The sequence below is a fragment of the Melanotaenia boesemani genome, chromosome 11, assembly GCF_017639745.1.
Source record: "Melanotaenia boesemani isolate fMelBoe1 chromosome 11, fMelBoe1.pri, whole genome shotgun sequence".
NCBI classification, from domain to species: domain Eukaryota; kingdom Metazoa; phylum Chordata; class Actinopteri; order Atheriniformes; family Melanotaeniidae; genus Melanotaenia; species Melanotaenia boesemani.
The window spans coordinates 37,746,737-37,818,825 of NC_055692.1; the positions used below are offsets into that span (position 1 = coordinate 37,746,737).

The following is a 72,089-nucleotide window of genomic DNA, read 5'->3' on the forward strand; positions in this document are numbered from 1 at the left end:
CTGGCACCAGGTTTGTGGGACCGAGTTCTGGCAATGGGTTTCTGGGACAGGTTTTCTTGGACTGGGGTTCTGGGACTGGTTTCTGGTACTTTATATCTGGGCTTGTGTTTCTGGGACATTTTTTTCAGACTGGACTTCTGGAACTGGGTTTTTAGGAACAGTTTCTGGGACTGGGTTTCTGGGACCGGTTTCTGGGACTGGTTTCTGGGACTGGGTTTCTGCGACTCAGTTTTTACTTGCTAAGCTCAGCTCTTCAGCTTTCGGCTTATGCAGCAGTTTTTTGCTGGAACAATTTGACATCGTGTGAAACAGCAGCAGGTGTGTTGCAGATAAGATCCTTGCAGCCTTTCACAAAGTCTATAAAGCAGCCAGTGCTACAGCACAAACACACAGTCGATCGTGATGATGATGAAGATGCTGCTGTCGGCTCTATTGGCCTTCTGGCTGAACACCGCCTCTGCTGCAAAAGTAAGTTGCAGTCCAATCATTTCTGTACAGCACACCAACCAGAGACGAAGGAATCACCAGACACACCTCTGCTGTCATGAAGAGGGCGAGAGAAAAAAATGAAGGCATGTTTTGTTTATGGAAAGTTGTTGACCTACAAATAATGACTCAAAGAGGAAGTTTGGAGGTTTGATGATCCCTGAATGGTCTGCGAGCGGGGTACTCAGTGAACTGGGTGGTTTTTGTAAAATTGTTTATTTTTGTCTTGAAAAGTCTAAAGGAACTTTTAGGACTGTGATGGAAATGACCCCGAAATCTGGTTTAAAAAATCTTTTTCTCCTAATGTGAATAAAATTCCGCATTTGGTGGAGTTTTAGTGACAGACCTTTGCGTTGTGTATTGGAAAACACATCTATTTATGTTTGAATGAAAGACTCGTGCATGTGATGGGACCCATGTGAACGTTTCTTCAGTAAATGCTTAAATCGTGGCCTCTACTAGAACTAGCTTACTAAATACTCTGCAGATCCTGGATCAAAGGCCTGTCTGCTTTAACTTGCTGTATCCACTCAAGAATCAAACCAAGTTTACACATATTGTATCGTATCGTATCATATTGTATAATATCATATTTATGATACAGGTCCACAGCATGATATATATACATGACACAATATCATATATTGTGTCATGTTGTATCATATCATACTGGAATGAAGCCCTCAGGCCATTCCATAGACCAGGACCACAAACCCAAATTTACCTCTCCCACTTCAGACTAGTGATATTACATATTTATGTGTCAACATTTACTGCAGGCTGTCAGAGTTTTTTAAGCTTCAACAACAGGATCAGTCGTTCAAGGAAACATTATCTACCACAGAAACCATCAAAATGAGCGCAGACATGATTATTTTCCCTGCTAATCCGATTATGAAAAGGTTTACCCTCCCCCAGTCAAATTAAAAATTCTTTTCTATGGAGGATGATCGGACCAGCTTAGCATTTTTACTCTGATGGATCTTCAATCAGGTGAAAAAGGCTCCAGGAAACGCAACTAATCAGAGGTGACAGTCACACCATCACACACTGTTGGGATGAATTGAAATATATACTTAAAACTGAACTTGTAAAATGAATATTTGGACATCAGATGGATAGGAGGTATCTGGAAAGTAGAAGCTTTTTTTCTTTTAAGTGTGCTTTTAGTTTTTGTTTGTTTGAGTTAAGACCTTGATCAAGCTTCAAGTTTATCTCAGCCTGAGGTCATATGTTTCACAGTCTAAGATGCAATAAGAGAAAAATGCAGAGCATTGAAGCAATTATGTTTTTGGTTTGTTTGCCTGTGTGCAGCTGGGCGTGGTGCAGACAGAGGGCGGGCGGGTGGAGGGCCAGAGTCACAGAATGGGCCTCTTCAGGACCGTTGATGTCTTCAAAGGCATTCCTTTTGCTGATGTTCCCATGATGTGGGAGAAACCGAAGCCTCATCCTGGGTGGGATGGTACGTCTACCTCACCTGGTTGCAGGATGAAACAGGTATAGGATGTAGAGAGCAGCTGAGATCCTTTCTGGTTGTCTTTTCCAGGAATCCTGAAGGCCACAAAGTACAGAGATCGCTGCCTGCAGGTGACGCTGCTGCAGACAAAAACCCAGGGCAGCGAGGATTGTCTCTATCTGAACATCTTTGTTCCACAGGGACGATTATGTAGGTAACACACAGGACCATCTTTAGATTGTCCATAATGGCCTGTCCTCCATCTAGTGGCAGTCTAAGGAACTGCAGCTCTTTAAACAACAAGCTACACCTCAGATGTGTTTGTCTTGTCCTTAGTGTCCACCAACCTCCCTGTGATGGTGTACCTCTTTGGGGGAGCTTTCCTGCTAGGAGCGTCCAACGATGTGGAGGTCCTTGGGAACTCTCTTTATGACGGGAAGGAGATGGCCGACAGGGGTGGGGTCATCATTGTTACTGTGAACTACAGAGTTGGAACCCTGGGTTTTCTCAGTACCGGAGACTCACGACTACCAGGTTTGACCTAAACTACTGCAGCTAACAAGAAAACAACTAACACAATAGTATTACTTCCCCTCTCTCTCTTCTATATGTATACAGAGCCCTGGGCAAAGATTAAAATTTTTAATCACGATTAATCACATTATGCAGAAAATGTCCTTTTCCTCTAAAAGAAGGCCTACTGCTTTATGAAGAAAATTAGGTAAATTTTTGTTAACAAACACTAAATCCTGTGGCTTTGGAACAGCAAGTGGGTCTCTGGACCTTTCATAATGGCTCTTAATACAAACATGCTAAAGAACTAACTCATGTTTTAAAATATACATATAATAACTAATGCAGATTTTTAGCAATCATAATTTTATCATAATCATTTAGCAACATAATGACATTAAAAGTACCAGAAATATATATATTTTTTAATTTATTTTTTCTAGTCATTAGGTTGGAAACTATGGGCCTTTTTCACAAATATCTACATTCCATTGAAGAAAGTATGTCTACTACAAAAGTTATATGTTTTTTTTTTTTATATGAAAACATAAAAATAGAAATAAATATGTGGTTCTCAAAAAACAGCAAATTTTCTGTAGTAGATATTTATCAAAAATTATAAGTTGTCTTTTTTCAGTTGAGCTATAAACAAATGCAACATCAGAGAAAAGCCGATCAGCTGATCACCGACAGCCGTCATGATTCATGGAACAAAATGAGAGGAGAGGGAGGAAGCAGCTGCTGCACAGAGATGACCAGAGATCCTCTAGAGCAGCCATGTAGGTGCAGGAAGCAGGATGAGTTTAAAAACAGAATCTGGGAAAAGTGTGGGTGTGGCTTGTCTTGTAGCAGTGGGGGATCTGAAACATCAACCTCCTGACCACCAGATCTAGGGAGATGGTGGGAGATGGTGCCCCGTCCTTGGGCAGGTGGTACACTACAAAGATGGATGGCATGTTTAATATGGCTGTTTGACTGAGGGGGCTACTGTAAAGACCTCAGGAACAGGCTGACTATTTCCCAGAGTCTGGGGTGGGGGGACCAGGTAATCCTGATGTCTGGGACCAATAGCCCTGACTCATCCCCCAGGGGTTCGTCAACATGTTCTGAAGGCAGTGGGACAGACATCTGGGTCTACAACACAACTGTTTTAAGAAGGACCTCACAGAGACAAGGCAGAGTTTATGACAGGATTTATTCCAATACCAGTAGTCCACAGGAACAGAAGAAACTTGGGCGTCAAACTAGAGTCCAGGAGTGGAGCTGGGGAAGTCGGGAACGGGAAAGAGCAAGAAGGAAAGTTCATCAGCATAGAAACGAGGTCCAACAAGGACTGAGTGGAGAACTGGGATATATGAAGCCTGGTGGCTAGATTACAAACAGGTGTAACTGATTAGTATTCTACGAAGATGTCTGGCTGGAATGGATGTGTCCGCAGCAGAGCCAGGTGCAGATGTGACAGTACCCCCCCCCTCCACGAGCCACTCTGGGGCAACAACGGGACCAGCCACGGGGGCGAGGCCGACCGGGATGCTCTTGATGGAAATCTCTGAGCATGAACGGGTCCAGAACGCCCCGCCGGGGCACCCAAGACCGCTCCTCAGGTCCGTAGCCCTCCTAGTCGGTCAAGTACTCCAGACGTCCCCGTCGCTGCCTAGAGTCCAGGATGCCCCGGATGGCGTAAACAGACCCATCCTCTGTATCCAGAGGAAGAGGAGGTGGAGGAGGGGGAATCGCCGCCGCACCTGACTCTGAGGGAAGAGGAAGAATAGGTAAGGCTTTAGAAGTGATACATGAAAGACTGGATGAATTTTATAGGAGGCTTGTAATTCTAGCCGATATAAAACAGGACTTATCTGCGTGATGATCTTGAATGGGCCGATGCATCTGGGACTCAACTTACGGCAGGAGTGGCGAGATTGAATATACCTAGTTGACAGCCACACCATATCTCCAACTGCAAAGGTAGGTTCCTTAGACCGTCGTTGATCAGCCTGTTCTGTGTAGCGCCGGACAGCCCGCTGCAGATGTTGATGAGCCTGGCTCCATACCCGTTCGCTACGTCAGTCATCAACTGCTGGCATATTGGATCCTTCCCCATTCCAGGGGAAGAGCGGAGGTTGATGACCTAGAAAACACTCGAAAGGAGTCAGGCATGTGGATGCCTGACCAAGGGAGTTTTGCGCATATTCAGCCCATGGCAGGAATTCACTCCAGCGAGTGCTCATGGCAGAAGGTACGGAGGAAACGGGTTACTTCCTGGATCTTATGTTCAGCTTGTCCATTAGCCTGGGGATGATATCCTGAAGACAAACTGACATTCACTCCTAGCAGACGAAGAAAGGACCTCCAAAACCAGGATATAAACTGGGGCCCTCGGTCCGAGACAATGTCCTCTGGGAGTCCAAAGTTTCGGGAAACCTGTTCAAAGATGCCTCTGGCTGTATCCGCCGCTGAGGGAATACTGGAGAATGGTATCAATTTACATGCTTTAGAGAACCTATCCACCACCAACAAAACACAGGTTTTACCTTGAGATGCTGGCAAGTCTGTAAGGTAATCAGCTGCCAGATGGGACCAGGGTCTCTGGGGGATCGGAAGATGCTGTAGTTTTCCTGCGGGAAGCTGCCGAGGGCTCTTGGCCTGAGCACAGGCTGCACATCCCGAAATAAATTGGTCCACTTAGATTGACATTCCAGGCCACCAGTATTGTGGTTGTAATAACGCCAACATGGCTTGAGTACCCGGATGACCCGTACCGCGACTTGCGTGTGCGGATTCTATGCGGGAGAGCCGCAGATTGGGGGGAACAAACAGTCGACTGGGAGGAGCATCAGGTGGTGCAGGATGGTCAGTTAATGCCTCTTGGATTTGTTCATCCAGGGTCCACTGAATGGCGCCAATCACTAACTCTGATGGTAAGATGGACTCAGGCTCATCAGGTTGTTCTGCCGGTTAATGGAGTCTGGATAGTGCGTCGGCTGTCCGATTCTTAGATCCTGGAACATAAGTGATGTTAAAATGGAATCGTGTAAAGAAGAGGGCCCACCTTGCTTGTCGGGGATTCAGTCATTTTGCTTCACGGATATAAGCCAGGTTCTTGTGATCAGTGAAAACTTCAAAAGGATGTTGTGCTCCCTCCAGCCAGTGTCTCCATTCTTTGAGGGCGAGTTTGATGGCCAACAATTCGCGATTACCGACATCATAATTTTGTTCCCCTGGGCTGAGCTTCTTGGAGTAAAAGGCACAAGGACGAAGGCGGGGAAGATTTCCAGACCTCTGCAACAAGACAGCGCCTACACCTGAGGTGGAAGCAGCGACTTCAACGCAGAAAGGTAATACTGGATTTGGATGCTGTAGAATGGGTGCAGCCGTAAAGGCATGTTTCAGGGAATTGAAGGCAGAGTCTGCCTCAGGAGACCAGGAAAGAGTGCGAGGTGCCTTTTGGAGCAGGGAGGTGAGGGGGCTGGCCAAGATGCTGTAGTTCTGAATGAATCGTCTGTAAAAGTTAGCAAACCCCAGAAAACGTTATAGGGCTTTGACTGTGTCGGGTTTGGACCAGTCTAATATTGTTTGTACCTTGCTGTTGTCCATTTTCACATCATCAGGTCCTACCATATAACCCAGGAAGTTGACAGTCGTCTGATGAAATGAGCACTTTTCAGCCTTCAAGAACAGATGATGGGCTCTGAGTTGTTCCAGTACTTGTTGTACATGGCGGATATGTGTCAGGAGGTCTGGGAAGAAGATGAGAATATCGTCAATCTAAACAATGGGGAAGCGGTTGATCATGTCTCTGAAGATCTCATTCATGAACCCTTTAAAGACTGAGGGGGCGTTAGCAAGCCCGTAGGCATGACCAGATCCTCATAGTGGCCAGTAGGTGTCACGAAAGCCGTTTTCCATTCATCACATTGACGGATCCGAATGAGGTTATAGGCACTATGGAGATCTAATTTGGAGAATACTGTAGCACCTCTCATGGTTTCCAGGGTGGCAGGAACCAACGGAAGGGGATATTTGAATTTCACAGTTATCTAGTTCAGGGATCTGTAGTCGATACAGGGTCTCAGTCCACTGTCCTTCTTCTCTATAAAGAAAAAGCTAGATGCGGCTGGTGACGTGGAGGGTCAGATGAGCTTGTGCTTCAGTTATATATTGTTCCATGGCTTCAGTTTCAGGAATGGATAAGGGATATATGCGACCAGCTGGAAGTTTACCTCCGGGCAGCAGCTCTATAGCACAGTCCCAGGGATGATGAGGTGGTAATTGAGCTGCTTGGCGGGGACAAAAAATATCCTGGGATGAAACATATTCACTGGGAATAGTTTGTATCGAGTGGATGTCTGGGCTTTCAATTGTGGTAGCACTTACGGTGATTCTAGTAGGTTGTGGTAGATGGGGAAAACAGTTTGGACAACAGTCAGAACCCCACGGTAAGATTTCTCCAGTTTTCCAAGATAGAATGGGAGCATGATGTTCTAACCATGGTCGTCCGAGAATAATATCAACTTGTGCGTGATCCAACACCAACAGTTGAATATCCTCTCTGTGGAGACAGCTGACACCAAGACAGACTGGTGGTGTCTGTAAGTGTATGGATTGCTGGGTGAGTTTTTTGCCTCTGATGGTCTGGATGCTGAGAGGAAACGGGCAGCGATGGCATCGAATCTGAAGTCTGGGTTTTAGGGAGCCAGAGATGAAGTTCCCCTCGGACCTGGAATCGAGGAGGGCCGTGACTGTCAGAGAACCACAGGATGACCACAAAGTGACAGGTATTGTAAGGGGTTTTGCAGAAATAGAAAATGCTGATGCCAGACTCACCCGAGGATGTGGGGGTCGAACAGCGCAAGTGTCAATACAGTGGCCGGTCTGGCCACAGTAAAGACAAAGGCCACTTGTGAGGTGTCGATGGCGCTCCGCGGCGCACAGAATCCACCTGCATGGGTTCTGACCCATCAGCAGTAGGTAGCAGAGGTTGATGGTAGATCCCGGAAGCAGCTCTCCCTCTGGTGAGCAACCTGAATGGCAGTTTGAATGAATTTCTCCAATCCGATAGTGTCATCTTGAGCAGAGAGTTGGAGGCAGAGTGATGGTTCCAGGCTCACTGGGAAATGGGTGAGAAGAGCTGTCTGTGGTGAGTGGAGAAATTCATCCGTTGTTCTTTTCTATCAGGTCGGACCTTCTGTTTTAAGAAGGACCTCACAGAGACAAGGCAGAGTTTATGACAGGATTTATTTCAATACTAGTAGTCCACAGAGAGCTTACGGAACAGAAGAAACTTGGGCGTCAAACTAGAGTCCAGAAGTGGAGCTGGGGAAGTCGGGACAAAGAGCAAGAAGGAAAGTCCATCAGCATAGAAACGAGGTCAGACAAGGACTGAGTGGAGAACAGGGATATATGAAGCCTGGTGGCTTGATTGCAAACAGGTGTAACTGATTAGTATTCTGGGGATTGACTACGATGATGCCTGGCTGGAGTGGGTATGTCCGCAGCAGAGCCAGGTGTGGATGTGACAACAACCCAGCAGGAAATCTACGGGGCAGTGAGGATCACGCCCAAACATAAGCAGAAAAGATGACTCCCCAGTACCTTGGCAGGACACCCTGTCCTATTTATGGGATACTGGCAAGTTAAGCAAAAGGTTATGGAGAGTGCGGCTGAAGCACTTGCATTGTCTGTTACCTTCTGGTTGGTATGAGGTAATTCATGATTTTACCATGCCATATAAATAACAAAGTTGTCTGTTTAGAGCACTCTCAAAGCTCCTGCCTTGATTCGAGTTAATATGGCTCGGAACCCCGAACTTAAAGAACCACTCGGTCAGCAAAACCTGAGCAACACTGGATGCCCTCTGACCCCGGGTCAGAACGGCCACGGTGTATTTACTGAACATACATTTGTCATTACAAGGATGTTTCCAGCCTGCTATGGGAAGGATATAACAGTGTGAAGTCAATGGCCACAATCTCATTTGGCCTGGATGCCAATAAATGACCCATGTAGCTCTGAGGTGCCATCCAGTGGTTCTTAGCTACTTGACAGAGCTCGCACTCTTGGATCCACTGCTTTATGTCGGAGGAAAATCTTAGAGGTACCCAAAAATGAGTGCAGCTCAGGCACTTGGTGGGTTTTCGGCCATTTGTCTACTGCCTCAGTCTTGGAGGGTCTGAAATCACATGCCACAAATAGCCAACTTCCTGTTAAAAGAACATGAACTTCTCCAGTTCAGACCTTCCCTTTGTAGACGGTCAAGAACAACCTCCAGCCTTTGCAGGTGCTGGGAGACTGAGGATGAGAAAACAATCATGGGACAAAGCTTTATACAACATAGCCAGGTCCAACCTGAGGAGAGGTATCAGGGCAGCGAAGGTGGAGTATAAGAGGAAAGTAGAATCTCATCTTGACAATAATGACCATGGCGGATCTGGCAAGGGATCCAGCAGCTGACAAAATATAAAGACAATTTGCCGGCAAAGGTCAATGCAAATGCCTCATAAGCGGATGAACTTAACAGCTTCTTCGCCCACTTTGAGTCATCGAGAGCAGTCACACCACTGGTGCCTCATCAACCTTCCAGCCCCCAGTCTTTCAGTCTCCAGGAACATCAGTTGAGGTGTGCACTGAAGGCGGTAAATCTGCGGAAAGGTGCTGGACCAGATGTCATGCTTGGAATAGTGCTTCTTACCTGTGCAGACCAACTTGCAAGAGTCCTCACGGGGATCTTCAGTTCATCCCTGTCACTGGCCAGAAATCTAGGTCTAGTGATGGACTCAGACCTTAAAAACCCCCAACCAGGCCAGAAATATGGGTCTTGTGATGGACTCAGACCTAAAAACCACCAACCAGGCCAGAAATATGGGTGTACTGATGGACTCAGACCTAAAAACCACAAACCAGGCCAGAAATCTTGGTGTAGTGATGGAGTCAGATCTAAAAATCACCAATCAGGCCAGAAATCTAGGTCTAGTGTTGGAGTCAGAACTAAAAACCACAAACAAGGCCGCACCAACCAGGCCAGAAATCTGGGTGCAGTGATAGACTCAGACCTAAAAACCACCAACCATGCCAGAAATCTAGGTCTAGTGATGGACTCAGAACTTAAAGGCCCCCAACCAGGCCATAAATATGGGTCTTGTGATGGACTCAGACCTAAAAACCACCAAGCAGGCCAGTAGTCTGGGTCTAGTGATGGACTCAGACCTAAAAACCACCAACCAAGCCAGAAATGTGGGTCTAGTGATGGACTCAGACCTAAAAACCACCAACCAGGCTAGAAATCTGGGTCTAGTGATGGACTCAGATCTAAAAACCACCAATCAGGCCAGAAATATGGGTTTAGTGATGGAGTCAGATCTAGAAACCACCAAGCAGGCCAGAAATCTGGGTTTAGTGATGGACTCTGACCTAAAAACCACCAACCAATACTAAGTCCAGTTACTGATACTCAGTCCGGTTACTGATGCTCAGTCCTGTTAATGATACTAAATCCCAATACTTTTCATATGAGTTTTTAATAGAGTTATCAAGTGCATGATAAACATCTTTGCTAAGAGCAGGTAGAAACTGAGCACATTACCAAACATTAGTATTCTTTTTAAGGCAAAGAAATGAAAAGTACGGTCCAGTTTTAGTAACAGGATGGTGGGTTGAGATTTTCCTCCTCATTCATAGTTAAAATACAATAAAAAATACAAAAAATGAATGCGATAACTCAGTTTTTGTCTTCCCATGGCTTTTAGAAGATCCAACTAATGAAACTTCCTGTTGGGCCATGTGGCTTGTGGGATGTTTAAAATGAATCTGAAGGGGTAATGTGTTAGGTAACCAGAATTGAATGAAGTCTTTTCATTGTGTAAAGTTATAGCATGAGGTCAGGTGAAAATGCTATTTCTCTGTTATAGGTTAATTTTGTTAATCTTTTCAATCAAATGTCTTAAATCTGCAAATAGATCTTTGTGCAGGAGATTCATTTTAATGCACATTTGTACACATAAGTTCCTGAGGTCCTGAAGCTGTCATAACAAGACATTAACCAGGTGACATCCTGGTCAACCTCAGGTAACTACGGTCTGTGGGACCAGCATGCTGCCATTTCCTGGGTCTGCAGGAACATCGAGGCATTCGGAGGAAACCCAGACAACATCACCATCTTCGGCCAATCAGCTGGAGCTGCCAGCGTCAGCTTCCAGGTGAGAGGTTAACTTCATCAAATCCTCGGACTCAAGTCCAGGCCTGATTCAAAATCAGGATCTTTATGTTTTAGAGGAGCCAATTTTTCTTGTTTTTTTCAGGCCCACACAAGTCTCATAACGTCTGTGTCCACCTTTGTGTGTCAGATGCTGTCTCCCTACAGTAAAGGGTTGTTCCGCAGAGCGATCACTCAGGGTGGCGTGGCCCTCAGCCCCTGGGCCCTGCAGAAGAACCCTATGGCCCTCATGAAGAAGGTCTGCAGATGCTCTGCTGCACTAAACTTTCATGATCAGCTCTGGTTTGAGGTCACCAGTTTCCTTGGGTGCATTTGTTTTCTGCTTCAGTGAATTTAAATGGGTGGAGGACAAACACACCTGATGGCAGCTGGTTTCTGGATTTCATGTTGTCAGAGGTGTGAAATAAAATCCCAGGTTGAGATGAAACCCTTGCAGAGAGCTGTAGGAAGACACTTTGCTCTCGTTATTTCTTTCCACAGATTGCTCGCAAAGTTGGATGCATGAGACCGGATGAAGATGAGATGCTGACATGTCTGAAGATAAGCGACCCAGTCGGCCTGACCATGGCAGGAAAAATCGATGTGATGCTTATTCTGGGAAAAGGTCAGAAGAGAAACACATCTTTGCCCTTAAGTTAAAGTTAAACTTAAGGGCAAAGTTAAGTTAAGTTTAGTTTAGTTTTAGTTTGGGTTAATTTTAGTTTTAATTTAGTTTAGTTTCATTTTTTACTTTATTTTATTTAATTTTAGTTTTAATTTTGTTTAGTTTTAGTTTTTATTTTATTTTATTTCATTACATTTTTGTTTTAATTTAGTTCAGTTTTAGTTTAGTTAAGTTTAGTTTAGTTTTAGTTGTAGTTTAGTTCATTTGCAGAGAATAAAAATAAATTAAGTAAACAGAAATAAAGAAACGTACACTGCAGAAAGAGGTAAAAAGCCATTCTGGATTATCTGAAGAATCCACCAACAACAAAACAGTATAAAGTCTCCACCTGGTGCTCAGTAGTTTAATTTAGGCCCCTTACTGACACATGCATCTAGGCTTCACTGATTACCTGCAGATACACACCAGCACACATGTGGTGAAGCTGTTCTGTCTTTATGGCCTCTGCAGGTGTGGTTATGGACATGCTGGAGCTTGCTCCGGTCATCGATGGGGATTTCATCCCAGATGAGCCCAGTAAACTGTTTCACAATGCAGCCCAGTTTGATTACCTGGCCGGCGTCAACAGCATGGACGGGCACATTTTCGCTGGGGTTGATGTTCCTTCCATCAACAGCAAAAAAGCCAACACAACTGTGTGAGTACAGAAGTAGAACAAGACAAGCCGAATTTACTGACTTTATTTTTAAATCGAGTTTTAGAGTCCAGAAAGGTGAAGTTTGGATCTAAACGCTTTCTTTCTAAGAGTCTTTTACATAAAGTTTTATCTCCATTTTGATCTGTTTATTTTTCATTTTTCATATCTGTATTTTACTTACTTATTATGTACTTACTATTTTATGTTTATGGTTCTTATTCTTTTTCGGTTTATTTCTTTTGTGTTTTAATTTTTTAACTCCAGTGTTTTTCTCATGGGGATCCTCCACATCGGGACGATGTGTACTCGGTCTGCAGGTCATTGCTGTGGAGATCGCCCTGGTCATGTGGTTTTGGGGGGGGGGGGGTGGGGGGGTTCCTGCTCTGCAGCCCTGGCTGTGGTGGGGCCTCGGCCCGGCTGATCTCGGCGGTTTCCTATGGTGACACCATCTGTGGTCCTTGGTGAAGCAGGTCCTGGTGTGGATGGATCCCCAAGATATGGCTTCCACACCTCAGTCTCAGGCCTGACTTTTATTTCCACGTTTATCTCTAGATTTGTTTTTATGTTGATGTTTCAGATAAAGAGACAGAAACTAGAAGTTTATGTTGGTGCAGAGAGATGGGGGAGGGGTGGGGGTTCGATGGAGTGGCGAAAAAAGTGGGTATGCAATATATGCGGCGTATAGGGGAACTGCACCAGGGGGCCGCCAAAGAAAGGGGGGAAAATTATTAAAAATATGCATTTTCTGCATATAACAGCTTTTGGGCATGTGTAAATTATATGATCCTCAATAACAGAAGCACGTTCCTCATTAGGAACCCTTGCTCATTGTTCTCTCACTCCCTCTAAATGCTAGATGCTCCAGTGTGGTCTAGGGGTTACGGAGCCCCCCAGGGGTAACGGATAATTTTTTTCTTTTGCGTTAGCACGCAATACTTTTATGTTAGCGAGCAATACTTTTACGTTAGTGCGCAATACTTTTACGTTAGTGCGCAATACTTTTGCGTTAGCAAGCAATACTTTTACGTTTGCGCGCAATACTTTTGCATTAGTAAGCAATACTTTTGCGTTAGCGCGCAATACTTTTGTGTTAGCACGCAAAACTTTTGCGTTAGCATGTAATACTTTTGCATTCCCAAAAAAGAGACAGCTACTAAATGGACCCAAAACACCGACAACAGTGATGAGGAAGTGGTATGCTCTCACATAGAGCCCACCGGGCGGCAGGTAACCTAGCAGATGTCAGGTCCGTCAGGTTTCCTGTGAATAATAGCTGATGAACGACACGTTGCAGTGGTCAGATGTTGCTTCTGAGGCAAAATGCAGATGAAATAGTGTAAATAAAGAAGATTAAATTACCTTTTTTGAGCCATAATTACCCTAACACCATCTTAATAATAAGCTGTTAATAATTCAGTTATGAAAATGAATGGAAATTGGAGTTTATTTAGGCCTAATAAATTACCAATAAATCGTATCAATCTGACTTTACAGTCTTAACACAAGCAGCCAAAACAGTAAAGCTTAATACCATTTCTGATTACAGCAAAGCTATTTGTCTGCACTTGTAATTAATCAGTTAAAGCAGTAGTTACAACAACACACTTCCTCTGTTAACGTGGAAATAAAATCATTGTCAGATGTGCGTGCTATGTTGACTTAATGCTGAGAGGGACAGATGCAGACCAGAAACACCTAAAGAAACTGAGCAAAACGGCTTTAACAGGCTGTGTTCTCTCTCGGACCATCCCTTTTTTGCGAAGGAACACAATACTCTTGCGTTACCATGCAAAAGTATTGCGTACTAACACAAAAGAAAAAAATTATCTGTGTCCCCTGGGGGGCTCCGTAAGGGGGAGTGTGCGCTGGAGAGTGAGTGTTTTCATTTGAATCATCTTGTCATCGATCTGGAGATAAAGATGAACAGACAAAAAAGTCAGGGGCTCAAAATAGGAAGCGGAAGAGAAGAAAGATTTTGTTAGGATGAAAATCAATTTCTAAGTGGTTGAGAGACAGCAGGTACATTGTGTCAATTGTAGCTTGAGCTTCTGTTTGCGGACGCTTGTAAATATTCAGGTTAGCTTTGGCTAGCTAGTTTTTGTAAAACAACAGGTTTCTGTTGTCATGCAACCGGGACCTATTTCCAGAAAGTGGGTTTAGTCAAAACTCTGAGTTATTTGATGCAGAGAATTAAAGGAAACTGAGTTTTCCGTTTCACAGAATGAGTTCAGCTGGACTCTGAGTCAGTTAGCTTGGTAACAGACTCTGTGAACCTAACCTGCTCGGTGGCAGGTTTAGACCCAGTAACTCTGAGTTTCTCCTCTTCAGCTACACATTCAGATTGAACTAAATCGCTGATCAGACGTGATGTCTCTCTTTTTATGTTTTGAAAATCGACATCAAATCATTCACTGGAAGTCTGACCTGGTTTAGATATGTAATCCTGATGATTTTCTGTTTGAACACTTTCGACTCTCCCTGTGTTCCATTATTTATCTGAATAATATGCTCAGCCCTTATTTTACTTTCCAAAATTCTTCTAACAAAAATCCCAAAATGTTTGTATTGTACTCCGGTTTATTTCTGCGAGTAGCAGTTTTCTGTACATTAATGATGATGCGCAGCGCGTTTCCATGACAGCCATTTGTTGATGCTTGCATGGATGCAGTGGAATGAAGAACCACCATGAACTCTGTATGTAGTAATTACTTCTAAATAATCAGTCATATAAAGAAAAATATTATTTAATGTTCCTGTTTTCTGTATGTGGGTATGCAATTTAGGATTTTACCATTTTCAAATTCAAATTTATATTTTACAATATTTATTTATAAATCCCTTTTCATGCTAAATGCAGCAAGAACTGCAGTTTTTGTCCTGCAGGACATTTGATCATCAATTTGTGCCACAACCGACCTTTAACTGATGTTCTAGTATTTCTATTTCTATTTGCGTTTTACAAATTTTTATAGGATCATATGAAGTTCAAAAGTATACTTTCAAGTACACTCATCTAGGCTATAGACTGCCACTGAAGTAGTTTTATACTTCTAATCCACATTTTAGTTTATTGAAGTATACTTTGAGTATACTTTATGAACTTAAAATGTTCCATTTTAGTTAAAAGAATTATTAAGTCAGTGTGAGCAGAGTCAGTACACAACAAGTAGAACAGTCCATAGTATACTTAAAGTTATACTCAAGCGTAATAAAATAAACTTCAAGTATTTGACTTTTTGCAAAGGGAATCACGAGTCAATGACTTGACCTTATTCTGTAGCAAGTACAAGCTTTAGTATTAAAGTATAAATGTAAGTTGTAGTACTAAAATACTTAGTCTTTGACTTTTGTTTATACTCTAGCCAAGTATACCTCACTATACTATTCTTAAGTATATAAAATACAGTATATAAAAAGTAAAATTAGAGTAAACTGCCTCAGTTTTACTATAAAAGCAGTACATCTGAATAAACTACTTTTTGCTAAAGTTGCCACGAGGATGCTGTCCAGCTACTTCTCAGTTTTCCACTGATGGTGTCTTTTCATCCAGAGTGGTTCAACTCAGAGTTAAATGAACAAGTGAGCTGCTGAAATGAGTTTTTACTTCCTGTCTCAAAACCAACCCAGTTTGTTAAACCTCCATTCTGAAACAGGTCTCTGATCAGTATTTACAATATAACAGATCAAGACAGAAAATATGAAGAAACTTATTTGTGGTTGTTTGATTGTTCAGACAATTATCAAATTTAACAAGATGATGAATCATAAAGCAGATCAAATTTAGAACTTGGGAGTGATGGATGAGTTACTGTCAGGATACTCCAAGGAGAAGCCGGACACAATTGCAAGTAAGAAGTAAGCAGACTTTAATAAAGTCTCAAAGACATACACTAGAAAGCACTATAGATACTGAATGCGATTCAATAACACACAATGTGACAGTTCGGGGGTGAAGCTTATATAGGGAGATGAACAGGTGATGCTAATGAAGCTGATGAAGATTAGGATCCGTATCATGTGTGTCCAAGATGTCAGATGCTGAGGGATGATGGGTATTGTAGTGTGTGACCAGTGATCAGTAGTCTGGTGACCTGGAGCGTACCCGAGAGGAGGGCGCAGACATGTCAGTTACCAAAAAAAAAAAACTTTTGTTAAATCTGTAGATTGATTTTCTAATACATATTGATACACATTGATGTGTCCGCATACCCCTCAGAAAATAGGTAGTTGCACCCCCGGTTGTATGTGTGTGATGTATGTGAGCGCATGATCAGGTGTGTGTGAACTTTGTTTATACTCATGTCTGAAGGTTTTATATATTGTATTTTTATGATGTAAAGCACTTTGTGCTGTTTTTTTGTATAAAAGTGCTTTGTAAATAAAGTTTGGTTTGATTTGATAAAGACTGTTAGTGTTATAAAGTGCTTCAGGTGGTTTGTGACGTCAAACCTGGTCCTGTTTCCTCCTCAGAGAACAGGTGAGAGGTCTGCTGGCAGGTCTGACCAAAGAGAAAGGGAACGCCGCCGTCCCCTCGGCTCTCAGTGTCTACTCTGTTCACTGGGGCTCATTTCCAGAGCCCGCGGTGGTGAAGAAGACGGTGGCTGACATAGAGACCGACTTCCTGTTCCTCGTTCCCACTCAGATCGCCCTACAGCTCCACGCCAACAACTCCAGGTCAGATCTGACTGGTCCAGAAGCCAGGTGCACATTCAGAGGCAGAAATCTGGCAAATATCTGGTTTCCATCCAGTCAGAACTTGAAAAACTTTGCTGGAACAACTTCACATAACTTACTAATTTAAAACAACAAAACAACTACTCTTTTTTTAATTGTCTCCAGCTAAACGTGTCATGCTGGTCAGATCTGGCAGGGGTCCAGAGAAAACTACGGAGGCCCACATGGTTTTAGCAAAGTCCCACATGGAAGCAATATTATCTTTACTGAGCTCAGATTGGCGTAACCTGGTTTCCTGAATTACAACCTTATTGTATTTACGTCTATCCTTAGCCAGCAACTTCAGATAAAATTCTGCGTTGCCCGCTCTGGCCCCCGGAATGCATTTGACTGTGGTTCTTGGTATCTCTAATGCCACATTTCTGACTATAGAGCTGCCAATTACCAGCAGGTGTCTCGCTGAGTGGGGAACATCTGTTAGAAACGTGGGCAGGTTGGTAGTGAGCCAGGGGCTTAAAGGCTTATCTTCCACCTGACCATCATCCAACTTGCAGAACCTGTTCCTAGGATTACTTTACTGATCCCCCCTTTGTAGAGCCTTGCCTCCAAAGCTACGAACAAAGGGGAGGAGGAGTAGCTGAACATCTGATGCATTGAACAAGAGAAGGCAGGAGACAGAGAAGAGAGCTAGCAGCCATGCTAATACAGAAAACTTAAGGAAAGTGCTTTAAACTTAGTGGATAATGAGGAACGAACCCAGAAACGGTAAAGCAGAGTGTGATAACTGACACATGGTGTGGAAAGGACAACCAGTGGAGACAATTTCCATGTGCAGCTAACAGGGCTAGTGGTGCAGAGCAAACAAGCTAGGTACACAGGAAGTGACACAATACGTCTTTCTGCAAATGTCAGACCCAACCTCCAGAACTCACCTGTGGTTATGCTTGTCCCCTAGTGGTGCCCGTACCTACTCGTACCTGTTCAACATGAAGACCAGGATCCCTGGTTTCCCGCGGTGGGTGGAGGCTGAGCATGCCGAGGATCTGCAGTACCTGTTCGGTAAACCGTTCTCCCTCTCCCTGATCTACTTCCCCCGACACCGAGACCTGTCTGAGTACATGATCGCATACTGGACCAACTTCGCCAGGACCGGGTAAATTCTACATTCACTGCACAACACACCAGCAGAGTCTAACTGTGGGAGACCGGACCCACAAATTCTGTGTTATACTTTGGACTGACTGATCCAAATGAGTCAGTTTGGTTACAGAATAATGTCCAAATTTCAACCAGAGTGGCTCTGGTGCTGGTTTAGGGCTGCTACTAGAGGTCTAAGTCAGAAGCCACAGAAGCCAATTTAAACATCGGTTCAGTGTCTGAAACTCGTCTGGTGTTTCAGAGGTTCTGTAGACCAGTGCTTACCAACCCTGGTCCTCGAGGTCTACCATCATGCAGGATTTAGATGTTTCCCTTCTCCAACACGCCTGATTCAAATGAAATGGACTTCCCAACAGCTTGTTAGGTTCTCAAAGTCAAAGTCAAAGTCAGCTTTATTGCCAGTTTCTTCACTTGTACAAGACATACAAAGGAATCAAGATTACATTTCCCACCATCCCGCATGAAGACAGGACAGGACATTTCAACACCGAAGTAACCATTAAAAATAAAAATAAAAATTGCACAGGTCCAAAAAATATCTGAAAAAAGAAAAACTGAAATTTTTGCAAACTGATAAAACTGTCAATGAAAACGAATGCATCTTAAAATATCTAAACGGCAGGAAAGCAAACTTCCAAAGCAACATTCTCCTAATCAACTCAAACTGTTATTCAAATATTATCAGTAAAAATCACATTACACAGTGAAAATAAATAAAGTGTAAAGCTGGTGGAAGGGGCTGAGGGTGGAGAGGGGAGAGCGTTTAGCATCCTGACCGCCTGGTGCATGAAGCTGTTGGTGAGTCTGGTGGTTCGGGAGCGGAGGCTCCTGTACCAGAGGGCAGGAGGCTGAACAGGTTGTGTGCAGGGCAGCTTGCATCGCTCACCATTGTGATGGCTTTGCGGGTGAGACGGGTGGTGTATATGTCCTTCAGGGAGGGAGGTGGTGCACCAGTGATCCTTCCAGCTGTAGGCGGGTGGTGTATATGTCCTTCAGGGAAGTGGGTGGTGCACCAATGATTCTTCCAGCTGTGTTCACTATGCGCTGCAGGGCTCTCCTGTTGTAGTCATGCAGCTCCTGCCCACACAGCGATGCAGCTGGAAAGGATGCTCTCATTGGTTCCTCTGTAGAACGTGGTCATGATGAGGGGTGAGGCTCTTGCCCGCTTGAGTTTGCGCAGCAGATGCTTTCCTCGCCAGTGTTGGTGGTCCAGGACAGGTCTTTACTGATGTGCACCCCCAGGAATTTGGTGCTGCTCTCCCCACAGCAGCACCATTGATGGTCAGTGGAGGGTGTTGGGTGTTGTCTCTCTGAAAATTGATAACAATGTCCTTGATCTCGCTGACGTTAAGCAGGAGGTTGCTGTCTCTGCACCATGTGGTCAGAAGATCCATCTTGTTTCTTGAGTGAGTCTCGTTGCCCTTGGTGATGAGAGTTGTGTTGTCCTCAAACTTCACCAGGTGATTTGTGCTGTAGGTTGTTGTGCAGTGGTGTGTCAGCAGGGTGAAGAGCAGGAGGCTGAGCACACAGCCTTAGGGAGCCCCTGTGCTCAGTGTGGTGCATCTTGAGGTGTTGTTGCCGACATGTACTGCTTGTGGTCTCTGACTGAGATAGTCCAGCAGCCAGCTGCAGAGGGAGGTGCTGAGGCCCAGTTTGTCCAGGTTGCAGATGAGGTGTTGTGGTATTATGGTGCTGAATGCTGAACTGAAGTATATGAACAGCATGCTCACATATGAGTCTTTCTTGTCCAGGTCGGTGAGGGCTGGGTGGAGGGCAGAGCAGATTGCATCCTCTGTGGATCATTTAGCTTTCTAGGCGTTCTGTGCAGAACCTAACAAGTCTTGCAGTCTTGAACTGGTGTGAACCAGCCTTCAGTAATAACTAAAGTGAGAATTTAAGCTAAATTCCAATTCAGTTCTTGAATTTGAATAGAGATTGCAAACAGGAAGCAGAATTGCAGTAAGTAGAATGGAATTCCATGAAATTCAAAGAAATTCACAATACATAACTGAGGCCTATTTAACAAAAAAGCTTTACAGTATGAATTACGTATGAGTGCAACATGAAGTTCTTACAAGATTCTATTGACTTTATGTACACAACACTGTTATGGTAAACAGGCTTTTTTTTTTTAACAAGTCTACATTAAAACTTTCTCTATAAAACATAATTGAAATTGTAATAACTTTCAAATTGTAGAAACTGATGGGACAGCACTTAATTTCCAGAATACCTTGCTCTATCCAAGTCTTCAGAGCGGTTGTCCAAACATTTCAGATGTTTAGTTCAGACTACACTGTTGTGAAATAAGACTGGCTTTTGTAATTACAGCAATATTTAAAATAACATGTAAAAGCACATCCATGTCTGTTCATGTTGGTGAGACAATTTCCACTACAAATGGAAACCACACCATTAGATGCAACAGCGTTGTCCTGTAAAGTACTTAAATAAAGTAAGATTCAAGATGGCTGCCACCAAGCTCACCTGAGAGACTGGCCAAGATACAATCTATCTGAAATCAAGTTAATCCTCTTACAAATCTTACAAAATATCACTTTATATTGTCATCTACCATCATATTCATGGAGAATTTAACTTCTACAGCAATCAGGCTTGGAGTAGTTTGACATGTGATCTGCCACACAGAGGATTCAGCTCCTTATGGTTTGGATCTAATATCAGCATATCTTGATTAAAAACATGCCTCCAAAGATGAAAAACAATGATGACTTTGTCACTGCTACTCAGGTTCGTCAAATGCTTGAGGAGCAAAAAAGTTTCTTTGTGGATTTATTAAAGCAGCAGGAAAGCACTTATTAGGGCTTTCTACAAATGCTTATGGATTCATTTAACACCAGAGTGGATGGAATGCTGAAAGATCTATGTGACTATAAAGCAAGTCTTCAGTACACTCAAAAGGATGTTGAGGAAGTACAACTGCTTTCTAAAAAACTATCCAATGACCTTAAAAACATTACTGATGACATAAACATGGTCAACTCTAATCTTAACATCATGAATGGCAAAGCTGACTATTTGGAAAATCATTTTCGTCAGAAAAACTTGATCTTTGATGGAATCACTGAGTCCGAAAATGAAAAATGGAGTGACTCAGAGATTAAAATTAGAAAAATCTTGAATGAAAACCTCGGACTTGACCAAAAGCACATTGAAATAGAACGGGCTTATCGCTCTGGAAGACCATCTGCCAGAGATGGGAAACCAAGACCAATTGTGGCAAAGTTTCTTTGCTTTAAGGATAAGACCGCTGTCTTGGATAAAGTGAAGCACCTAAAAGGGATTAATATTTATGTTAATGAAAATTACTCCGAAGCTGTCAGAAAAAAACGAAAGGATCTTATTCCTGTGGTGAAAGAAGCAAGTAAAGAGGATAAATTGCTTATTTGGGATTCGATAAGCTCATTACCCCCCCTCCCAAAAATTCAACAAGGGAGTAGAAATGCAACATCCTTTGCTTTGAGTATGATGCATCACAATGTCTGAAATTATATGAGTGAGAACTACTTCTGATATGAACCAGAATTCCAAATGCTTTAAATGCCAAAAGAAGATGACTTCACATATTTCTTGTTCCATCTGCAAAGCAAGTTTTCATTTCAGATGTACTTCCATCTCTAAAAATGATACTAATATTTGGTTTTCTTGGTTTTGTGAAGTATGCTCTTCTATCTTTCCTTTCAACACAGTTGATGATAATCAGATGCTTAAGTTTATAAATAACAATGCAAATTATGTGACGACACTATGGTATTTAATCCTTTTGACCTTTTAATAGATAGAATTATTTGGAAGATGTGCATAATTTAGAATTTGACCCCGATATTAACTTTTTTTCTGATATTGATAATCCCATGTATTGCAAATATTATAATGAAGAGCAATTCAATTCTTTGATTGATTCATTATCAAATGATTGTACTCTATTTTGCATTTAAATATTCACAGTCTCCCAAAAAATTATGATCAGCTCATTAATTTACTATCTACATTAAATCACACATTTTCAGTTATTGGTCCTTATGAAATTGCTTGTCAGTTTAATAATTTCTTTTCAAGCGTAGGTGGCACTTTAGCCAGTAGGATAGAAAATACCAAAGTTAATCCACTAATTTATATAAAGAGTTCTTTCCCACCTTGAAGTCATTTTGATCCTCCTAACATTAAGGAGGTTAGTGATATTATTTTACAGCTGAAAAACTCAGCTCCAGGACATGATGGAGTAAGTGCTTCTTTAATTAAAGAAGTACTGACTTCATTAAGTAAGCCTTTAACATTTATATTTACATTATCAATAAAAACAGGAATTATCCCTTCTGATTTAAAACTTGCAAAAGTCATTCCATTGTTTAAATCTGGTGATTCAAGATCCTTTAACAATTATCACCCTATTTCTATTTTACCATGTTTTTCTAAAAGTTTAGAAAAATTAGTTTACCAAAAAATGATAAAACATTTAAATGAACACAATATTTTTTGTCATTATCAGTTTGAATTCAGTAAGAACTTTTCAACATATATGGCTCTTACTGAACTTACATGGAATTTACACAGCTTTAAACAATAATGAATACCCAATAGGTGTGTTTATAGATCTGTCAAAAGCTTTTGACATGGTGCATCATGAAATATGGTTGAATAAATGATATGGTTTTTATGGAGATGTTTATAAACGGTTATTCAATTACGTTAACGACAGAAAATAGTATGTATTTATTAAAAGTTATGAATCTAGAAAAAATTTTATTCAATATGGTGTCCCTCAAGGATCCATATTAGGACCTTTATTATTTTGATATATCTAGCTGCAGTTACTACATCTACTGTTCCACTGTTATTTGCAGATGACACTACCCTTTTAATCTCTTACAGGGATCTGAGCACTCTTATAAAAAATTAAATAAGGATCTTTTAAAATATTCTATTTGGTTTAAAACTAATAAGTTATTATTAAATTTAACAAAAATGTAATTTTATTATATTTGCAAGAAAGATAAATTTAAAATCTGAAGAAGTTAAAATTCATCTACAAAATGAGGAAATTGCAAAAGTTTCAAGTGTTCGATTTCTGGGTGTCCAGGTCTATGACAAACTTTCATGGAGAGATCAAGTTGGTTTTGTCTGCAATAAAGTCACCAAATCTCTTGGCATATTGAGAAAAGTAAGAAGTTATGTAAATAATACAGTAATTTTGACATTATATAATACTTTATTATATCCATATTTATTGTATTGTAATACTGTATGGGAAAGTACTTTCCAACCGACTTAAGGAAAATATTATTGTTACAAAAAGCATTTGTTCATTTAGCAACATTTTCCAGTCATGATGCACCAAGCGCACCTCTTTTTTTAAAATTACAACTGTTAAATATTTATTATATTAATATTTATCAGATATGTATATATTTTTTTTAAGATAAAGCATGGTAAATCTTCTCAAAGCTTTAGTAATTATTTTATTAGTAAAAGTCAAGTTCATTCTTACAAAACTAGAACTAAATTATTTACTTTACATATGTTTCTGAGTAAATGTGATTTTTGTTTCGGATTTAGATTGTTTGTTTCTCAAAGTGAGCTGTTAAAGAAAACTGTCTCGGGGTGTGGCTTGTAGCATAAGCCTGACTGGGTTTCTGCCACACACGTCATATGTTTGGCTGTGTTTGAATGTACACCTATACTTTTTATTGTGTGAAAAAAAATAATAAAATAAAAATAAAATAAAAAAATTATACTTGCATTTAGTTGTAGCCCGGTCTAAAATATTTATTTGAGACTGTAAAGGCCAAAATATAAACTCATTGGGAGTAAATAAAAATGCATTGGTTATGTTTTATGCTTCATGGTTGAAGAGTATGAACGTCTAGATAAAGAGAAATGAAAGGGGTTTGTTGAGAGTCTCAAAGGTCCAGCTTTGGAGATAATTCAAGCAGTACGCACAGCTAATCCCATGGCAAGCCATGCAGACTACATACAGTCATTGGAAAACACCTTTGGAACTTCAGAATCCGGAGAAGAACTCTCTCTCACATTCAGAGCTATGCACCAAAGACAAGGTGAATGTTTGTCAGATTTCTTGCTCAGATTGGAAAGAATGCTGAACAACGTAATGCAAAAAGATGGTCTACCAGTCAATGAGGCCAACAAAGCTACTTAACTACTACTTAACTACAACTACTTAAAGGTGCAACTGAATCAGACGTCATGCTTTTTCAGCTAAATCTGAGAGAAAGGTGTGGTAAACCTAATAAAAGACATTCATGAAGAAGAGGAGTGTGAAGCAGCAAGACTCAAGTTCAAAACACCCGCCCAACAGCAATATGTTCATGCAGTGCAGGTAGAAAGTGAAACAGACTGTCAGCAACTCAATGTTCAGATAGAAATGCATGAGTTAAGATCAAAAGTTAAAAAGCTAAAAAGACAGCCAAAAGTAGCAGTTATGAACACAAAGACAACACAGCCAGTGCAGCTGATCAAGATGATTGTGTTGCCCGAGTAAATAGTTCAAAAGTCTCAACCCAAAGTGCAGACATACCTGAAGGTCTTATTGGTCCATCCTCCAGACTATCAAAATAAATAACATCTAATGCAATGGTCTTATGGATTCTGGATCAACAGTAACAATCATTTTTGAAGATTGGTACAAGGCCAATATACCAATATCCCATTTTCAGCCTAGCTATCTGGGGATTATCAACTGAGTTATATCCTTACTGTGGGTATGTAGTGGTTGAAGTGGAGTTTCCCGAAGATCTAGCAGGTGTTAAAGGACCCATCAACATCCTTGCTCTTGTCTGTCCTGAGCGACTACAAGGTCATAAAACCCCTGTAGTTGTTGGTACAAAGGCTTTTTTGTTCCATCGCCTATTTCAGTTGTGTAAAGATAGCGGTAGTGAAGGCAATGTCAGTTCTATGAGAATACAAGCAGTTTATGACTAAATACAAACTCAGTCTTTGATGTCACATGCAGCAGACAACTCCATAGGGCAAGTGAAATGGCAAGGCCACTTACCGGTGAACAGTTTTATGGCACTTGTAAAGTAGAGCAGAAGGCTACTGAGCCCAGAGATGTTGTCTTTGTTGAGACACCAGTCGTGCCCCAACTCCCATCTGGCGTGTTAGTACAGCCAGGTGTTCTTCCTGAGAGTGACATAGATGAGAACCATTTTGTAGTCCTCTTACATAACGAGTCAGAAAAACCTACCTCTATTCCAGCCGGCACAGTTATTGCCAAGATGCATGCAGTAGATGTAGTCATGAACCCTAAAGCTCTAGAGTCTGAGACGAGTACTTTAGACCCAGAACTCTTTGATTTTGGTAATTCATCTGTTCCCAAAGAGTGGAAGGAAAGGCTACAGCAAAAGCTAGCTGAGAGACAGCATGTTTTCTCTCTCGTATCCGTCTTAGCGATTCTACTCCCTTCAGAGAGTGATCGTGTCGATGAATTGAATCAATGATGCCTTAGACTGTCTTTCAGGCAGTAAATGGTTTTCAGTCCTTGACCTCCAGAGTGGACACTATCAGATAGCCATGTCCGAGGAGGATATGGAAAAAACTGCTTTATCTGCCCCCTCGGATTCTATCAGTTTGAAAGAATGCCGCAAGGTATAACAGGAGTCCCTGCCACTTTTCAGCGGTTTATGGAGAAAGCCATAAAGCCATTGAACATGAAAGATGGTGCCTGTGTCCGTGGCTGCTCGTCTGTTGCTCTCCCTGTGGTTTGTGTTTTTGCTGATCTTATGCCTGGGCTCCCAACTTTCCGAATCTCTGCTGATGTATAATCGTCAGTTTCTTCTAGAATTTCAGTACAATGCTGGAGTTCCATCAATGTTCTGCTATAGCCATTGTACAACTCTCCCCCATTGCTATTGGGTATTCCGGCTTACCTGTTCAGGGCGTCAGCCCTCCTCCCACGGCAGAAACACCCCCGCAAACGCGGTAGTCATCTGGTGAGGCTGAAGGCATCCCTGGCTCGCTTCTCATCATTTTCCCAACTGGGATCTGGATCCTACGTGGTGCCCTGGATCCTCCTGATGTCTGCCTTGTACCTGTCGCTGGCTTTGTGGGCCAACACCGCCTCTCCTGTTCTCCTCGACTATGTCGGTGTGGGGTGAATGCCAGGAATCTGAGGATTTGCCGTGCCGCTGATTATGCTGTGTTAGCCCGCTTGGCTAGTTCTGCTAACTCCGTCACCACACTCAACTGTGGTCTGCTCAACATCCATTCTTTTACGAACAAGGGGGATCTCATTTTGGACTGTAAGTTGGATTTTCTCTGTTTGACTGAAACGTGGCAACAGCCCAATGACTTTATTCATCTCAATGCATCCACTCCACCTGAGTTTGTTTACATGTCTAAACCTCGCGGCTCTGGTAGGGGGGGTGGTCTTACGATGATTCACCACCAGCAGTGGAAAGTGCCAACTTAAAGCTAAAAGACGCCGGCTTGAACGCCTTGCCAAGAAAACTGGACCCATTCATAAGGACATGTACAATAGCCACATTCTTCTATATAAGGACTGTATTGCTTCAGCAAAATCCACAAACTATTCAGGCTTAATCTGTTCTAATGAAGGAAATCCTAAATCTCTCTTTTCACTGTTTAATAATATCACAAAACCTCCGGACTCGTTCCCTCCTTGTCTTTACTCAGCTGACTTCTGCAAATACCTTTTTTCCTTCTTTACCTCAAAAATCCCAAATATCCATCAACAGCTTACCACTGGAGGAGCTGCTGTCTCCATTGCAGACCCTCTATCTCCATTTCTTTCTATCCCACACTCGTTCTCAGATTTTACTCTTCCATCCCCATCTGATATTTCTGAACTGATTCAGAAATCCAAACCTTCCACCTGCCTGCTCGACCCTCTTCCTACAGTCCTAGTCAAAGCTTGTCTCCCTTCACTGGGTCCACACATCACTGCCGTCATTCATTCCTCCCTCACCTCCGGATATGTTCCACTAGCCTTCAAGATTGCTGCTGTCACTCCAATCATCAAAAAACCTGGTGCTGATCCGTCTGCCTTTAATAACCTTCGTCCCATTTCTAATCTTCCCTTCATCTCTAAAATTCTCGAAAAGGTTGTCGCCTCTCAACTACACAAACACCTCACTAATAATAACCTTTACGAACAATTCCAGTTTGGCTTCTGTCCTTTCCACAGCACAGAATCTGCTCTGTTAAAAATCACCATTGACCTGCTGATGGCAGCTGACTCTGGTCTTCTCACAATCCTCATCCTCTTAGATCTCAGCGCAGCATTCAACACCATCTCACACAGCATCCTCCAAAATAGACTGGCAACCCTTGGTGTTTCTCATACTCCTCTCACTTGGTTTTCCTCATATCTCTCCAACAGTTTATTCAACTCAAGGTCCACACTTCAGAGTCACTCCCCGTCTTGCCCGGTGTACCCCAGGGATCAGTCCTGAGCCCCTTATGTTCATCACTTATCTTCTCCCCCTTGGCTACATTTTCTGTAAATATAATATCAACTTCCATTCCTATGCAGACGACACCCATCATCTACATCTCCTCCAAACTGTAATCATTTCAAGAGCATTACTCGGTCTGCTTACTTCCACCTTCGTAATATCAACCGTCTACGCTCATCACTCACTCCGCATGCTACCGCAATCCTTATCCATAGTCTTGTCACATGCCGCATCGACTACTGTAACTCACTTCTCTTCGGTCTTCCCAAAAAATCACTTCAGAAACTACAGCTTCTCCAGAACTCCGCTGCTCGTATCCTGACTCGCACCTCTTCCTTTAAACATATTTCCCCTGTCCCCACTGGCTCCCAAAAAAATACAGAATCAACTATAAGTTACTGGTCCTTACTTTCAAAGGTATTCACAATCTGGCCCCTCCTTATCTGTTTGATCTCCTCCATATTGCCACACCCTCCTGTGCTCTTAGGTCATCCTCCTCCATTCACCTTACTGTTCCCTCGGCCCATCTCTCTACCATGGGGAGCAGAGCAACAGCTCTGGAACTCACTCCCACCTGAGATTCAGAACATCGATTCTCTTCCATCATTCACATCTGCACTCAAAACCCACCTGTTTAAACTGGCCTACTCCCTAGAAATCATGTAACTGACTGTTTTATGTAATTCTTATATCAATATCTTTAATCTATTTTTAACTCTTATGTAATTTATTTATTTATTTATTTATTTATTTTTCCTTTTGTGTACGGTGACCTTTGGTGTAGAAAGGCGCCAAGAAATAAAATTTATTATCATTATTATTATTATTATTAAAGCCGTTGGTGACATGCATCTTCTCCAAGTCATCGTGTACCATGATGACATAATAGTCTTTGGCAGAACGCTTGAAGAATATGAGCAACGTCTTCTAAAAGTTTTAGATCATCTTGGGGAATTTGGTCTCAAAAGTTGCTGTCGTCAAAACTTGGCCTGAGCCAACAGACCTCAAGTCACTTCACTCGTTCCTTTGGTTTTATGGATACTATCACAGGTTTATTACAAACTACTCAAACATTGTCCGTCCACTAACTGAGCTAACTAAGGGCTATCCACCTACTCAGAAAACTAGGAAAACTCAAACAAAAACTCAAACCAAGAGTTACCTCAAACCATCTGAACTCTTCAAACAGCATTGGGACCAATCCTGTCAACAAGCTTTTAAACAGATCATTGACTGTCTGACAAATGCCCCTGTGTTAGGATTTGCAGATCCCACCAAACCTTATGTCTTGCACGTAGATGCTGGCATGAATGGTGTCGGTGCTGTGCTCAACCAAGAGTACCCTGAGGGCCTTAAGCCCATTGCCTTTGCGAGATGAAAACTCTGTCAGAACGAAACTACCCAGTCCATTAACTTTAGTATTTAGCACTGAAGTGGGCAGCCACAGACAAATTTCATGACTTCCTCTACGGAGCGAAGTTAGAACCGACAACTACCTGTCAACGTACGTGTTGACTACAGCAAAGTGAATTGCTGTCGGACATTGCTGGCTTGCAGCTTTAGCCACTTACGATTTCCACATTCAGTATAGTCCTGGTCATCATAACATAGATGCTAATCTATTATCCTGTCAGTACTCCCACTGAATGGTGGACAGACGTTTCACCCTCTGCCATAAAAGTCATTTGTAAGAAAGAGTCTGCAAATGAAACTACTAAGACCTCGTTAGGCTTGTAAAGCAACTTGGAGTTCCTCCATCCCATGATGATCCCAGAAGCTTACGTTTTCCCTGTGAGTGACTATGTTGGAGCAGTTAACTCCCAAAGACTTGCAAACATCTCAAGAGCTTGACACAGTCATCAGTCCCGTAAAACAAACCAGTCGAACTGGACAACCACCATCAAAAAACCTGCCACCTGGTGTGACTTTGCTGGATCGGGAAAGATCAAAACTCAAACTAAAAAATGAGATACTGTATAGACAGTGACAATTGCCTAATGGCACAGTCAGCGAACAACTGGTTCTACCAGAGCGATACTGAACAAGTGTAATGAGATCGCTGCATGATGAATGTGGACAGCTTGGTGTGGAGAAAACCACAGAACTGATCAAGGATTGTTTCTATTAGCCTCAAATGAATACTAATGTGGAAAAGTACATAAAATCGTGGATGTTGTGTTTCTTGCAAAATTATCCAACAATGGTCAGCCCCATTGAATCAAATCACAAGTAGTGGCCCCTTAGATCTAGACTGGATTGATTTCTTTCAAAAAGAGCCAGACAACAAAGGAGTTGTCATTGCGCTAGTAGTAAATGATCATTACACAAGGTACACCCAGGTGTTTCCTACAAAAGACCAAAAGTCAGTCACAGTTGCCAAATTATTATGGGAAAAATACTTTGTCCATTACGGACTACCAGCCAGAATACACTCGGATCAAGGGCGAGACTTTGAAAGCCGCCTTATAAAAGAACTCTTGTCCATGCTTGGCATCCAAAAGTCATGTACTTCACCGTATCATCCACAAGGGCAACTGGAACGTTTCACCAGAACACTTCTTTCAATGCTCGGTACTCTGGAAAAGGTAAAGAAACAAAACTGAAGTCAGCAAATCAGTCAATTAGTACATGCGTATAACTGCACAAAAAATGAGTCTACTGGATATTCTCACTACTATTTGATGTTCGGAAGAAATGCCAGATTGCCTGTTGACCTCTGTTTTGGTGTTGCTCTTAAGGGTGATTCAGAGACATCTCATCTACAGTACGTTGACAAAATAAGAAAAGAACTCCAACAAGTTTACAACCTAGCAACCGAAAGTGCAACAAAGAACCATCTGAGAAACAATTTGCGCTATGATCAACGAGTGAGAGACCAACCTCAATGAGAAAGAGACAGAGTCCTGATGAGAAATGTTAGCCACAAACTACAAGACAGATGGAAATCTATACCTTATATCGTGGTCAAGAAGTTACCAAACTTACCTGTGTACCAGATCAAGCCAGAACAAGGAACAGGAAGTGTGAAAACTATACACAGGGATCATCTTCTGCCAATTGGTTATCTGATCAGAATTCAGGTTACGGTACAACCTGAAAGAGTCAGACCCCCAGTTACCAGGAGACAACATATTCTTAGGATAAGAACATGTGACCAAAGAGATCAAACATCTGATGATGATTTTTCAGTCTCAGAGTCTGAGAGTGAATATGTCTATGAGTATCCAACCACTGATTATGATGAGAGAAAATTTTACATACCAACCAGACCTGATACAGGACCTTTGAAAGTGAATCTGAGCGAGAGGAAGGTAAATCTGAAATTGCACAGGATGATGAAAACCTGCCCTTACATGCGGAAGTAGATCCTAATGATGCAACTGAAGACACTGATGTGGAATTGAGAACTCACGTAAGTCCTAAAACCAGAAAGTCAAAACAAGAAGCCAAACCAGTTATCAGTTTGACCTATGATAAACCTGGAAAACAAACTGAGGAACCTGTGACTATCATGCACCAAGGCAGGTATTGTCATCCGTTGTAGTTAGTTGTGATTTATCTAATGTTTTATAGAATTCATTGAAAGTGTTATTTATCTTGTCAGGGTCGTGGCTAATGTTTCCTTCTGGATCTCTGACAGAGGAGATGGTTGTTTTCTCCTTGTTTGTCGGATTTAATTCCGAGTTCTAACTCTGAAAATCTCAAAGTTTCCTTCTTTTTCTTATGAGAAGAGAAGGAAATTATTTTCCCTCTCATTACTGATTTTTTCTGTTCCACCGCGATGACAGCGCAAGCGCCTTCAGGGATGGATTTTCTTCTTATGGCAAACAGGACTCTCCGTCGGTCCAGAATCTCTCTGGGATATTGGTCATTTACTTCGAAGTTTGTTCCCTTCAGTTCGCGGCCCTGGTTCTTCACCTGCTCCTTCTGTTTGAAGCTGACGAACTTCGCTACAATAGGTCTTGGTCTGCTGGACCCGGGTTTCCTCCTACCGAGCCGATGGACTCTGTGAAAGGAGATGCTTTTTACCTTTTCCTCCAGGAGCTTCTGGTGAGTTTTCATGAAGTTTTTCACCGTGGTCTCGGGGTCCTCCTCCGTCTGCTCTGGAATCCCTGCAAATACCAGATTCTCTCTGATGGTCTACGCCTGCAGATCGATCACCGTTTCCTTCATCTTCTTATTTTCCTCCGAGAGACGGGTTAAGCCCTCGGTGAGGGATTTTACCGACTCTCTGAAACCGACATTTTCTACAGCCAGAGTTTCCACCTGCTTCTGGCTGAATTCTAGTGATTCATGTAGCACCTGGAACTCCTTGTGGAGAATTTCTACCAGGCTCAAACGGACATCAAAACTACTAATTTTCTTATCTATAGAGATCAGAACATCCATTGTGCCGTTCCCGGGTGGTGAAATAGCTCCAGGTGAATCCTCATTTCGCTGTCTCTTGGCCTTAGATGAGGTGGAGGGGGTGGACGTGTTGTTTGGTTTCCCCATGACGATTCTGTTGTAACAACGATCTATAAAATCTGTCAGGTTGGCCAAATCCTCCCCGCTGTGCTCCAGAGTGTGAAGACACTATTTTCCTACTTTAAAGAATATTTTATTTAGGCTGGCACAAATACAATTGAATGAAAGCATAAATATTTGGACGCGCCTAGTTTGAATCTGCTGTCTCACCGGAATTACTTCACCTACAGCTTTAGCGTCACTTACCTGCCACCAGCGTCCGGGTCACACGTTTATATAAAAAAAATGTTACCAGAATAGTTTATTATTTTGAGTTAAAGAAAGACATAGTAATTTACATATTTTGTACAGAACTGGAGGCACCGCTATAATAAAAATAACTTATAAATATGTCTAAAAGAGTAAATGCTAATTAGAAATGGTTTCTCCTGTTTACTAAAAGTGGTTTCCAGCCTAAATATTGTTCCCAGGGCCCCACTCATAGTACTATTACCACATTAACAAAGAGTTAATATTTAGCTACTTAAGATGGGTGCTACATACTAAAACATTGTTTCATTTGATTGCTTTGAAATTAAAATATTTAACGCTTCCCCTACAAATCTGATATGTGATAAGAATGAATTTCTCTGAATTGCAATGAATTCAATTACACTTCCTGTAATTCCAGTTCAAATTCAATCCAACACCCCTTGGGGTGGAGTTCATTCAGTGAATTGAATCTTAAATTCTGAATTTTGTACAAGCCTAGTGTGAGGTGATGTTGCATGAATTCGTTAAAATAAAATAAACTGAACTGGTGTCAGGTTGTCTGATTAAACTGGTTTAGTCCAGTTGTAACGTCCTAAGCAGTTCACTCTGGACATGATACCATCCAACTGTTTAAAAACAGTTTTTACCTCTGTAGAAAGTGATCTCTTACTGGTATCAGTCACTAAAAATAGTTGCCATTAAGCCACTCCTAAAGAAAAGGACCTTATAATGAATAACCATAGACCTGTCTCTAACTTCTTTTATGTCCAAGATTATTGAGAAAGTTTTATTTAACCAGCCTAATGACATCTAAAGACCCATTTATGCTTAACACAGAACGTAATTTGGTCCCTTTTCAGGGAGCTTAGCTATCCATTGCTTGAAGCAGAAGACGGAGCAATACCACCAGAAATCGTGGGGGCAGTGCTGAGCAGAATAGCTGACGTGATCAGTGAAAGAAATAAACCAGAGAAGAAGAAGAGAATCAGGAAGGGGACAAGAAGCAGAAGAAGAATGAAGACAAGGACAATAACTGTAGAAATTGTGCGAGCTTTTGAATAAAGACCAGTATTTAGGGTGTTTTGGGGGGGGGGGGGGGGGAACAACTTTAAGGCAATGCGTTATCGTTGCTAAACGGTGTCTGAAACTGACATCGGCTCACGAGAGTGAACTCTGAACTCAACACTGCCCCCTAGTGGAGAAATTGACTTAACAACCATGGCAACGTAAAGATTCATGGAAGTATGAGGACGGTGACGGATGACAACAACTGAAATGGACTTAGCTATTTCTGTACATAAGGGAGCAGAAATGGGCCTTTAAATGAAACCATACTGATAAAATTCAGTCCGATTTCCCACCTCACCACAGCCCTGAAACAGCTCTGGTCAAGGTGGTAAAGAATTGGTTCTGGTCTAGTGTCAGTCCTGGTTCTGGTCTAGTATCAGTCCTGGTTGTGGTCTAGTGTCAGTCCTGGTTCTGGTCTAGTGTCAGTCCTGGTTCTGCTGGATCTCAGTGCTGTGTTTGATACTATAGATCATGGTGTACAGGCTGGATAACTGGGTTGGGCTTTCTGGAGCAGTCCTTAACTGGTTCAGGTCCTGTTTAGAAGGCCGGAGTTATTTTGTTATGATCGGCATCTATGAATCTGAGCAAGTGGCCATGACTTGTGGAGTCCCCCAGGAGTCAGTTCTTGGACGTCTTCTGTCAAATATTACAGAACTTTGGCATTAATGATCACAGTTACGCAGTTGATACACAACTTTATGTTTCTGTCACCAGACGACTGCAGCCCAGCAGACTTACTGTGTCAGAGTCTGGAGCAAATAAACACCTGGATGAAGGAGAATTTTCTACAATTACATGAAGACAAAACAGGTTATTCTGTTTGGTAGAAAGAGAAGAGGGTCAGCATTGGTAAACACCTGGAGACTCAGGCTCTTTAAACCACCGACCAAGTTGATAACATTGGAGTGTTGATAGACTCAGACCTGACTTTCAGCAGCCACATCAAAGCTTCACTAAGAAGCTTTTTACCAGCTCAGAAACATCAACAGAATTAAAAGTTTAGTCTCCCAGTAAGACCAGGAGAAAGTCTTCCATGCATCCATCTCCAGTAGGCTGGATCACTGTACTGGTATTTAACAGGACTTTCCAGTAAGACTACTAAACATCTGCAGCTCATCCAGATGCTGCTGCTGGAGTTTTAACCAGGACTAAGAGATCTAAACTAATCACACCAGTTATAACATATTTACTGGTTTCTAGTTTATACTGGTTTCTAGAGTATACAGGTTTCTAATTTATACTGGTTTCCAGTTTATACTGGTTTCTAGTTGATACTGGTTTCCAGTTTAGACTGGTTTCCAGTCAGTCACAGAATAGATTTTAAACCCTTCTGATCGTTTACATCCCAGAATGGTTTAGGCCCAGAATTCATCTGTGATATGTTCAGAGAACGTAAACCTGGCAGAGCTCTTAGATCCAAAGTCTCTGGTCAACTAGTCCCGAGTCCAGAGCAGAGTCCAGGTCATTTTGAGACCAGAGTCCAGAGTAAACCTGGAGCAGCAGCATGTAGCTGTTCTGCTGCAGTGGAGATTAAACTTTCTTCAAATCCAGGTGAAACGTTTCTGTTCTCATCGTCTCAGCAGGAAATCTTCTGCTGACTTTCAACTGATCTGCTTTTAATCATTTTAATGTTTATGATTTTATTGTGATTTTTGCTATTTGATGCTGTCTTTTACTACTTCTGAATGCATTCTTTGTTCCATCTGTAATGCTGTTAATATTTTGTTTAAAGCACTTTGAATCATCAATGAAATGAAATGTGCTGTAGAAATAATCTGGGTTTCCCTTTAAAGTGGTGTGAACTGGTTTTAAAAGGTTCTGTAAAAGCTGGAAGTGGTCTGAACTGATGTAAAATTGTATGAACTAAACTGGTCTGAACTGGTTTGGTCCAGATAAACTGGCCTGAAGAGACATTGAACTTGTTCAGACTGGTTCCTCTCCTCTCATTTCCAGTAATCCCAGTACAGGTGACAGCAGAGTCCCAGTTGCTTGGCCTCCATTCACCAAAAACCATCGACCTTATTTGACCATCAACCACAAGATGAGCAAGTCCTCCGTCGGGTACCGCACTCTTCCATCATTCTTCTTTTCTAAAATGTTTTCATTCAGCTGGAAAATATTCATGTGGACCAGATTATCTCATAAATCTGGTTCCTAGTAGGCTTTTGATTGACAGCTCACTGAGCCAATAGGAGTGTCCATGTTAAATCTACTGGATTAAATAACCAACCAGATGCTGACCTCCCCCAGAATGGTCCAGATTCTGTTCAGACTGCTTAACAAATGTGAAGCACAGAGTCCTGGACCACCTCAGCATTGGGCCCGAAGGATCAGATCTGGATATATCAGACCAGATTTTTATTTATAATTTAAAGACACAGATCAAAGCACAGGTCAGGCCAACAGAAATAACAGTAGACAGGGATAAATACCTGTTTTACCAGAGGTCAGAGGTCACATGAGCCCATGAATTCCCTTCTATCATAATGGAAGAAAGATGATGTCCAATATGGTCCAGGTAGGACTGCCAGACCTTGTGGAAAGTGTCTATTTGGTTAGGTACAACGCTCATGGGATAGGCCACCAACACAACCAGAGCGGAGCCTGAGACACTGACACAAACAGCAGTATGAGCTGATCTAAACCTCTCTCCAGCTCTTTGTTTGACTGAAATAAAGTGGTTCTGAGAGGAAACCTATGTTTTGTCTTCTCAGCTACGATCTCAGATCGTACTACGTCAACTACTGGACTCAAATCTACAGCAGCCTGCCGTCAGACAAGAAACAAGAAGAAGAGAAAGTCTGATCGATTACTCTGACTTTGACTCTGAATAATTACAATTAATTATAAATATGTAGATAAAAATTGTTTTTGAGAAAATAACAGTAATAAAACAAAGATGAACTCTTCTCTGTAAACTTTGTAATTCTCTCTCTGAACAGAATTAGTCACCACAGGAAACAGATTGGACATGAAATGAAGACAAGATTAATTTTTCGTCTATAAACATGTTGACTGGTAAAAAATAAAACAGCTTTAAATAAATCCAGACTTAAAAAGATAATTAGTAAGTAGTTATGGCCCAACATCTGGTTGAATTCACAAGATTTTACAGTTCTGCATAACAGTACAAGTCACAGATAGCGTAACAGGGAGCATAACAGGAAGCGTTACATGAAGAGCCACAGGAAACGTAACAGAAAGTGCCAAAGGAAGAGCCACAGGAAGCAAAACATGAAGAATAACAGGAAGTGGAAGAGGAGGCGTCACAGGAAGTGCCACAGGAAGCATAACAGGAAGTGTAACAGAAAGCGTTACAGGAAGCATCACAGGAAGCGCCACAGGAAGAGCCACAGGAAGCATCACAGGAAGCGTCATAGGAAGCATGAGAGGAATAGCCACAGGAAGAGCCACAAGAGGCAAAACAGGAAGGGTTACAGGAAGGGCCCCATGAAGCATCACAGGAAGCTTAACAGTAAGAGCCACAGAAAGCATCACAGGAAGCGTTACAAGAGGTGCCACAGGAAGCATCACAGGAAACGCCACAGGAAGAGCCATAGGATGAGCCACAGGAAACATCACAGGAAGGGTAACAGGAAGCGTTACAGGAAGAGCCACAAAGAAGCATCACAGGTAGCGTTACAGAAAGAGCCCCAGTAAGCATCACAGGAAACGCCACAGGAAACATAACAGGAAGTGTAACAGGAAGCGTTACAGGAAGAGCCTAAGGAAACATGACAGGAAGCACCACAGGAAGAGCCACAGGAAGCATCACAGGAAGCATCACAGGAAGCGTTACAGGAAGCGCCACAGGAAGAGCCCCAGGAAGCATCACAGGAAGCATTACAGGAAGCGCCACAGGAAGTGCCACAGGAAGCATCACAGGAAGAGCAACAAGAAGGCCCACAGGAAGCATCACAGGAAGTGTAACAGGACGTGCCACTGGAAGCATCACAGGAAGCATTACAGGAAGAGCCCCAGGAAGCATCACAGGAAGCTCCACAGGAAGCTCCACAGGAAGAGCCACAGAAAGCATCACAGGAAATGTAACAAGGTCCACAGCAAGCATCACAGGAAGCGTTACAGGAAGTGCCACAGGAAGCATCACAGGACCGGTCACAGGAAGCCTTAAATGAAGTGCCACAGGAAGACCCCCAGGAAGCATCACAGGAAGCGTTGCAGTAAGAGCCACAGAAAGCATCACAGGAAATGTAACAAGAAGGCCCACAGGAAGCATCACAGGAAGCATAACAGGAAGCATCACAGGACCGGTCACAGGAAGCCTTAAATGAAGTGCCACAGGAAGACCCCCAGGAAGCATCACAGGAAGTGTTACAGTAAGAGCCACAGAAAGCATCACAGGAAATGTAACAAGAAGGCCCACAGGAAGCATCACAGGAAGCATAACAGGAAGCATCACAGGACCGGTCACAGGAAGCCTTAAATGAAGTGCCACAGGAAGACCCCCAGGAAGCATCACAGGAAGCGTTACAGTAAGAGCCACAGAAAGCATCACAGGAAATGTAACAAGAAGGCCCACAGGAAGCATCACAGGAAGCGTAACAGGAAGCATCACAGGAAGCATAACAGGAAGCATCACAGGAAGCGCCACAGGAAGAGCCCCAGGAAGCATCACAGGAAGTGTTACAGTAAGAGCCACAGGAAGCATCACAGGAAGCGCCACAGGAAGAGTCCCAGGAAGCATCATAGGAAGAATAATAGGAAGTGTCAAAGGAAACGTAACAGGAAGTGCCACAGAAGGCATCGCAAAAAGTGTTACAGGAAGAACCCCAGGAAGCATCACAGGAAGCACCACAGGAAGAGCCACAGGAAGCATCACAGAAAATGTAACAAGAAGGCCCACGGGAAGCATCACAGGAAGAGTAACAGTAAGAGCCACAGGAGGCATTACAGGAAGTGTAACAGGAAGAGCCACAACAAGTGAAACAGGAAGAGCCAAAGGAAGCGTCATAGGAAGCATAAGAGGAATAGCCACAGGAAGCGCCACAGGAAGAGCCACAGGAAATATCACTGGAAGCTTTACAGGAAGCATGTTGCATGCTATGTTGTCGGGGGCTCATGCCCCTGATAGGGTCACCCATAGCAAACAGGTGTCTAGGGGAGGGACCAGACGAAGTGCAGCTCAACTCACTCCTATGATGATGACAAAGCAAGGAACAGGGTTTCCCTTGCCCGGACGTGGGTCACCGGGGCCACCCTCTGAAGCCAGGCCTGGAGGTGGGGGATGGAGGCGAGTGCTTGGTGGATGGGCCTTTGCCCATTGGGTAGTGTCGGGCTCAGCTTGAAAGGGTGACATGGGCCTGCTTACCCGTGGGCTCACCACCTGCAGGAGGGGCCATCGCGGTCGGGTGCAGTGTGAGCTGGGTGGCTGCCAGAGGTGGGGACCCTGGCAGTCTGATCCTCGGCTGCAAAAGCTAGCTCTAGGGACATGGAATGTCATTTCTCTGGCGGGAAAGGAGTCTGAGCTGGTGCTCGAGGTTGAACGGTTCCAGCTAGATATAGCTCACCTCAATGCATGGCTTGGGCTCTGGAAACACTTTCCTTGAGAGGGTCTGGACCCTCGTCCATTAAGGAGTTGCTCCCGGTGAGAGGTGCCAAGCAGGTGTGGGCATGCTCATTGCCCCCCAACTTGACGCCGGCTCTAGATGCTGTAGGGCTGTTTTGGCTGACATGTCTCTGCAGCATCGCGTGGACATCGGGGGACACTTCCCCTGGACTGGTAGACTGGGGGGGTGGTCCCCCTCTTCAAAACGGTGGACTAGAGGGTGTGCTCCAACTATAGGGGGATCACATTCCTCAGCCTCCCGGTAAGGTCTATTAAGGGGTGCTGGAGAGGAGGGTCCGTCGAATAGTCGAACCGCGGATTGAGGAGTAGCAGTGTGGTTTTCGCCCCGTTGTGGAATAGTGGACCAGCTCTACAACCTCTTCAGGGTCTTTGAGGGGGCATGGGAGTTTGCCCAACCAGTCGTCATGTGCATTGTGGACTTGGAGAAGGCATTCGACCGTGTTCCCTGGGGACTCCTTTGGGGGGTACTCCGGGAGTATGGAGTGCCGAACCCACTTGTAAGAGCTGTCCGGTCCCTGCATGACCGGTATCAGAGCTTTGTCCACATTGCTGCATTGTCTTGGATTCTGTTCATAACTTTTAAGGACAGAATTTGTAGGTGCAGTCGAGATGTTGAAGGAATCCAGTTTGGTGGCCTCAGGATCGGAGCTGAGCCAAAAGGCAAAGCTCTTGATTTACCAGTCGATCTATGTTCCTACCCTCACCTACGGTCATGAGCTGTGGGTAGTGACTGAAAGAACAAGATCACAAATACAAGTGGCCGAAAAGAGTTTTTTTCTGCAGGGTGGCCGGGCTCTTCCTTAGGGTTAGGGTGGGAAACTTGGTGATCCAGGAGGGGCTCAGAGTAGAGTCGCTGCTCGTTCACATCGAGAGGAGCCAGATGAGGTGACTTGGATGCCTCCTGGACGCCTCCCTGGTGAGGTGTTCCGGGCATGTCCCACTGGTAGGAGGCCCCGGGGAAGACCCAGGACATGCTGGCCTGGGAACGCCTCAGGATTTCCCTGGATGAGCAGATGAATGTGGCCGGGGAGAGGGAAGTCTGGGTTTCCCTGCTTAGGCAGCTACCTGACTCCGGATAAGCGGTAAAAAATGGATGGATGGATGGATAGATTGATGGATGGATGGATGATGGATACCAGAATATTCATTGTTAACAGTTCCACTCCTACAGTGCATCTACAACCAGCCTATGGCAGCTTATGATTGCATTAAATGGACTGAGGCAGCTGATGAGGCTTTTGTTTAGGGAAAAAGTTGCTTGTTGAACACAGTAACTTGGGCACTGCCAGATTACTCCAGGCCATTTGTGCAAATGGCCAATTGTAAAGAGGGATACATAACCTCTAAGTTATTATTCTACCAAGAAGCAAAACCACTACATACAAATTTTTCTGTACTAGCTGCAGAACTTATTGCTTTGACTTAGAGCATGTCATTTAGCAGAAGGGGACTGATAGCCAATATGCATTTTCAACTGTGCACGTGTTTGCTCAAGTGTGGAAGTGTGGAAGTATGGTTACCTCAATTGTTAAACCAATAACACGTGCTTAATTAATTCTAGATTTATTGGATGCAAAAAATCTCCCAAAAGAAGTGAATGTTTGTAAGTGCGCTGCTCACACCAGCAGGAAAGGTGTGATTTCTGCTGGTAACACAAAAGCAGATGCAGCAGGAAAGCAGGCAGCTCTGCAGAGTTCAGTAGCAGAAGTGCACTAATTACAAGAAATAGACCACACAATCTTATCTGAGATGCAATGCTTCTCCTGAGCAGGAGAAGGATAAATGACTTAAGGAAAAAGAAACTTTATCAGAAGTGGAAAATATCTATAAGTGACCAAAAGAAGAAACCTACTGTATATGACTTAGATATCTCTACAGAGATGCAGCAAATGTGACACATGGCCAGACATGTGTCACAGGAGGGATAGTGGTCTGATAAAACAAGAATTTACTTATCATGGTTTAATTATTTGAAAAAACAACTTTGCAACATGTGGATGATCAATCTATAGTGATAATGAAATACATTTTGTGAATCAAAAATAAATAAAAAAGAAAAAAGGTCATGGCAGAAACAGTGAAGCTATAGTGCACTCCTCTGGTGGCCTTACACATGAGAGTGACTGTTGAGGCAAAAAGTTACTCTGTCAAGGAATGAGGAGTCTGGTTCTGAAGTGAAAAATGATTACAAGTTTATTGAACACAGGATTAAAATACAAAGAATAGAATGAATAGGAAGAATAGAAAGAATAGAATTGCAATTCCTGAGAGACTGCTCAGAGGTCTGACAGCACAGAGATCTGAACAGAATCTGATAAGAAACACACATGCAGCATCTTTTAAGCAGAATGATCACGTCACAGCACATCATGAAATACAAACAAAGAGATTGTCTGTTCCTCACACAGGATTAGACACTTCAGCAAACCTAATGAGCTTTTTCAGTTTTATTGAGCTCGTAAACAACCCCAGTGACATTAAGGCAGGATGCCCGCCTGGGTCATCCTGAGGAGCCTGGCTGGTATCAGATAAGTCACACAGGTCAGAGCGAACTGTTCTAAAGAATGCATCCACATTTACGATAGCAACAGGCTACTCAGGATTAAACTCAATTACCAAGAACTTAAACAAGCTGTTTACCCTGAGAGGGATCAGTAGACATAATATAGTAAAGGGAATAATATGAAATTTCCACAACAATTCCCCTCTTTTGATCATAATGAAACCCATTTCATATTGATCACACCAGAAAAGAAAATTTCATAAGATTAAAGCATAAAAGAAAAAACACCAAAAATGCATCAAACAACGATAACCACTGAGGCAGAGATGCACAGTGGATAAAAATGAGAACACCACAATCAGCTAGTGAACCCAAAACTCTTACGGTGTCATCAACCCGGTAATGAAGACATATAAACAAAGAAAAAAACAATTGAAACAAAAAAACAATGGGAAGACAGAGGAAACAATAAAAAACAAAAAACAGAAAACCCATAAAAGATAAAAGTAATAAAAGTAATGTATTTGTAGTAAAAAAAAACCCTTAATGATTATATTCAACAATCAAATCAACTCACCATTTTCCCAATATACATTCAGACAAAACATCAGAAGTTGAAAATCACGAGGATTCGAGAAACTCCATCATAACTCTGAATGGGGAAATAAAATCAACCTCAATTCAACACATGTGATTTCCAGCAAAAAAAAAAAACACATCAGAATACATATGAATGAGAATAAGAGCAAACTAAGATGACTAAACAGAAAACTATCCACACAATCTAAACTTTATCATTACTAGAAAAATCAAGCGGAAGACCAGTATCATCATAACAGATCCGGGGAGGCTAAGCGGGTGGAGAAACCAGGAAATCTAACGGGGTGTTAGAAAAATCGCCCTGAGCACTAACAAACATCTGGATGGGATGACCAGGAAATGCAGATGTTATCATAACCTTGAGGCACCGAGGGAGGAAAATCACCACAAGCCAGCAGGTAATCAGAACAGCAAAAATAGGGCCTAAAACTGCGAGCAAGATATGCCACCAGCCACCTGACTGAAACCAAGACCATAATTCAGAAGAAAATCCAGAGCTATCACGAGCCTCCATCCCAGATAACAGATCTCTAAGGTGACATGAACAGAAGACAGATTAGTAGACATATCAGGAATGAATGTACAACACTCGTCCCCTATAACCTTGCAGGTCCCCCCTCTTTCAGCTAAGAGAAAGTCCAGAGCCATCCTATTCTGCAGGGTCATGACCCGGAGGGCCTTTAACTCAGGTCCTTCAGCAGCAGACTGTTACACCCACGGTGTAAGAAAGAGGCTCCACAGATCCTTCATCCCAACTGCTGTCAGACTCTACAACAATCTGTAACCCCTGAACCAGGCTGTCATGTTGTAGTCTGTTTACACTGTTTACACAGTCACTTATACCGGACGTCCCTGGACTCCGATGGAATGGGCACCAGCCTGGAAGGGGTCCACAGAACCGCTGGGACCCACAGTGCATCCTTTTGAGGTTCTTAGTCAGGACCCAGTCTCCGGGACGGATCGAATGGCACACGGTTTCAGCAGGACGTGGAAACACGTCACGAACAAACTACAATCCAGCCATTCTGCATCAGTGTGTGAAACCCATCCTCAGCTGGTTGTGGGAGAGCTGCTGATCCTGTGAAGCCTCAGAAAGCACAAGGAAATGGTTTTGCAATAAAACAACACTGAATCCTCACCAATGACGATTCCAGGTTGGGCCGGCTCAGTTCCAAGACCAGGAGGCCTGCTAGAGAGAACCTGAAATGGACTGAGGTTCAACCTTGTCCGGTTACACATCCTCCTGCAGGTCAGGAGGAGGTAGAGAGCCGTCAGCATGCAAAGCAGAGGATGTGAAGGGAGGGGAACAGAGGGCAGAGGAGAGAGGGAGCGAGGAGGAGAAGAAGGGAGACATCAAGCGAGAGACGGCGGAGTGAGACAGACAGGAGTAACGGTGCCCGCTAAGCTCAGCAACCCGAGACACGTCCAAAACCAGCTTACCGTCCGGCTTTTAGACACGTCCAAAACCAGCTTACCGTCCAGTTTTTAGACACGTCCAAAACCAGCTTACCGTCCGGCTTTTAGACACGTCCAAAACCAGCTTACCGTCCGGTTTTTAGAACGGTGACTGCGTCGCCATAGCAACCAGCATTAGGAGAGAAAGATGTGGACAAAACAAACATTCTAAAACACATCAACATTCCCTCAAACCACAGGACAGTGTCATACATGCACATAACCAACATAAACATATCAGATATTTTTATTACAACATCTGCTTGTTCCTGTAATCTAGAAAAAACAAGTTATTATGAAATGACCAGACTATACGACTGGATCCTGAAGGCCACTGCTCCGGTATCACCCCTGTGAAAGCCGCCATCCTCAGCAGTATGATAAGATGAACTAAAACAGCACATGCACCCGTATCCATGGTGATAATATCCTTCCTGTAAAAGTTTATCCCAGAATGTCATAAGTGTCAAAATCATGTTTGATTTTTCAAAACGTACACACACATATTCAAAAGAGATTTAGTGTAGACGTCTTTTCCTGTAGATAGATCCACATCATCAGTCCTGCTTATCAGGAAAATAAAGGTGTTTCTGGTTAATAACATCAGAGTAACAGTATTATGAAACACTGCAACCATCCCTGTGTGGAAGCAGAGCAGCATCCTGGAGAAAATCCTGCTGGAAGGAAAAGGTCGAGTAAAGTCCGTCAGTTCGTTCAGGTCAGTCAGAACTTTGTCAGTTACGTCACTCGTTCTGCAGAAAAGCCAAATCAGAGCAGGTAGATTTTCCCTGCATGTAGGAGGATCCATAAAGGCCAATATCACATAGTTTTGGAAAGACATGAAGTCTGCTGGAGTTTTCTTAATCAATTTATTAAACTCCGAGATGATAAGGACATTAAATCAAGTTAAATTGCTTTTAATTATGTGTCCACCATCAGCCAAGTTTTTGCTCGAGCAGCTTTTTGCTTTTGTTCTTTTACAATTTCTTTATTTTATTTTCCAAGAGAATCAGTTTAAAACATCCATGGATATCAGATTATTATGAAATAGTTTGTATTTTTCTCCAGGTACATCTCTGTATTAATTCTTACAGTGCACCTTCCCATGTTATTTCAAATAGCAACAACAACCAAAAAAACTATTTTATCTATATTAACGTAGGTTTGTGGAGCTAGTTTTTAAACTTTCCCTTCTTTTACTTTAACTAATTTCCATCTGGTTATTTGGTGACCGTTAAAAGAGGAGCTCCTTAACTTTACTTTAATTTTTTTATTTTTTATTTTTTATTCCCATTTATTAATCAACATTTTCTCAAAGTGCCCGGGATTCATTTATTTGTTTTTGGACAGATTTCAGATCTTTAGTTTGCTTGGTTGAAATATAGATCAGGCCTTCAGTGTTCATTCTTTAAAGTAAAATAGCACGTATTTCCCTCTTTTATAGATGTTTGAGACCTTGATCTCAAAGAGCCATGTTATCCATTTTAACTTAGCAATAGAATGATAGAGCAATACCAAAGAAAATGATTCCAGTATATGTGGATGTGGCTGCTAATAACCCTTAAATGCAGCATGTTATGGTTCACACATGAGACCACGGGTCAAAGTTATTATGCAGCCTTTTTAAGAGCAAAATGGAAGCTGTTTCTGGTTTATTATAAATTATAGGTACCAAGATATTCAAAACCTTAACTTAACCCAACTGTGAGCAAAAATAAATTAATCGGGACCCAGAGACACACAAGCAGTTTTGGTGCGAATTACGCACACACTTAAAGTTGACAGGAAATCAGGGAAGTTGCAGTTTGCATCACCACACAGAACCAAGCAGGAAAACTGCCGTTCGGTATTTAGGGCCTTTACACCTCTGGCAGAAAAAGGTTTTACTCACTCTCACTGCTTCAGCTGTAGGACTGAGAGAGAAACCATCTTATCAGATCCTGGGTCAGCGGTTAGACAGGGTAAAGGGGGGTGTCCTTCAAGCTGGATTCACAGCAGAAGAAAAACATCACTGCAGGTTCAAGAGGGATAGAACTCCAGTCTTCTTCTCACACACACTCAACAACACGCTGATGTCATCAGTCACACCCATCCATCACCCTGCAGCCACACAGACTCAGAGTCACACACATTTACACCAGCCGGCTCACATACATGCATTACCCCTGTTTCACTCACATAGCTGTAGGGAGGAGCATGCGGGATGCGGAAGCAGGAAGCATCCCTTCTGTTCTTCTGTCAGACTGAGCACAGCTGCAGCCACGTGCTCATTCCACTTTACAGATGACACCTTTAAAGTTTCTGGAGAATGATTAAACCATTGTGTTTCAAATCTCTCATCGGGTTCCCGTGAGATGTTAGCAATGCACACAGTTCTGAGCAGGGCTGGAGACAGAGGGGGAAAGATTTTTACCTCAGTCAGCTGCTGCAGAAAAAATTTGGCTCGGGAACTCCCAACAATAGCACACAGGATTTCCCAGGGGGTGTGTCCATGCTGTGATGACGGAGTCAGGGTTGGCCATAACTTTCACTCCATCAGGAGAAGATGTGAGACAAATGTTTAACCGACACATCAAATCTCGACCCAAAAAGGTTGACCGGACCAACTTCAGACAGCAGAAATAATGTCTAAATTTACACCCCAAGAGTAAATTACACCCAAGGGGTGCGGTCAACCATTTCTTTCACGGTGGTCCCAGACGCAGAGATTGAATGCACAAAATTACCAGACATCTGAAGCGGCACAGGAAACCCAGAAGCCCTCAAAACTGATCTAGTTGCACCAGAGTCTACCATGAATTCAACGGTCTTACCCGACACCTCGACTTGTAGGTTTGGGAAAATCTTGTAGGCGTCAGACGTCAAATGCGTATTTTCACTGCTATACGTCCCAGTCTTCGTCGGTATGCATCTGCTTTCGAGCACAGAGATAAGCATGGTTAATTTTGTCAAAGTCAGAGGAAACAGCAAGCGTCTCTTCATTGCAACAGAGCGAGGGAAAACTGCACGTGTTCATCAGTGTTGTGACCTTCAGCGGGTGTGTGTGGTGTGTGTGGGAGCTGGGTGTGTGTGTTGTGTTATCTGTAGTTTGTTTAAATTGGGTGTCTGTGTGCTTGCAGCAGAGCAGGAGGAAAAGGAGAGGAGAGCTTTCATTTACTGGGTCAAAACTTTGTGTGTGTAAGTTACGTCACCCAGAGATGTGGAGCTTCCCCCCTGATCCATCCTTGGCTGCTTCCCACCCAGTCAATCTGAAGGGGCAAGTTGCCGGCCCCCGTTTTTGCAGGCGACGCGGACACTCAGCCTTCCAGTGTCCCAGCTGTCCGCAGATATGGCATGCGTCGTGATGGCGGCCATGTCCTCGAGAACCACGCCCACGTCCACGTGGGAAGTCACGCCGTCTGGCCCCGTTTGGGTTTGGACCAGACAGAGCTGAATACATTGTCATAGCAGCCAGGTGCAGCTCTTTGTCCCCTCTCAGCAGCTCCAGCAGCAGAAAAGAGGAAACTCATCAGCAAACTTTGGCCCAGAGGTCAAAGGGGCAATTGGGTCGCGATCTTCAGCGACCTCGGTCTCCGTCCATGTTCGGAAGACCAGAATGGGTCCCAGTCGGACCAGCCACCTCGACCATGGGGCATGAGTGAGTGGTGGAATCAGAGTTCAGGCCATCCTTCCTCAGGGTCACAATGGAGGTTCTGCTGCTTTTGTGAAGGGCTTTGGACTTTTTCTTTTCCTCTGTGGTCTGCGGATCGGGCTGTGGTTCGGCCTTGGGCAGGTGGCGGGACTGGGGGTAGGCAATCCAAGTCCGGATCCGGAGACGCTCCCAGCATCGTCAGGTCTGGGCACAGGAATGAGGTGTTCGGTGTACGGAGCTCCCAAAATCCCTTGTGAAGGGATTTTAACCTGCCCAGATCTCCTAATGAGACTTCCAGGCCTGCTCCCAGTAAGCGGAGCTCCCAAAACCCCCGGCTGCCCGTCTTCCTACTTTTCTAAAAAGGGAGAGATGTGTGTGTGCGTGAGAGCGAACTAAAATCCTAGAGTAATTTCTCACTCACCAGACTTCCTTGACAGGATGGAAGATGTTCGAGATCCTGGCGGGCCAGTAAGGAGATCCACGAGGAGTCCCCCAGAAAACAAAAGCTGAGACGTACTCAGGTTGATCAGACACCCGTCGTAAAACCCGAAACTGACCACGCAGGAGCACTTCTGACACCAGGTTGTAGAGGCAAAAAAAGTTACTCTGTCAAGGATTGAGGAGTCTGGTTCTGAAGTGAAAAATGATTACAAGTTTATTGAACACAGGATTAAAATACAAAGAATAGAATGAATAGGAAGAATAGAAAGAATAGAATTGCAATTCCTGAGAGACTGCTCAGAGGTCTGACAGCACAGAGATCTGAACAGAATCTGATAAGAAACACACATGCAGCATCTTTTAAGCAGAATGATCACGTCACAGCACATCATGAAATACAAACAAAGAGATTGTCTGTTCCTCACACAGGATTAGACACTTCAGCAAACCTAATGAGCTTTTTCAGTTTATCGAGCACATAAACAACCCCAGTGACATTAAGGCAGGATGCCCTGCTGGGTCATCCTGAGGCACCTGGCTGGTATCAGATAAGTCACACAGGTCAGAGCGAACTGTTCTAAAGAATGCATCCACATTTACGATAGCAACAGGCTACTTAGTATTAAACTCAATTACCAAGAACTTAAACAAGCTGTTTACCCTGAGAGGGATCAGTAGACATAATATAGTAAAGGGAATAATACGAAATTTCCACAACAGTGACCCCTAATAAAACAGGTCTCACTCCTTTGACATAATTAATGGCACACAATACAGATTACCGCAGTTGATGCAGTATCAGCAAACAGGTGGATCAACTCTTTCAGATTATATGCTGAAAACTTAACTGCAAAGGAGGTTGTTCTGCTAATATCAGTCTGCTGAAAGAGGAGTAGTCTGAGCTGATCCTGAGTCCAGGAGACTGGGTCCTGATTAAGGTCATCAACAAGAAGCAATGGCATTCTCCACATGGGGATGATCCGTATCAGGTGCTCCTACCCACACCCACTGCAGTGAAGATCGCTGAGAGGTCGGCGTGGATTCATCTTACCCACTGCAAGAAAGTTAGTCTCCAGACCCACTAAGGGGAACCTGACTATAAAGGGGTTTGTAAATCTCTAGGATCATTCGTCTCAATTGTCAGCGAAGAAACCATCGGCTCAGTGGGTCATTTAGGGAGTACTAGCTGGCAACGCTGAGGTGTTGAGGGGATCCGATTTGGTTGCCTCAGGATTGGGTCTCTGCTCTTTGCGGATGATGTGGTTCTGTTGGCTTCATCGGGACGTGATCTTCAGCTCTCACTGGAGCGATTCGCAGCCGAGTGTGAAGCGGCTGGGATGAGAATCAGCACCTCCAAGTCCGAGACCATGGTCCTCAGCCGGAAAAGGGTGGAGTGTTCTCTCCGGGTCTGCAGTAGGGTCCTGCCCCAAGTGGAGGAGTTCACGTATCTTGGGGTCTTTTTCATGAGTGAGGGAAGGATGGAGCGGGAGATCGACAGGCGGATCGGTGTGGCGTCTGCAGTGATGCAGACTCTGCATCGGTCTGTCGTGGTGAAGAAGGTACTGGTGAATGTGGCCAGGGAGAGGGAAGTCTGGGTTTTCCTGCTTAGGCAGCTTCTCTCACAACCCGACAACAAGATTGTACATACACATAAGTACATATGTGTATACGTATATATCTTTTTAAAGTTTATAAATATATTTATATACAAAACTCAATTCCAGTGAAGTTGGGAAAAAGTTTAAAATGTCAGTAAAATTAGAATAGAATGACTTGCAAACCTTTTCTAACCCATATTTAAATGAATACACCACAAAGACAAGATTATTCATGTTCAAACTCATAAACTTTATTTTCATAAGCAAATAATGATAAACTTAGAATTATATAATTGCAACAAGTGCCAAAGTAGTTGGGAAAGGGGCTTCTTCACCATTGTGTTACATCACCTTTCCTTTTAATAACACTCAATAAACGTTTAGGAAGTGAGGAGACTAGTTGTTGAATCGTTGATAGTGGAATCCTTTCCCATTCTTGCTTTATGTACAGCTTCAGCTGTTCAACAGTCCGGGGTCTCCTTTGTCTTATTCTGCGCTTCATAATGCGCCACACATTTTCAATGGGAGACAGGTCAGGACTGCAGGCAGGCCAGTCAAGCACCCGCACCCTCTTACTACGAAGCCACGCTGTGGTGAGACGCGCAGTGTGTGGCTTGGCATTATCCTGCTGGAATAAGCAAGGGCGCCCATGGTAAAGTTTCTGTTTGGATGGCAACATACTTTGTTCCAAAACCTGAATGTACGTTTCTGCATTAATGGTGCCTTCACAGATGTGCAGGTTACCTATTCCTTGGCCACTCATGCACCCCCATACCATCACAGATGCTGGCTTTTGCACTTTGCGTGCGTAACAGTCTGGGTGGTTCTGTTCTTCTTTGGACCGGAGGACACGACGTCCACAATTTCCAAACACAATTTGGAAAACTGACTCATCAGACCACAGAACACTTTTCCACTTTGTATCAGTCCATTTTAGATGGGCTCGGGCCCAGAGAACCCTGCGGCGTTTCTGGATGTTGTTGATGAATGGCTTACGCTTTGCAACATAAAGTGTTAACCCACACTTACGGATATGGCGTCGAACTGTATTGACTGACAGTGGTTTTCCAAAGTGTTCCTGAGCCCATGTGGTGATGTCCTTTACACATTGATGTCGGTTCTTAATGCAGTACCGCTTGAGGGCTCGGAGGTCACGGGCATTCAATAATGGTTTACGGCCATGCCTTTTACGCACAGTGATTCCTCCAGATTCCCTGAACCTTTTCACAATATTATGGACTGTAGATGATGATATCCCTAAATTCCTTGCAATTGTACTTTGAGGAATGTTGTTTTTAAACTGTTCAACAATTTGCTCACGTAGTTGTTCACAAAGAGGTGAACCTCGCCCCATCCTTGCATGTGAATGACTTAGCTTGTTCGGGTCTCCCATTTTTATACCCAGTAACGACTCTCACCTGTTGCTAATTCATCTGTTCACCTGCAAATAGTTGTTTGATTTCCATTCATCCACTTTCTGAGTAGTTATTGACACCTGTCCCAACTATTTTGGCACGTGTTGCTGTCATCAAATTATAGAGTTGATGATTTTCTCCCAAAACAATAAAGTTTATGAGTGAAGACAATAAATATGTTGTCTTTGCTGTGCATTCATTTAAATATGGGTTGACAAGAATTTGCAATTTACTTGAATCAATTTTTATTTGCAATTAACACACTTTCCCAACTTCACTGGACTTGAGTTTTGTATATTATTTACAAATATATATATATATATATATATATATATATATATTAGTGCTGCGCATGTTAAGGCATTAATTGCGCGTTAACGCAACGCGTAATTAACGGCGTTAAATTTTTTAATGGCGCGTTAATTTTTTTTTTTTTTTTTTTTTTTTGCTGGCCGCTGGCTTTGATGACAGAAACTCTTCTCTCTCTTCCCTGCTGACGTGATCGGGAGAGAGCGGGTTTATTAAAATAAAGAGATGTTTTCTGTCTGGAACAGGAAGAAGAAAAAAGAACGGACGTTTCTCTTTGTCAAAATACATGCAGATGGACAAAACATAGTAATTTTTGGATGGGAAACTTTTTTATTATTGTTATTTTTAATAAATGCGGTTTTAATTTATGCAAGACAGCAAAGGTAAAACATGCTTTCTGACTTTTACAAACGTGCAGCATAAATCGGGTCTTCTTCTACCTCTGGTTCAGTGAATCTTGGTCATAGCGAGATGAAACTTCCAGCTGTGGAATCTGTGAGATGTGAGCTTTCAGTAGAGGAGTCGTTTGTTCATGTTCATGCCGTGGGGTGGACACGGGGAGCCATAATTTGTGTTTACATATTTTTCGGACTTTGTGTAGCTGCTCTAAATAATTTGTTGTCTTAACTGTGTTTGTTGGTGATAGAAATGGTTTTACTGAGCTGGTAGCTGAGATTCTGGACTTTCTGTGGATACCACACATGTTTACAGTTACATCTACAGACCTGACGCTACACCCGGAACGAGATGTTAACCCCTTAACTCCCGGTAGTGGAGGGTGAAAATTAAAGTTTAGAGAAATTATAAGCCAGAAATCTGGATAATGAAGCAGTGAAGGTGCATGGATGGAAGTTAGTGTGCATATTGTGAATATTTCTCTCTCCTCACCATCTAGAAGCTGTGAGATTCTCATCCTGCTTTCTGTCTGTTCACCTGATGCTGATATTCATCACATATTGTTCCTTCTGTGTTTAGAAGGAAGCAGCTTCACAGCTTTAAATTCATCCTGCTGACTTTTTACCTTTTAGTTAGTAAATCCTGAACATTTCATCCTTCTTTCTCATAAATATGTGATTTTATAAATATATATGAAAAAATATTTTAACTGTTGGTGTTTACAGAGAAAACTGCTGCTAAACCTGTTTATGTGTTTAGTGCAGGGGTCTGCAGCCTTTCCAATCCAAAGAGCCATTTTTCCCTCAGCCAGCTAAATAAAACTACTTTAGAGACGCAGATGTTACCAGACTTTTCAAAAAGTTAATATATATTTTTAATGAAGAACCACATTTTTATTTCCATTTTTAAGGTTTTAAAATAAAGAAAAACATAAAACCTTTATTAAAAAAAGAGGATAGACAGACTTTCTGCTAAGGAATCTAGATATTTGTGTAAAATGATGTAAAAGAAAGGAAAAAAAGTCCATGGTTTCCAACCTAATGACAAGAAAGATAGATTTAAAAAAATATTTTAGCCACGTATTTAGAGGCATTGTGGAAGGTCCAGAGAGACACTTGCAGCTCCAGAGTTGCAGGTTGGAGACCCCTGATGTCGTGTTAGTAATCCACAATTTACTGCATTTTCTTTTTATAGCTGTAGGCCTTTTCTTAAAGGAAAGAGACATTTTGCGCGTAACGATGCGATTAATCACGATTATAAAATTTTAATCGTTGCCCAGCACTAATATATATATATATATACACACAAATATATGTGGATAGCTTCACGTTTTATTAGTACGATATACTATAGTAAATATAGTAGTATATACTTTATTAATAGTTTCAGACAGTAAAGCATACATGTCAACATGTGTGAACGATTTCTTATACAATTTCTTTCCTTTTTTTTTAAAAAGAAAAGAAATAACTATTTCTATCTATATGTGACTCTCTATCCTGGTGGTACATCTGAATTTGGTTGAAGAGGTAAACACCAGCAGAGACCATTGATGAACTGAAGGCTCTGCTCTTCTTCTTCACTGACTGGATGATCATGGTTCCATTATAGTGGCTGTACAATAAAGGGGCTGGGATAATTAGAACACAACAAAATGTCGCTTTTAACGGGAAAAAACTGCAATTTTTATGCTTTTTTTCTTACAGTAAACGCAACAAAAAGTGCCATTTAATGACCACAGAGATTTTTTATTTTTTTTTACTGAAGCTTTAGCAAACTGTGTATTTTATGTCGTTTTAACACAAACATGTCATTACAGTGGCAAATTTTGGTCCTTTTGGCTTGCCATCACCTGCCAGCTGAGTGTGTGACATGGATCTGTGTATTAAATGTCTGCATGTGTGTGTGCTGTTCCCTCATACATTGTGTGTGTGTGTGAATTGTGCAAAGTGCTGATTGTGTCAGCAAGCTGGGCCTGATGTTTGAGTGTGTGCGTGCGCCGCGAGTCGCATTAATAGGTTCTTCACCTGCTCCTTCTGTTTGAAGCTGATGAACTTGGCTACAATGGGTCTTGGTCTGCTGGTCCTGGGTTTCCTCCCACCCAGACGATGGACTCTGTAAAAGGAGATGTTTTTCATAGTTTTCTCCGGGAGCTTCTGGTGAGTCTGGATGAAGTTTTTCACCGTAGTCTCGGGATAGAGATCAGAACATCTGTTGAGTCGTTTCCCAGTGGTGAAATAGCTCCAGGTGAATCCTCATTTTGCTGTCTCTTGGCCTTAGATTAAGCAGAGGAAGTAGAAGTTTGGTTTGGCTTTTCCATGACAATTCTGTCGTAGCAACGATCTATAAAATCTTTTAGGCCGGCCAAATCCTCTCTGCTGTGCTCCAGAGTGGACATTAAAATACACTATTTTCCTACTGTCAATCACTTTTAGATTAGACCGTCCAGAGTTACACAACTGAATGAATGAATGTTTAAGCAGCCTGGTCTGAATCTGCCATGTCACCGGATTTACGTCACCTAAAGCATAGTGTCACGAGTTTAGATGAGTCTCACAGTAGAAGCCTGCAGCCAACCGGGGTTCGGGTTCTACTTTGGGAACCTTTCTGTGTCCATTCTTTAACACCACCACCAACTGTTTACCGTGCCGGTCATTTTGGACAAGATCCCTGAACTGCTGCACTCTCTTCCGGTTAAAATGGGTGATTGTGCACGTTGGGACCAACGACACCACCCACCAACAGTCTGAACTGGCCAAAAAGGATATCAGGGACATTTTTAACTTTTTAAAAGTCAGTGGCCAGTCTGTTTTTATCAGTGGTCCACTACCCACTCTAAACCACGGAGCAGGGCATTTTAGCAGACTGCTGGGACTTTACACTTGGCTTTAAGATGCCTGCACAAGTTTGAACATTCATTTTATTGGCCACTATTCACTAGACTCTCATCTGGCCCTTTCTGTCTAGTTTACTACTTCATCAGCAGCCACCATCCACACCCCAGGACAAAATGGACACCCCCTGCCCTGTATGCTCGATTCCAGTCATACCCACATGCAGGAAGACAATCATTTTTAGTGCACACACTTGAAAAACAGGCTGAAGACAAATGGCATACCGAATATTAGATCTCTTGTAAACAAATTTTTGTTGTGAATGATCTGATTTTAGATGATAACATCCACTGTCTCTTTAACTGGAACATCGAACCGATGCACCAGTTAGTCTCACCGAGGCTTCCCCCAAAATTTTAACATTTTATTCTCGGCCAGGGAAGGAAGGAAAGGTGGTGAAACGGCTTACTTTGCTCATTGATCAATCTCAATAAAAACACCCTCATTATAAAATTATTCTTCATTTGAGCTTAGGGCATTTGTTTTAGCAGCCCACAAGTTTTATGTATTACAGTGTATAGGCCACCAAAACCTCTCTCTTGTTTTAGCCAGGAGTTTTCTGAGATTTTATCAACCATATTAAATACAAGATTTTAAAAACTGGTGATTTTAACTTGCATATCAACAACAGTGATGATTCCTACGCTAGTAGTTTGAAACCTTTTAAACAGTATAGATTTTAAACAGCATGTAACACAGTCGACTCACACCAGAGGACCCACCCTGGACCTGGTCCTAACCTATGGCCTGTCCACTGGTGTGTCCCTGGACCTTGTCCTAACCTATGGTCTAGGGACCCACCCTGCACCTGGTCCTCACCTATGGCCTGTCCACTGGTGTGTTTTTGGACCTGGTCCTAACCTATGGCCTGTCCACTGGTGTGTTTTTGGACCTGGTCCTAACCTATGGTCTGTCCACTGGTGTGTCCTCTGTTGCTGACCTGGCTTTGTCAGACCACTACTGTGTGTTGTTTAACATCACCAGTTTTATCCACCGGGAGGCCCTGCTGGGGGCTGTGAGAAAACAATATATTACTGCTGAAGTAGCTGCAGGTTTTATTGATATTTTAAACCAAACTCCTGCTCAGATTTTACCTGCTTCATATGATTTTATTGTTGATCATTTTAACAATAGAATAAAATCAGCTATTGACTGAGCAACTCCACCTAAAATAAAAACTGTTAAAAGCAAACTGAACCCACCATGGAGAAACAAGGAAACTAAAGAACTAAAATGCAACTGCAGGGGAGAAGAAATGGAGTAACACTAAATTAACAATCCATTATGATATTTTACATGAACAACTCAAAATCTACAATAACACAGTCAAATGGGCAAGAACACTTCATTTTTAAGCTGTTGAGGTATCTAAGCATAGCATTTGTATGGTACACACTCAAGTTTTTACCATATAAGGTTCTCTGTCCTAGAGACTGGATTGACACAAGAACATGCATTCTATGCAAATGAGCATCCTATAGGCAAACTCTATGATTGGAGGAAACAGGACTGAGGAATTTTTGTTTAAACCCTATATAAGACAGAACGACACATCAGGTCTTTAGGTCTTCGTTCTGGCTTTGGGACCTCCAGATTTAGCTGCAGAAATCTGTTTTGATGTCTGAACTTTTGTAATAAACTTCTTTTTATTATTCAAGTCAGCTTCCAGAGACGTTTTTGCCTGAAAGCCAATTTTTCCACATCTCCTGATCAAGATACATCACTGTCATTACTAACAATAAGAACAATCCAAAATTCCTTTTTAAAACCATTGATCTTTTAATAAAGGCTGTTTTAACAAGTCCTCCATGACAGCATCAAACGCTGCATGCAAGGACTTTGCAGACCAGTTCAGAAATAAAATCAGTGCTATCAGATCAAATATTTTATCTTAACAACACGTTGATCGTAACAGACGTGAAGCTTGGTTTTTATCTGAGGAAACACTGGAGAGTTTGTCTTGGGTGATGCCAATGTGACGGGTTAAAAAAATGCTTAATGAGTGTATCATACACAGTTGAAAAAGTTATTTGATAGTTGAGTTACAAGTTAAAAAAAGGGGTTTTGTCATGGTTACAACTAAAAGTATTTCTAATACAATACAAAAAAATATAAAAAATATATTTAAAACTTGATAAGAATTTGATGATTACATGATAGTAAATGGTCTGTATTTATACAGTGCTTTTTATTCACACACTGACGGCAGAAGCTGCAATGCAAGGTGCTAACCATGACCCATCAGGAGCAATTTTGGTGACTTGCTCAGGGACACGTCCACATGGGCAACCCTCAGGCTACAAGACGACCACTCTAACCATTGATCCATGCGGCCGCCCTGATGCTTTTGACCAGCAGAGATATGTGTTGTTCGCTCGCACAGTGATAACGTGATTCATTGGAATAAAGCAAAATAGAGTGAAAATGTCGGCTGCCTCTTTCAATTAGCTGTAACCGCACACCTCACCCACACTGATGGAGCGGAGGGCGCAATATTCTGGAGGCATCGCTGGGATGTTTAGTCAGAATAATCCGCCAGCCATAAGTGGAAGCTGGCTCTGAATATCCCTCATCGAACCCTGGCATCAGACACATGAGGCACAACAACACACTGTGGTTCTGTCAACACGTGCAGTAGGTTGTACTTCTAGTGCCCACAACCACCACTTGAGGGCACCCCAACTCCACACAGTTAACAGAAGCTCACATTGAACTGTTTTGTGGTGCTTTTCTGATGGTAATTGAGTTGGAGCAGGAAAAAATAGAGCTAGAAAAAGTTGCATTATACGGACTGAATGATGAACAACTGCTAAGCATATGCAATGAAATACAAATACCTGGACTGGGAAAAGAGCAACTTGCAGGCAAAACTCAAGGCCAGCTAATCACACTTGTCACAGATTATGCTGAAAAAGTGTGTGGTTACAGCTGTCTCATTTGCTAAATATAAAAGACTTAATTGAGAACGCAAAAATGCCAGAGTTAGAGTTGGGAGGTGAAGAGGACGAGAGAGAAGACCTGCAGAAAGAGGAAAATACACTACAGACCACACTTCAAGCCAAACAGGAAGCTATACATCAGCTAATGAATAAGAAACTGAGCACAACAATACAGAAACAAGCTTCAGCACCCCCAGATAGCCCCATGTGCAGGGATGCCCCCAAGTGGTGGCCAGGGGTGGCCAGTGCCACCCTGAACAAAAAGCTGGCCGCCCCACAGGCCACCCCAGAAAATATTGTATTTTTATTTTTATTCATTTTTTTTTTTTTACTATTAACACGGCACAGCACACTTTGTTTATATTTGAATGTCAAACTATTTCAAAAGCTAATAAAAAAGTAAATAAAAAGTATTTTAATTAGGCAGACAGAGGGCACCTCATATGTAGGGTCCTACTGAAAGGGCCTTAGAGCGAGGACACCGAAGCCGGAATATCAAAGAGTGATGTTGCCACTGGTAATAGAAAGGACACAATCAGCTCTACAACAGGGTCGTCAGTAAGTATATGATAAAACAACAAGCACTTCAGTTTAATGGTTTTCTGCCAACTGTTGGTGGGGTTTAAATAATTACAGGGATGATGGCTAGCGCTAACATCTGGATGTAGATGACCTGGAATGAATGGCAATATAGTTACCGTTACATGCACTAATGCTACGAAGCTAACGTTAGCCAATGTTCAGCAAATCAAGCCATTCATAAGTTAGCGTTTGCACAGGTTAGGAAGTTAAAGACATTATTAACCTTATCTACATTAGATGGAGAACATTTCTAACAACCTTGTGAACTTGTCTTTAATGATAGTTAACGTTAGCGGTCTGAATGCCACTGCCCAGCCAGCTAACATTATAAGGAATTTGCTATAATAGCATCATGATTTAATTAGTCACTGTGTGCTAACGTTATGTAATTTTGCAGAAAATAAAGAGAAAGTCTTTCAAAGATATTGCCTACTTCTTCTCTAAGAGACAGTTACAGGAGAGCAGCACAGGGCAAATGCTAGTTAGCCAGAGAAAGAATCAGACAGAGAATGACATTGTGGCTACACCTGAAGGCAACTTAAGCCAACCGCAAATGTTTCCCTGATGTCAGTTGTACTAGATTTATTTCTCAGAACAATATCACAGAGTTGATTGAATCCTAGACCTTTTCTTGGAGTGTAATATTACCGTCCTTGTGCTTCCTCCATAACTGTTATTTGTTTATTACTCCAGCTTTAGCTATAGTGTAATGTTGAGAGTGAAGTGCTGTGTTGACAAGAATTTCTCTGGGGATGAATAGTGTGAAAGAAATTTTGCTGCATATGGTAATCACTCATATAGTATACTCATATAATAATCACATGTATATATATTAATCCATTCACTTTTACATTTTCATATTGTGTGTTCTCATTCTACAGAATACTGAAGTTACAGTTTTCATTGTGTGTGTGTGTGTGTGTGTGTGTGTGTGTGTGTGTGTGTGTGTGTGTGTGTGTGTGTGTGTGTGTGTGTGTGTGTGTGTGTGTGTGTGTGTGTGTGTGTGTGTGTGTGTGTGTGAGGTCAGACTGACCACTTTCTTCCAGAGCTCTGATATGGCAGAGTTAAGGCTGGTTTTCCACCTGCTAGATAGCAATAGTTGTTTGGGATATCAGCTTGTTGTGGTATGTGGGCGTTGTCTGAAAACTGGAAGAAAGTGGCGCCACTAAGTCTTCTATTCCTCATTTATTATTTTGCTGTTTGACCTTCAGCTGGGGACCAACTAAATAAAACAGTTTCTCTCTGATGAATCGTCTGATGAAGTTGTCCCAACTTCATGCGAGTCGGGACGACCATTTTCATTACTTGCAAGTAATTCTTTATTCAATACTTCTCCTGTAAATAAACCTCATATACTTTTACTCATTCCAGACTCTTGGTAAGTTTTCTACATAGTAATAGTTAAAAATGATATCTTGATGTTGTAATCTGGGGACTGTAGTAACACTCAGAGACTAAATCATCTTATAGTAACAACAGGCTCTGTTTATTTGCATAAGATGATCAATATCTTTTACAGTAGAGGACTCAGAACTGCTGGATCCCGACCAGCCCAGGCCTCCAGGTAGTGGACCTGCTCATGGACCAGCAGGTGAGGATGATGTTTTTCTGGTGGTAGAGTTGATGTTTAGAAGATCAGTTCTGAAAGAAGGTCCTGTCATTATATTTTTTATGCTTTTCTCTGTTATTCTAGACATGTCCCAGTCACGAGCAGATGGACCAAAACAGCCATATCTAAAGGTTTACCCTTGGACCGTGTACAACGACAGGAGACGGGGCTTCAACTACAAGTGGTTCTCCATTCATAAGTGGTTGGAGTATAATAATTTCCATGTTTACTGCTTGTTGGTCACGCAGATCCCTGAGTGAGTGAGTGAGTGAGTGAGTGAGTGAGTGAGTGAGTGAGTGAGTGAGTGAATTTTGGCCCTCTCTTTGCCATTTTGCCCCTGTAATTTTTTCTTTGGTCACAAATACAGATGAAATAAACACATAAGAATGTAAATAAATGCAAATTGATAATAAATGTACAATCTAATGGAGAGAAGAGTCAGTGTGCTGATGTTCATTAAGGTTGTTTGAGTAGTTCAACGCTGTAGTCGCCATATACATTGAGAGGAACAAGTCTGTTCAGATATGCCCAAAATGCCCTCCCAATATGCCATTATGGGATAATATAATGTTATATATTATCCCATATGGCATGTGTTATAGAAAAATTACCAAGAGTCTGAATAAGTAAAAGTAATTAGAAGATTTATTACAGGAGAAGTATAAAATACAAACTATTTCACTTGGAAGTTGAGAGTGTTAGGGTCCCTGTCTGTCTCCCCTGTGTATATGTGTCCCCAGATTATCCTAGTGTGTGCGTCTGGCTCCCTCTGTCTGTCTTGTGCGTCATGTTTGTTTCCTACCTGGAGAGTTCAGCAGCAGCAGCAATCATCTCACCTGGGCAGATCATCACACCAGAACCTCATCCTCTCATCACCACCACAGTATTTAAACACCGGGCTTTTCTCCACTCCTCGCCGGATCCTCCAGTTACACAGCTGACTCCTGGTGTCTTGGATCCTGCCTGTTCTGTCTGCCTGCCAACCTCCTGGACTGCTTCCCCGTTCCGATCCACTTCCTTATCTCTGGCTCCAATCCAAACCTCACGTCTGACTCTGCCTGCTCACCCGGCCGTCCAGTCTGCAGTCAACCACTCTGGTCCTTGGATTTGGAAAACGGATTTCTGTTCGCTTCACATCTACATTAAAATCCTTTTCTTAATCATCCTCTGCCTCCTGGCTATTCAGTGTCTGCAGTGTGGGTCCAGAACCCGTCACCTGTCTGGTCCATCGTAACATTAGGATCCGGCCAACATGGATCCCGCAGACCTGGATTCCAGAACTGCTAATGTACAGCAGGCAGTCACTCAGTAGGGGATCTTGCTGGGCCAACACGACTCCAACATTCGGACTCTCATCTCCGCTAACCAGACTCTCACCCAGCAGGTCTCATCGCTCACTGCTCAGCTTGCCTCGTTACAGGGCGCAGCAGCTCCGACAACTCAGCCAAGTCTGTCCGGCTCCGGAATCACTCAACCACAGGACCTCCAAGCAGTCACTCCTGAACCATTTTCAGGCTTGTCATCTCAGTGTAAGGGGTTTATCTTTCAATGTGAACTGTTTTTTCAACTTAAACCTGTGTCCTATGCCAGTGACATCTCTAAGATCCAGTTTATGTTGGGGCTTCTCCGAGGAAAAGCATTAACCTGGGCGGAGGCAAGGTTCGCTGGAAGCTCTTTTTCAGGTCTCTCTGTTTCAGCCTTTCTTAAAGAGTTCCGTCGGGTCTTTGCTGCTCCAGTTGTCCCTTTTTGTGCATCCACTCGCCTCTTCGCTGTCACTCAGGGTCGGCGCTCTGTGGAGGAATATGTCTTGGAGTTTCGGACCCTGGCGGCCAAGGTAGACTGGACTGAAGATTCGCTGTCTGCTGCCTTCTACCATGGATTAAGGGAGTATATTAAGGATGAGTTAGCATACCGAGAGGAACCGGCGGGCCTCGAGGAGCTAATAACTTTAACTTGTTGTATTGACTCCCGACTGCAAACCCGCCAGCGCGAGCGCCGAACCACTCCTCTCTCTCTCACTACATCTACTCTCCCCACAACAGCGTTGCATGGTGACCCAGCCCCCGAGTCTCTGAGCGTGCAGTCCCCTGAGGAGCCGATGCAGTTGGGCGGAGCTCATCTCTCCCCGGAGGAGCGTAGTCGACGGATTCGAGCGGGTGAGTGCCTGTACTGTGGCAAACCCGGTCATTTTCGGTCAGCCTGCCCTCGGCGACCAAAAGACCAGGTCCGCCAGTAAAACTGGGAGTTCTGGCAGACCATATTAAAGATCTCAGTAAGACTCAACCTCGCCTTCAGATTCCTGCCACCATCTGTTTTCAGCTGCAACAATTTCCCCTCCAGGCCCTCATTGACTCCGGAGCAGAGGGAAATTTTATTGATGAACGGTTGGCAGAGCAGTTCGGCATCCCCTTTGAGGCCCTGGATAAGCCCCGCAATGCTCTCGCTGTGGATGGTCGCATGCTAGCCCAGGTTACCCATCACAAGGTTCCAATAACCCTGGTTCTCTCAGGTAACCATGTGGAGACTATTCAGTTTCTGGTCATTACCACTCCCAATACACCCCTTATTATAGGCTATCCTTGGCTAGCTAAACACAACCCCCAAATAAACTGGTCCCCAGGTGGGGTTCAGAACTGGAGCCTCTTCTGTCACGAACACTGTCTACGGTCCGCTCTGTTACCCACGGAGAGAGCCTCACCACCCTCGAGCACGCCTGTGGAACCAGTAGATCTGTCCTGCGTTCCAACCCTCTACAACGACTTGAAGGAGGTTTTTAATAAGGACAAGGCCCTCTTTCTTCCACCCCATCGTCCATACGATTGTGCCATAGATCTGCTTCCTGATGCCCCCCTTCCCTCTGGTCGTCTGTACAACCTGTCCAAACCCGAGCAGGAGACAATGGAGAAGTACATTAAGGACTCTTTGGCTGCTGACATCATTCGCCCCTCTAAATCTCCTGCCGGGGCAGGGTTTTTCTTTGTTAAGAAAAAGGACTCATCCCTCAGACCCTGTATCGACTACCGGGGGCTCAACAAGGTAACTGTTAGAAATAAGTATCCTCTGCCATTACTGGACTCTGCTTTTACCCCTCTTCAAGGTGCCACCATCTTTACGAAACTGGATCTCCGGAACGCCTATCACCTGGTGCGGATACGAGAGGGCGATGAATGGAAAACAGCGTTCAACACTCATCTGGGTCACTTCGAGTATTTGGTGATGCCTTTTGGGTTGACAAACGCCCCTGCTGTTTTTCAGGCCATGATCAATGATGTTCTACGTGACTTCCTTAACCGGTTTGTTTTTGTCTATTTAGATGACATCTTGATCTATTCCAAAAACCTGGCCGATCATCAGGTCCACGTCCGACAGGTGTTGCAGAGGCTGATGGAGAACCAGTTGTATGTGAAAAAGGAGAAATGTGAGTTTCATGTCTCTCAGGTTGGGTTCCTTGGATTCATCTTAAAAGGGGGTGAGTTTCAAGCCGACCCACGGAAGATCACGGCTGTGGTGGGCTGGCCTACCCCCACAAATAGGAAGCAGCTGCAACGTTTCCTTGGCTTCGCCAATTTCTACCGCTGTTTCATCCGGAACTACAGCCAGGTGGCAGTGCCATTAACTGCACTTACCTCCCCGTCCCGTCCGTTCCTCTGGACCGAGGAGGCAGATGGTGCCTTTGGACGGCTCAAGGCGCTGTTCACTTCGGCACCGATTCTGGTCCAGCCCGACCCGGAGTTGCAGTTTGTGGTAGAAGTGGATGCCTCTGATGTAGGGGTGGGGGCAGTCCTTTCCCAGAGGCAGGGCTCAGACGGCAAGCTGCATCCCTGTGCCTTTTTCTCCCGCCGACTCTCGCCTGCCGAGTCCAACTACGATGTCGGCAATCGCGAGCTGTTGGCGGTCAAGATGGCTTTGGAGGAGTGGCGACACTGGTTAGAGGGCGCTTCCCAGCCCTTTGTGGTTTGGTCTGACCACAAAAATCTGACCTATATTCAGACCGCTAAAAGGCTGAACTCCAGACAGGCTAGGTCAGGCATGTCAAACTGGTCCAGCAAAGGGCCGTGTGGCTGCAGGTTTTTGTTCCAGCCAGCCAAGAGCACACAGTTTGACCAATCAGCTGTCTGAAGACTGAGATCAGTTGATTGAATCAGTCAAATCTGGTGTGCTGCTGCTTGGTTGGAACAAAAACCTGCAGCCACACGGCCCTTTGCTGGACCAGTTTGACATATGTGGGCTAGGTGGTCCCTGTTGTTTGATCGGTTCGATTTCACCCTCACCTACCGCCCTGGTACCCGGAACATCAAGCCTGACGCCCTCTCTAGGCAGTTCTGCGCCGAGGACAAGCCACAAGGTGAAGAGCGCATCCTTCCTGCCTCTAAGGTCGTTGCGACTCTCACCTGGGAGATTGAATCAACGGTTCGCCAGGCCCAGCAACAACAACCCGATCCCGGTGGAGGACCCCCTGGATGCCTGTTCGTTCCAGACTCAGTCCGGTCCCAAGTCCTGCAGTGGGTTCACGCCTCTAAATTCTCCTGCCATCCAGGAATCACCCGGACTCTGAATCTCATCAAACGGCACTTCTGGTGGCCCTCCCTGGACACCTATGTCAGGGACTTCGTGCGGGCCTGCGTTGTTTGTGCTTGAGGCAAAAGCTCACACACACCTCCGGCCGGCCTTCTCCAGCCCCTCCCAGTGCCTGGGAGGCCTTGGTCCCACGTTGCCCTGGACTTTGTCACTGGTCTTCCTCCGTCCGATGGCAACTCCGTCATACTCACCATCGTGGACCCCTTTTCCAAGGCCGCGCACTTTGTGGCACTCCCCAAGTTGCCCTCAGCCAGGGAGACAGTGGATCTAGTTATATCCCATGTTGCGTGCCTCCATGGGATTCCTGTAGACTTTGTGTCGGACCGGGGTCCGCAGTTCATCTCCCAGGTATGGAGGTCTTTCTGTAAGGGGTTGGGGGCATCCGTAAGTCTCTCCTCTGGTTTCCATCCACAGACAAACGGACAGACTGAGAGGACCAACCAAGACCTGGAATCAGCTTTTCGATGCATCACTACAGCCAACCCCTCCTCCTGGAGCTCTTACTTGCCATGGGTGGAGTTTTCTCACAACTCTCTGGTTAGTTCGGCCACTGGACTTTCGCCTTTTGAGGCCTCCCTGGGCTACCAGCCCGCATTGTTCCCCAGCCAGGAACGGGAATTGGCAGTTCCTTCTGTCCAGCATCATCTCCAGCGCTGCAAGGCCGTGTGGCGGCGAACCCGGGCGGCTCTGGAGGGCACCTCACTGAGGAACCGTCGGTCAGCTGACAAGCACCGGTCGCCGGCTCCTCAATACGTCCAAGGTCAGTCGGTCTGGTTGTCTGCCAAAAATATCCCATTGAAGTGTGAGTCCCGCAAGCTGTCTCCCCGTTTTCTTGGTCCATTCATCATTGAAAAAATCATTAATCCCTCTGCTGTCCGTCTCAAATTGCCTCCTTCCATGCGGGTCCACCCGACCTTTCATGTCTCCCAGCTGAAACCGGTTGCTTCCTGCCCTTTGTGCCCTCCATCCGGACCCCCTCCCCCCGCCCGGGTCATTGACGGCCATCCTGCTTTTACTGTCCATTGCCTTCTGGATGTCCGGCGTTGGGGGCGGGGCCTGCAGTACTTGGTGGACTGGGAGGGGTACGGCCCTGAGGAGCCGGCCTGGATTGCTTGCCGCCTCATTTTGGACCACAATATGGTCTCTCGTTTCCATCGGGACCACCCTGGGAAACCCGGTGGGTCACCTGGGGGTGACCGTTGAGAGGGGGGTACTGTTAGGGTCCCTGTCTGTCTCCCCTGTGTATATGTGTCCCCAGATTATCCTAGTGTGTGCGTCTGGCTCCCTCTGTCTGTCTTGTGCGTCATCACCACCACAGTATTTAAACACCGGGCTTTTCTCCACTCCTCGCCGGATCCTCCAGTTACACAGCTGACTCCTGGTGTCTTGGATCCTGCCTGTTCCGTCTGCCTGCCAACCTCCTGGACTGCTTCCCCGTTCCGATCCACTTCCTCATCTCTGGCTCCAATCCAAACCTCACGTCTGACTCTGCCTGCTCACCCGACCGTCCAGTCTGCAGTCAACCACTCTGGTCCTTGGATTTGGAAAACGGATTTCTGTTCGCTTCACATCTACATTAAAATCCTTTTCTTAATCATCCTCTGCCTCCTGGCTATTCAGTGTCTGCAGTGTGGGTCCAGAACCCGTCACCTGTCTGGTCCATCGTAACAGAGTGTCGTCCAGACTCGCGTGAAGTCGAGAGAGACTCTGACTTTGCATCATTAGCATCAGTTTTTATTCAACCTGGTTCCAGCTGAAAATCAGTCTCTCAGACTGATAGTAGGAGAAAGGAGATTGAGAGGCACCATTCTCGCCCAATCAGGCTGTCATTCTCTAAACAACTGTTTTCTATCAGCTGCCTATCAGTCTCATCTTTCTCCCACGTCATGAATCTGGAAGAGTGGTCAGCCTGTCCTCACACACAATGACCCAACAGGAGAATAATAACGTCAATGTTCTATATCAGAAGGAAACGAAAACCAACGTCAGGAGATGTAATTGAGAATAATAAATGAATAAATGCATTTTACAAATAAAAGAATGATTACACTTGTAGTTCTTGTATGAGTAAATATGAATGATTGCCATATGTATTAAAATTACTTCCACACATGAACCCCAGACCCCCTAGCTGAATTTGGTCCCCCACCCACATAACCAAGGCTGTAATAAATGAAAATAGCCTTCCCTGGATAATGGCAGATCATTTCATTTAGTCTTTTTCTAGGAACTCTTCTGATCAGGAGTTCTTCTGTGCCATAAGCTCAAACTGACCCAATTTATATTTTTGTTCAACAGACTACATGGACTTGTGTAGTTACGCATCATAGACTTAATAACCTTTGGCCACCCTGCTATTTTCTCTGGCCACCATATGGCCACCCCTAAAAAATCTCCGTGGGCATCCCTGGCCATGTGGCACAAAGACTTTAAGATTTCAGGCCAAATAGGGTATCCTGAGGTGTCCCAAATCACAGAGACCATACAAAAGAAGAGTTTTGTCAGCACTATTTTAGATGTGGGAGCAGTGAGCATTGTAGGGCAGGCTGTAAAGCACAGAAGCTGGTGTAACCAGCCCAAGACAAGTCTTTAAACTAGAAGGGGGACATGGTGTGACCAGTAATACAAACAACACAACACAAAATGAGACTCAGGGTTTAAAATGTTGTTCAGTCTGTAAAACTGCCCTTTACTGCACCAAGAAGTGCCAAGGAGGGCACCGGGCAATACATAAAACCAAATCTAAACCTTACACCTGTGGTAGTTTTCATAAGAGGAATAGGAAGTCCTCTGAGAACCTGGTCAGAAAGAAACAATATGAAAAGGACAAAACACAAAATACCAGTTAGTGGGAAGAAAATTAGGTGCTTTATAGGCAGCAAAAAGGCGGAAGCACTTTGGGACACTGGCTCACAGGTTTGAGCTGTAGATTAGTCAAAGACACTGACTTAAATGAGGTGCCAATGAGAAATCTAAGTGAGCTTATCAACCCAAATGAACCCTGTATCTTGAAGCAGCCAATGGGACAAACATGCCAAATATGGGGTGGACTGAGATACCATTTAAACTGACAGCTAATGACTGAGTTACTCATACCTGTTCTAGTGCTTAAAGGAAACCAGCAGCTGACACCAATAATTGGGTTTAATGTTATTGAGCACTTAGTTTCAGAAAGTATGAAAGATGGGACTATGGGTTAGGGGAAAAAAAGAAACTACTGAGAGCGGTGAAATTAGCTTCCCCACATTTTAAAGAAAACAAGAATATGACCTTTATAACAGCAATTAGTGTGGGACAAACACATTATATTCTATTCTATTCTATAGTCATTTAGCAGAAAATTTCCTCCAAAGCAACTTCCATCTGAAAGGAAGAACAGCACCAGCAGAAACCAACCAGGAAGGACGTCATCATTAAGTGGTAGTCAGACTACTGGAAGTCCAGGTAGACCCAGGTGTAGAGCTAGAAGCAGAGTTTTTATTTATTTATTTATTCCTCTCTATAATATAATAGTCCTTTGTTTAATACCAAGGTCATGATTTCATCACATCATCTTGGGCATAACTGCACGCAGCTTATTCAGTACTTGGTTGAGCCAAAGAGCTGGACAAATCTTTCTAACTCATTCTGAGTAGAAGAGTTAAGCTAAGTGCAGAAATGCTCCTTAAACAACTGAGTCTTAAGCTTGCTTTTAAAAGTGGATAAGGACTCTGCAGACCGGACGGAGGTCGGTAGATCGTTCCACCACTAGGGAACAACAGAGGAAGTGAGTCCTGTTACTGATGTGGCGCCACCTTGTGGTGGGAGCAGTAGGCATCTTTCACTGGCAGAGCGTAACTGTGGAGAGGGAGTGTAGCTCTGGATTAAGGAGTGGAGGTAGACCGGAGCCATTTGGGTTATTGTTTTGTAAGCCAGAAGCAGAGCTTTGAATCTGATGTGCTGCAACTGGAAGCCAGTGGAGAGCGATTAGCAGCGGTGTGACGAGCTCTTTTGGGCTGGTTGAAGACCAGACGTGCTGCTGCATTCTGGATCATCTGCAGAGGTTTAACTGAGCATGCAGGCAGGCCGGCCAGTAAGGAGTTGCAGTAGTCAATGTGTGAAATGACCAGAGCCTGGACCAGGAGCTGGGCCGTGTGTTCAGTCAGGTAGGGTCTGATTCTCCTGATGTTGAGGAGAGCAAATTGGCAAGACCGGGCAACTGAGGCAACGTGGTCCTTAAAGGTCAGCTGGTTGTCTACTATGACACTAAGATTCCTGGTAGAAGACGTAGGCACAAGCGTGATAGAGTCAAGCTGCACACTTATCTGTGGCGGTAAGGAAGGCTTGGCTGGAAAGACAATAAGCTCGGTCTTGGACAGATTTAGCTGAAGGTGGTGATCCTTCATCCATGTGGAGATATCAGCAAGGCATGCTGATATTCACATTGAGATGGTTGTGTCATCAGGTGGGAAAGAAAGGAAAAGCTGAGTGTCATCTGCATAGCAGTGGTAGGAGAAACCATGAGAGTTAATGACTGCACCGAGTGAGGAGGTGTATAGTGAAAAGAGAAGAGGGCTAAGCACCGAGGTCTGAGGCACCCCTGTTGTCAGCCCATGTGATCTGGACATGCTCCCTTGCCAAGATACTTTGAGGATCGTCCTGTGAGCTAGTACATAAACCACGAGAGGACAGATCCTGAGATGCCAAGCTCCGAGAGTGTGGAGAACAGTATCTGATGGTTGACCGTGTCAAAGGCAGCAGACAGGTCCAGCAGTATAAGGACTGAGGATTGACCAGTGGATCTGGCAACCCGTAGGGAATCAATAACTGACAGGAGAGCAGTTTCAGTAGAGCGGTCTTGTCTATAGCCAGATTGATATGGATGTAACAGGTTGTTGTCTGAGAGGAACTGTGAGACCTGACTGAAGATGGCACGCTCTAGTAGTTTAGACATGAATGAAAGCAGTGAGACTGGCTGGTAGATTCCAAACTGGGCTGGGTTGAGTGTGGGTTTCTTCAGCAGCAGGGTAACTCAAGCTTGCTTGAAGGCAGAGGGAAAGACACCGGATTTAAGAGAGGAGGTGATAATATGGGTTACTGCAGTTTTGATTGTAGGTAGAATGCTGTGCAGGATGTCAGAGGGAACAGGATCAAGAGGAAAGATCGTGGGTTTTGAGTTGACTAGAAGTTTAGAGACTTCATCCTCATTTAGAGAGCGGAAGGAGCAGAGTGAGGCACCAGTAGCTGGTTCTGATAAAAGGCTGTCTTGGCTGCCTTTAAGCTAGATGTGAAAGTTGCATGTTTTTGCTGGTACTCAGAGAAGTCAGTGTTCTCTTTTGATTTGCGCCACTTTCTTTCTGCAGCTCTGAGTCCAGCTCTGTGATCCCTTAGAACCTCTGTGAGCCATGGACTGGGAGGATTTTGTGTAGTTGGTTTGGAAACCTGAGGATGGAGGACACCACAAACCTGCCGGATGGAGGAGGAGACAACAAACCCACGGGATGGAGGAGGAGACCACAATCCAACAGGATAAAGGATTAGACCACAAACCATGAGTAAGGAGGAGACCACAAACCTGCATGGAGAAGACCACAAATGTGCAGGATGGAGGAGACCACACACCTGCAGGATGGGGGCGAAGACCTAAAAACCGCAGGACGGAGAAGAAGACCACAAACCTGAAGGATAGGGGAGAAGACCAGAAAAGACCAGGATGGAGGAGACCAGAAACCAGCAGGATGGAGGACACCAGAAACCAGCAGGATGGAGGAGACCAGAAGCCAGCAGGATGGAGGAGGAGACCACAGCCCTGAAGGATGGAGGAGAAGACCACAGACCTGCAGGATGGAGGAGGAGACCACAAATCTGCAGGATGGAGGAGAAGACCACAAACCTGCAGGATGGAGGAGGAGACCATAAACCTGCAGGATGGAGGAGAAGACCTAAAAACCCCAGGATGGAGGAGAAGACCTCAAATCTGCAGGATGGAGGAGCAGACCTAAAAAACGCAGGATGGAGGAGACCACAAACCTGCATGATGGAGGAGGAGATCACAACCATGCAGGATGGAGAAGGAGACCACAAACCTGCAGGATCGAGGAAAAGACCGCAACCCTCCAGGATGGAGGAGACCATAAACCTGCAGGATGGAGGAGACTTTAAACCTGCAGAATGGAGGAGACCTAAAAAGCGCAGGATGGAGGAGACCAGAAACCACCAGAATGGAGGAGAAAACCTCAAATCTGAAGGATGGAGGAGTAAACCTGAAAAAACGCAAGATGGAGGAGAAGACCACAAACCTGCAGGATGGAGGATAAGACCGCAAATCTGAAGGATGGAGGAGTAGACCTGAAAAACCCCAGGATGGAGGAGAAGACCGCAAACCTGCAGGATGGAGGATAAGACCTAAAATCCGCAGGATGGAGGAGGAGACCACAAACCTGCAGGATGGAATAGGAGACCACAAACCTGCAGGATGGAGGAGAAGACCACAAACCTCCAGGATGGAGGTGGAGACCACAAACCTGTAGGATGGAGGAGACAAGAAACCACCAGGATGGAGAAGGAGACCACAAAACCACAGGATGGAGGACACCTAAAAACCGCAGGATGGAGGAGAAGACCACAAACCTGCAGGATCAAGGAGAAAACCACAATCCTGAAGGATGGAAGAAGAGACCTAAAAACCGCAGGATGGAGAAGAAGACCACAAACCTGAAGGATGGAATGGGAGACCATAAACCTGCAGGATGGAGGAGACCACAAACCTGTAGGATGGAGAAGAAAACAAAAAACCCACAGGATGGAGTAGATAACCTAAAAACTGCAGGATGGAGAAGAAGACCAAAAATCTGAAGGATGAAGGAGACCACAAACCTCCAGGATGGAGGAGGAGACCACAAACCTGTAGGATGGAGGAGACCATAAACCAGCAGGATGGAGGATAAGACCTAAAAACCACAGGATGGAGGTGGAGACCATAAACTACCAGGAAGGAGGAGACCACAAACCTGCATGATGTAGGAGGAGATCACAACCACGCAGGATCGAGGAGGAGACCACAAACCCACAGGATGGAGGAGACCACAATCCTGGAGGATGGAGGAGAAGACCTAAAAACCCCAGGATGGAGGAGAAGACCTCAAATCTGCAGGATAGAGGAGGAGACCACAAACCTGCAGGATCAAGGAGAAGACCGCAAACCTGCTGGATGGAGGAGACCATAAACATGCAGTATCGAAGAGGAGACCTAAAAACCGCAGGAGGGAGAAGAAGACCACAAACCTAAAGGATGGAATGGGAGACCATAAACCTGCAGGATGGAGGAGACCACAAACCTGCAGGATGGAGAAGAAAACAAAAAACCCACAGGATTTAGTAGATAACCTAAAAACTGCAGGATGGAGAAGAAGACCAAAAATCTGAAGGATGAAGGAGACCACAAACCTCCAGGATGGAGGAGACCATAAACCAGCAGGATGGAGGATAGGACCTAAAAACCACAGGATGGAGGTGGAGACCATAAACTACCAGGAAGGAGGAGACCACAAACCTGCATGATGTAGGAGGAGATCACAACCACGCAGGATCAAGGAGAAGACCACAATCCTGCAGGATGGAAGAGGAGACATAAAAACCGCAGGATGGAGGAGAAGACCAGAAACCTGCAGGATCAAGGAGAAGACCACAATCCTGCAGGATGGAAGAGGAGACCTAAAAACCGCAGAATGGAGAAGAAGACCACAAACCTGAAGGATGGAATAGGAGACCATAAACTACCAGGATGGAGGAGACCACAAACCTGCATGATGTAGGAGGAGATTACAACCACGCAGGATTGAGGAGGAGACCACAAACCTGCAGGATGGAGGAGACAAGAAACCACCAGGATAGAGAAGGAGACCACAAAGCCACAGGGTGGAGGATAAGACCTAAAAACCGCAGAATGGAGAAGAAGACCACAAACCTGCAGGATCAAGGAGAAGACCACAATCCTGCAGGATGGAAGAGGAGACCTAAAAACCGCAGAATGGAGAAGAAGACCACAAACCTGCAGGATGGAGGAGAAACCCAGTCCCAGAAATGCAGTCCCAGAAACGCAGTACCAGAAACCCAGTCCCAGAAACCAAGGCCCACATATCCAGTCTCACAAATCCAGTCCCAGAAATCTAATCACAGAAACCAGTCCCACAAACCCAGTCCCACATATCCTATCCCAGAAACCCAGTCCCAGAAACCAGTTCTACAAACCAGTCCCTGAAACCCAGTCACAGAAACCAGAAACCACCAGGATGGAGGAGGAGACCACAGATCTGTAGGATGGAGGAGAAGACCTCCAATCTGCAGGATGGAGCAGCAGACCTGAAAACTGCAGGATGGAGGAGGAGACCAGAAACCACCAGGATGGAGGGGAAAACCTCAAATCTGCGGGATGGAGGAGCAGACCTAAAAAACGCAGGATGGGGGAGACCACAAACCTGCATGATGGAGGAGGAGATCACAACCACGCAGGATGGAGAAGGAGACGACACAAA

At 43.9% G+C, this 72,089-nt stretch overlaps 1 protein-coding gene and 1 long non-coding RNA gene across 2 annotated transcripts; one reads left to right on the plus strand and one right to left on the minus strand.

Annotated features, from left to right (window-relative positions):
- The first annotated feature begins 399 nt into the window (after positions 1 to 399).
- LOC121648741 (bile salt-activated lipase-like) lies at positions 400 to 36,075 on the plus strand. The gene is made up of 12 exons (XM_041999051.1): positions 400 to 468; positions 1,801 to 1,948; positions 2,033 to 2,152; positions 2,279 to 2,476; positions 10,517 to 10,647; positions 10,795 to 10,902; positions 11,145 to 11,268; positions 11,779 to 11,965; positions 16,436 to 16,639; positions 17,595 to 17,792; positions 34,993 to 35,100; positions 35,754 to 36,075. Exons 1-12 carry the CDS (start codon positions 403 to 405, stop codon positions 35,842 to 35,844), a joined length of 1,683 nt encoding a protein of 560 aa, XP_041854985.1. The 5' UTR covers positions 400 to 402; the 3' UTR covers positions 35,845 to 36,075.
- An 18,405-nt stretch (positions 36,076 to 54,480) lies between these two features.
- On the minus strand, positions 54,481 to 54,817 carry LOC121648742. The gene is made up of 2 exons (XR_006012024.1): positions 54,761 to 54,817; positions 54,481 to 54,639 (listed from the first exon to the last, which is right to left on the minus strand). It is a non-coding gene; the product is annotated as an uncharacterized LOC121648742 (long non-coding RNA).
- Positions 54,818 to 72,089: the final 17,272 nt, after the last annotated feature.

Excerpts from the sequence above, each read along its gene's own strand:
- LOC121648741 (XM_041999051.1), top strand. The coding sequence starts at position 403 with ATGATGATGAAGATGCTGCTGTCGGCTCTATTGGCCTTCTGGCTGAAC. Across the intron at positions 2,153-2,278 it reads TGTTCCACAGGGACGATTAT|TGTCCACCAACCTCCCTGTG; the intron begins GTAGGTAACACA and ends TCTTGTCCTTAG. Across the intron at positions 35,101-35,753 it reads ATGAGCAAGTCCTCCGTCGG|CTACGATCTCAGATCGTACT; the intron begins GTACCGCACTCT and ends TTGTCTTCTCAG.